General features: G+C 38.6%; 1 protein-coding gene and 1 long non-coding RNA gene across 2 annotated transcripts; one reads left to right on the top strand and one right to left on the bottom strand.

Moving 5' to 3' along the window:
- Window positions 1–9,880: 9,880 nt before the first annotated feature.
- LOC149078110 (pleckstrin homology domain-containing family M member 2-like) lies at window positions 9,881–35,477 on the top strand. Its single transcript, XM_089241702.1, has 16 exons — window positions 9,881–10,151; window positions 12,613–12,719; window positions 14,594–14,828; window positions 17,023–17,085; window positions 21,039–21,137; window positions 21,369–22,477; window positions 22,608–22,677; window positions 24,401–24,556; window positions 24,764–24,852; window positions 25,594–25,726; window positions 26,913–27,094; window positions 28,653–28,715; window positions 28,899–29,064; window positions 30,049–30,219; window positions 30,743–30,862; window positions 35,203–35,477. Exons 1-16 carry the CDS (start codon window positions 10,053–10,055, stop codon window positions 35,332–35,334), a joined length of 2,994 nt encoding a protein of 997 aa, XP_089097828.1. The 5' UTR covers window positions 9,881–10,052; the 3' UTR covers window positions 35,335–35,477.
- On the bottom strand, window positions 28,919–44,702 carry LOC149078109 (uncharacterized). The gene is made up of 4 exons (XR_016193903.1): window positions 44,637–44,702; window positions 43,004–43,145; window positions 30,020–30,282; window positions 28,919–29,052 (listed from the first exon to the last, which is right to left on the bottom strand). It is a non-coding gene; the product is annotated as an uncharacterized LOC149078109 (long non-coding RNA).
- Between the last annotated feature and the right edge of the window lie 17,824 nt (window positions 44,703–62,526).

Genomic DNA, 62,526 nt, shown 5'->3' with positions numbered 1-62,526 from the left:
AGGTGGTTTGATGGGCTGCAGAGAGCTGAGAAGAAAAATTAAGATGTGAAGAAATAAAGCTTTTATATTAATGACTATACACTTACAGAATCAAACAAAACCACCCACAAAACCCAGGGCATGTCCGTCTTAGGGCATGGACCCACCCGAGCTTCCCCGCCTACATTTTGCAGCAGCTTCCCTAGGATGTGGTTTTTCACAGGGCCCCCGGCTACATTTTTCACAGACTCCTCCTCTATATTAAATTTATAGTGTGAAAACAAAAAATGATGAAAACCATATCAGGCCCCAGGCTTAAGCTTTGTCAGTCCCACTCTTGTGAGGGGTCATGCCCGGGGGTCTCCTGTTCATAAGTGATGATCACCTTATGATATATATTTAGTATTACTATTGATTTTGAAAATAAGTAGGAAATATGTAGGCTGTTTATTTCCGGCTAAGTATGGGACTACCATAGCATCACTTTGCCTATGGCGCCCATGATGTTGGGACTGCCCTGAATAGAACTCGGATTATCAGGGAGCTCAATAAATTCTAGGCTAGTGGTCTGGAGATCAATCTTATTTGGAAAATTTTCATTCAGTATGAATTCACTGAAAAAATCAATTCAATACGTATAAAGAACCTTGCTTCTAGATGAGGGTCGAAGACACTGGACAGGACAGGGGAGCCACGAGAAAAAAAATTTGCTTCAAAGGGGGCCACGGGCAAAAAAACGTTAAGAAAAACGTCAGTGAAAACAAACACAATCCCCGTTATTTTCTTATGGCATCCACAGGAATTCAAAACAATAAATGAAAGAAATAATTTCAGCATCGATGAGATAATTCTAGAATCAATGAAAGAAAATATTCTAGAATTAATGTAAGAGATAATTTCAGCATTGATAAAAGCTGTAATAAAATTAATGAAAGGTAATTCCAGAATAAAAGAAAGAGATAACTCCAAAATTAATGAAAGAGACAATTCAAGAATTAATGAGATATAACTTCAGAATCAATGAAAGAAATAATTCCACCATTAATGAAAGAAATAATTTCAGCATTAATGAAAGAAACAAATCCAGAATTGATGAAAGCAATCATTCCAGAAGTAATGAAAGAAATAATTTATAAAGGAAATAATTCCAGAATTAATGAAAGAAATAATTAATAAAGGAAATAATTCCAGAATTAATGAAAGAAATAATTCCAGAATTAATGAAAGAAATAATTAATAAAGGAAATAGTTCCAGAATATTAATGAAAGAAATTATTAATATACGAAATAATTCCAGAATTAATGAAAGAAATAATTAATAAAGGAAATAATTCCAGAATATTAATGAAAGAAATAATTAATAAAGGAAATAATTCCAGTATAAAGGAAATAAATAATTTAATCTTTTTTCACCTTTATATATATAGATGAGTTCTCTCTCTCTCTCTCTACCCTTTTTTTTAATCTTTATATTTAGTGACCGAACTGAATATTTCTATGGGCAAATTGTCAGGCGGGAACTTTGTTTTCGCCGAGTCACGCTTCACATTTGATGTCGCTGCAGTCGCAAACTCCCTCCAGTAATATAAGATCGATGCAAGCCTCCGAATCTCTGTCGTCTGCTTCTCTCCAGGTTACTTGTTTTGGACGTTTCCTTGTGTTCTGAAAAAATAACTGAACTGGCAGTTCAAACTTCCAGTTGTGTTTGTGAGCTGAGCTTGTAGGGAATCGAACAAACCGTCTGTCGTCTGCTCATTAAGAGGTTCTTCGTTTTGGACGTCTCCTTATGCTCAAATAAAATAACCGAACTTTCAGTTTGAATTTCCAGTTCAGCTTTGTCTATAAGGAACTGAGCGGAATGAAGAATATAGTTTTTTTTTAATTTATACTTCATCATCACCACATGAGTCACTTTTAAATTTGACATTAGATGGCAGCACATTACTATAAAGTGGAGTAGAAAAATCCCTTTTTACGATCTTAGGGGCCGTTCAAGTATTACGTCATCATCGATTATGGGGGGAGGAGGTTTCCGATTTGCTGACTTTTTATGACAGGGGGGAGGGGGGTTTGGATAATGCTTACGTCATCAACCACCCTTTATGAAAATATGAGTATATATACAGTGGCGGATTACCGCACAGGCGCATGAGGCGCGCACCTGGGGCCTCGGCAGAGCGGGGGGCCTCCAAATAGTTGTGTGCTTCATCCTACATATGAATTTACATGCGCATCAACAAATCTCTTGAATAGACATCTTTGTGTCATACCGAAAAGTGTTTATTGTTAATGTAATTGTAATGAAAAAAATTTTCATGCCGATCCTCAAGATTTCCTTTAGGATTTAGATTGCAGAATTTCCAAAAATAACGGTAAGCAAAACTAAAAATATATAAACTATCTGATAAATTTTATTTGAGCATTTCAATTCAACTACAGTAGTCTGTCGAGAATTCGGTCGTGCTCTAATCCAGCACGTCCAGTAGTCCAGGATATTTAGGTGGTGTGGTGTCACTTTTCTCCTGATGCCCTAACCCCTTAACACGTTCTAATATTTCTTAATTGCTGATCAAGTCCTGACTACGTCTTTGCACGAAATTTCATATATTATTTCAATGGGTTTCTTCAAAGTTAATCCAGCAATTTCGGTCAAATCTGGCACACCGTGGTCTAATACGTACCGGATTAGCGAGAGTCTACTGCAGGGGTCTTCAACTTTTGAGGCATAGCAGGCCATATTGAAACATTTTATAAAGTACGCGGGCCACAATTTTATACTGTGGCATTTTTCGTTAATAAACGAAACGGGGGGGGGGGGCATAATATAGAAGATTTTTATTCACTCTGAATACAAATAATACAAAGGCAAAGGCCACAACAGGCAGAGTGCCCAACGAGGTGGCTGAAAGAGAAAATAATAATAATTAATATAATAATAGCAAAAATAAAATAGAATAAACAAATAAAAAATAATAATTTCTAAAAAAAATTTTTTAAATAATTTCTTTCATTGACAATAATTTTAATTCATTCTGAAATAATTTCTTTCATTAAAAATATAATTCTTATATTTACTCTGATATAATTTCTTCCCTCTATTCCCTCTATTGAAGAAATGTTTTTCTATTAAATATTATCAGTATCTTTATATCAAATCAAATATATTATATTTGAGATATTATCAAATCTTTATTAATCAGTAATATTAAATTACTAAAACTATGACGGATCTCCATTTTTGCCGTGTGGCTGAAGACACCAGGACGGACATCTTAGATTACTAAAAATATGATGCAGAATTTTACTGTGATTTTTTTTTTTAATGGGAGTGTGATTATTTTTCACCTAGTACCAGAGAATATCATTATATTTCCTTATCCTATTTTTTTGTTTATGGTTTTGGTGATGCAAAAATTAAAAATAAGTTATGATTTTCATAATATTGTTCATTTTAGTGAACCATCTCGTTCTTATTAGGGCCAAAAGGGTGCAGTGGTGGATAAACGCAAATTTGTGGGTGGGGGCGTTGGTTGTGACCATGTGTTCAATTTTTCAGGACGGTTCTGATTTTTTTTGGAAAAAATTCTGAATTTTCCCCCTTTTTTAAGCAAATTTATTTTCTTGGTTTGTTATTCAGTCAAAAACGTAGAATTTTTTTTTTTTTCCATTTAATTTTTCTGCTCTCTCGGGGAGGGGGGGGGGGTGACAGCCCCTACCTTTAATCCGCCCTGATAGGGGGGGGCCTCCAGATCAGGTTGCGCCTGGGGCCTCCCAAAATCATGATCCGCCACTGTATATATATATTATATATAAAAGAAACTAGGATGAAGCCTTTAAGCCCCCACAGAGGCCGCGCAGCGTGTGCAGCCACATGGGGAAAGGGTGCCAAATCCGAGTTGGAAGGTGAAAAAAAAAATTGTTGAGCTGTGTAACGTCATCGGGGGCACCAAAAATAGATCCCGAACGGGCCGAGATTCCTTTCTCTTTTCTGTCCCTACTCATTTGTATTTGATGTCCACCTTAAGACCATCGTAGACCCAGGGCCACAACTACGGGGCTCTTTCTCGTTAGCCCCGCACAACTAGAGGTTTGGTCAGCTGTGTCAAGCAAGCATTTTGCACCCTCTTGTAATGTTGAAGCAGAGTTGGAAACAATTCAGAAAAGAAACCATAATCGGTGTTCTTAACTAGGGACGGTTCTTTGGCCGTGCGACCTGCGCGGCTGTATGGGGCACAGCCAGGTGTGGATCCAGGTCGGTATGTCGGGAGAAGCGAATTTTGTAAGTTCGTTGGATCGTCCCGTATTTTACGGGACAGGAAAATTTTCCAACATTATTCGTTCGCCCACACCCCTGGATCCGTTCCTGAGCAAAGGCCGATATCTTCACCTGGTGCGAATGGAGCAGAGGTGAATATCTTCAGCTGCTACGAATGGAGCAGAGGTGAATATCTTCATCTGCGAATGGAGTAGAGGCAGACATCTTAAACTGCGAAATGAGGGGAGGCATAAATATTCAGCTCCGAATTAAGTGGAGGCATAAATATTCAGCTCCGAATTGAGTGGAGGCAGAAATATTCAGCTTCGAATGAAGCGGAGGTACAGGCATCTTCAGCTGCGAATAAAGCTGAGGCAGAGATCTTCAGCTGCGAATGGAGTGAAGGCAGGTGGATCCAGGACGATGTGTCGGAGAAGCGACTTCCTGTGTAGGTGCATTGGATCATCCGTATTTCCCACGGGACAGACAAATTTCTCCCATATTATTCGGCTCTTGGGAGGGGCGATCGCTCCCCGTCTGGATCTGCACTTGGGCACTGCGCTCTATGAGGAGTGCGAAATTCGAGTTGAAAAAGTGAGAAGCTTTGTCGACAAAAAAAAAAAAAATGTTTGCAGGGGACACCAAAAAAAGGTTCCGCACAAGTACAGATATCTTCTCGAGTCACCCCGTTTTTAACGCATATTGGTGCATCAGGCCCTCTCCACCCTCCAGAAGCAGGGCCACTGTCTCAGATTTTTTACCTACAGCATGGCCCCTAGGCTGGGATCTCTGGTACGCCTCCAGGTCAAACTTTTCATGCCCCCCTATCTGTAATAAGTTTATAATGTGGAAAAATACACAAAAAAATATTATTATCGTCCCGTGTCTGGTCCCCTCTAGTTGCGGGCGTCGGATCAGAGGGGTGGGCACCAAAATGCGTCCTTACCTCGGCTGACTAAGCGTCTAGTTGCAGTCCTGACTACTCTTGTGGGAAGTGCCGCAACTAGTGGGGGTAGACAAGCGGGTCCAGTGCCCCTGGCACCGGACCAGAGAGTGCACCAAACATTACAAAGGGCGCCAAAATGTGATCTTCCTCGGCTGACCAAGCATCGACCCTGTTGCGACCCTACTAGTGTGAAGGAGCCTATGGGGGTCCACCCCGGGACGTAGCGTGCCTTCTCGGGTCCCGGGGCAGACTTTCTTGGGGCCTCCTTGAAAAGATTTGGCTGACCAAATATCGACCCTACTTGTGGGAAGGAGCCTGTGGGGGTCCACCCAGGGACGCAGCATGTCTTCTCTGGGCCCCAAGCAGACTTTCTTGGAGTGTCTTGAAAATATTTATTATCATGCAAAATAAGTGTATTTTTTTTTTGTAGCCCCCCCCCCCTCCATTTGCTCGAGGCAGGACTTTAGTTGCCCCAGCCCTGTGTTCACCTGGGGAGGCTCAGAATAGTAGGCTTTTGTGAACTTTTTTTCGGAGCATTTTTCATACAAATTATTAACGAAGGGAGGGGGTGGGGGCTTAGATATATCACTTTGTTCGGGTTCCAGGGCCAAGTGATTTTTTTGAGGCCCTACCAGGCAAATTTACATGTATGCTCCTCGAAAATTTCAACTATATCTCATTTTTGTAAGGCTCCACGGGAGACAAGTTGGGAAAGAATAGCATAAATGAGGGAAAGAGGTTTGTCCCTCAGTTTGCATGCTCTTTCCCAACTTTTTTCGCAGATTTTTGTATTTGCAACAATTTTCTAATTGGGTTTTATTGGCCCCAGCCTTTTTACGGGTCAGGGTCCACCCAGGAAGCTCAGAATAATAGGATTTGGTGAACTTTTTTTCGGAGCATTTTTCATACAAATTATTAGGTGAGCATTTCCAGCCAGAAAGGAGGGAGCTCAGATATATCACTTTGTTCGGGTACCAGGGCCGTCTTAAGAGCGCCATGGGCCCCCAAGAAAAGTGATTTTTCTGAGGCCCTACCAGGCAAATTTACATGTATGCTCCTTGAAAATTTCAATTATATCTCATTTTTTGTGAGGTCCCCTTTTCTCTTGAGGCCCCACGGGCCGTGGTGGGTCCATGCGTTAAGATGGCACTGCTGACAGGGCTCCAGCTCTGGGATCCGGGACAAAAATCATAATTTTTTTCACGCAATAAATGCATTACAGAAGGGCCCACGAAAAGTCTGGCTTGGAGCTCACTAAAGGTCTCAGCCTAGGGGCCCTGCTACAGGACGTGGGGGAGGGGGATGTGGAATTCACAAAAATAAAGAAAAACATTCTGAAACACGTTAGAACTACATTTGAAAATGTAGATTAATTTAAAATTACTACAACATATTCCACTTAACACGGTCCCATTTAAAGTACTTAGTACGACTTATTTTCGTGATCTCCTAACTTTTACTAACACTTATTGAAATTTCCGTTAAAACGTTTTCCCACCAACAACGTTTTTCATGAGTTTTTGGAAAACGCTATAAATGGGATTCACTGTATATGAACTATTCAATGTTATTGCTTGTGAGTTTCTCGCCACAAACCAAATCCAAGATTGTAATCTCAATATTTGAATATTCAAATTCGAAATTCAAAAAGACGCTCTGGAATAGGTTGCGTCGAATATTAACAACACTAGCTGCAATCAGCCTAAACTTCGGATATAATTTATTTAACAGTAGGCAATGAACTACCGGGGCTGTAAGCAACGTAACCTACATCCTAAATGTTCGGAAATTTGTGCTCTTAAATGTTTTTATGCATGAACTCTCTATTCATGAACGGGGCGGTTCTGGACGTTTTTCAAGTGTAAGCGAATGACGTTTTGGTGATAAAAAAATCACCCCTTTCATTTGGTGCCTTTTGCAGCCTCGTAGTTCGCAGGATTCAAGATCCGGCTTCTGTTCATGAAACAAAATATCTCTAATGTTGGTACTGTTCTAGGTAAATAATTAGATTGAGGGGAAAAAATCAGAGAGAAGCGTCTTACTTTTTTTTCGGAAGCTCAGTAGTAAAAATTGTCAAAATTTAGAATTTACACATTGTATATCCGTCTTCCGGAATATATGAGAGAATGATTCAGATGGTAACGTTTACGACTGAAAAATTCTCAACCCTCCTTAGGGAAACATGATAGTTCAGAAGTTTCCAGGAAGGCATGCAATTAACACTCCAGAGGACAGTCGAAGTTGCCTCGCTCCGAGGCAGTCATCATCTGTAGATATCCATGGTACAGTCTACTATGGAACATGAATAGTGGAAGCATCGCCGAATGAAACTACAAACATTCACCTTGTGCGCACTATTGGTACCTCCAGACCAGATGGTAACTTTAACGAGAGGGGAGGTTTTCAAGGGAGGAAAATTGCTAGATATCTTTTCTAGTTTCCATTTTCGTTTGATGCTCTAAGCATGTTTTTTAGTTAATATAGCCCTGTTATTCTTTAACGGCAGAAAGAAAGGCCAGACTTTATTGTGTGTGATAAAGAATGCGACCACCTGCATAACATACACTTTTCCCTTTCAGAAATAAGCTACTGCCATACCTAATAACGCTAAAAATAATATTGTTGGGGCTTTAAACTGAAAACCTCCTTTCACAATCAATAATAGTTTGATGGGAAAAAAATTAAATTTAATCAAAAATTTCCAAAGCATCTGCCGAGAAAGGAAAAGGTTTCATTTGAAAAAATTGCGGCCCTGTGCGGCCGCACTTTTCGCACCTCTCCCCCTAAGTCCGGTCCTGTTCGGAGACAAGTTTGGAAAGCATAAATGAGGGAAAGAGGCTTGTCCCTTAGTTTACATGTTCTTTCCCAACTTTTTTCGCAGATTTTTTGTATTTGCAACAACTTTCTAATTGGGTTTTTTAGGACAGGTTGTCCATGTAAAATCAATTTTATTGTAACACACTGTATTTTCATTCTTAAAACTGAAACAGAGTAGTTTCGGGACACATTTTTAGCATTTTTCGAATTGGAACCATACCTCTACGACAAATAGATGAGCTGAAGGGCGAATTAACATAGCTAGATAGCGTAATTTACAATTACCCTATATGGTGTATCCATGGTCTATCTACAAAATGAAAAAAAAAAAGTTCGAAAACGTGCATTTTGGCAATTCAAAACAGGGTAAAATTGACATGCATGTCTCTCATCTTGCATAATTTTTAAAATTAATCTTCTAACAAATTTTCATAAGAATTTTTAATCAAGAAAAGTATAGAGATCAAGCTGAATATTATATTTGGGGATGGAAAAACCAATAAACTTTAACATTGTAATTTCAAAGCTAGAATCAAAACACTGAAAGGAAAATTTAAGATGTGTTGAGTTAAGAAGAAAATAATGTGGAAAAAACCCTTTTTGATTGAGGGTCCATTTCCTCGATCAAAGTATGCAAAAATATATGATGGCTCATCTCTACTAAGTATAGACACAAATGTGGTAAGTAACATTCGTTTTAAAGATGTTATCAAAGACTTTGAGCTGGAGAAAGCTTTTGGATAAATAAAGTGAGTGCTCTTGGAAGTCTGGGGAGCAAGGTCATTATTGCTGGGGGGGGGGGACACGATGATGATGATGATGTCAGCTCATATATACATTACATCAGTCGATTCCACCTGTGACGCTGGGGGGCAATGTCCCCACGCCCCCCCCCCCCTCCCGTATCTCCGCCCATGAGTGGCTAATTGTGTAAGATTGTAGGATTGCCCTGTATTTTACGGGACAGGCCAAGTTTTACCATATTATCCGGATTTTGGGAAGGGTGATTACTCCCCACCCTATTTCTGGATCCACTGCTGGTCTGAGATTAGTTACTTCTGAAATACAAATTCTTCTAAGCTTATATGGCTTAGAGGGTGTGTCGCAATGAATTTCTTGAAGATAAATTTTGAGTTCCTAGCCTTCAAATAGCATTGAAATTAACAGAAAATTATTATAATAACATATAAAGGCATTTTTCTCTTCCGATATTTTAAGTTTTTTAAATATTTTTTTGCATCAAAAGATAATTTTTGATCTCCTGGGGGGGGGGGGGGGAAAGAGCTGTTCCCACTGACGTCTCCGATCCCACTATACATTGGGGGGGGGGGGGTCAACAATTACTAAAAATTCAATTGACTAAAATCCGCTTCAGTCTGGCACCTAGATTTATTTGCGATTTGTCCATCCCTGACTCACAACGATTGGCAACTTTATTTACTATACAACATTTTTGGCAATAAATCGGCATCTTGCTATATTGTACCATATTTAAGATCTCAATCCCCTGTATTTTTTCTTAGAAATATGGTCAACATAATAATACATGAACTTCAGCTTTGGTTTTAGCAAATATTTGATAATGTTTTGAAACAGAAATCTTCATAATTTGAAGTTTATTATTTCAGACGTAGTTTTTTTTGAGAAATCCAAAAAAAATTTTTATAACTTTAAAAAATAAATTTTGGGAAATTTCCCTTTTTTTGTCGTCTGGTTTTTATGAATCATTTTCATGTACTACTTTCTGATTGCGGTTGTCAACAAACCAATTAAAATACACGTTATATATATACAACAGAAAAAAGATTCTTATAATAGCGTTTTATTGCTCGAGCACGGCCGCACACTTACGTGATCAAGACATCAAGTAGGAACTTCTAAATAAGGAAAATGGCAACAGTCGTTGTTTGTTGATGTTTTTGTGGATGTAACATCATTTTTGGTTTCGATCGCTCTTTGTGATGTTGGGGGCGAGCGAACGCGCATCAATTAAATAATAATGTCAATGATGTTTCCAAGATGTAAATTGCTGATTGCGTTGATGAATTAACGACGATGACCAACATCCCAGTGACGAAGGCTGTTCCAATCGTTGAAAGCGATGATGAGGTCAAAGACAAGCTGCTGTTCGCGGTACAGATTGCTGTTAAACAGGTGAAGGCATGACACCAATGAGGACAGCATCAACATTTTCTCGTATTTATATTATAAAAGTCACTGAGTTGTTATGTTGGAATTTCTTCCTTGATTCAGGGGGGGGGGGCATCCACACACAGACACAGGGTGATGTGTCAGGAGGGGCGACTCTTTGCGTAGGTTCATTGAATCATCCCTTGTTTTACGGGAGAGAGAAATTTTTCAGTACTGTTCGGCTCTAGGGAGGGGCGATCGCGCTACCTGGATCTACACCTGACCAAAAGCAGGCATCTTAAGCTGTGAATGGAGCGGGGCAGGCAACTCCCGCTGCCAATAAAGCTGAGACACCAGTCCAGGGTTTAAGCTACGGTTGCATTTTTTGCAAAATGCGAAAGAAAATCGTAGAAAGCGAAAAAAGTAGTAGCAACTTTCTCAAAAATGAGTACAGGAGGTATGCAACGAGTAGACATCCAACCATCAATCATTACATTAGGGGTCATTCAAGTATTACGTCAGCATCGGGGGGGGGGGTTCGGATTTGCTGACTTTTGATGACAAGACAGGGGGGGATTTGATGGTTGCTTACGTCATCACCCACCCTTTTTGAAGATATGAAATATTCTAAGCTGCTGACTAAATTTTACTGACAAGGAGTGGAGGGGAACAGTGTTTTGCTGACAAGGGGGAGGGGTCAAAAATGGCTAAAAATCTGCTGACATAATACTTGAATGGCCACTTAGCATTGTAGTATTTTGCTAAAGCTTTCCCCCCATTTTCATTTTTTTGCGAAAGGAATTTTTTTATCCAGCTTATACCCTGCACCAGTTACCCTCCTCTGGATCCACTCCTAAGCAAAAGTAGATATCTTCAGCTGTGAATGAATTTAGACAGACATCTAAACATCTTCAGCTGCCAATGGAGTGAAAGCAGGCATCTTCAGCTGTGAATGATGCCCTGAGGCATCTCCTGCTGCGGAAGTAGCTGAAGCAAGTGCAAATGCAGTGCGATGTGTCTACAGAGGCAATATATTGTGTAGGTCCATTGGAACGTTGCATATTTTATAGGAGACAAATTTTCCTAAATTATTAGACTCTTAGGAGGGGTGATGACCCCCATTGCCCCCTCTGGATCTGTGCATGCACCCACACATTCTGGAACAGTGGTCCCCTGAGCCTGGGCTTGAACCGTGCACCTTGTATTGATTTTCTTGGAAATTTATAGTTTTAAACTAATACCGTAAAATAGATTTCTGGGTGCCTTCAGATTGTAATGCACTGTCAGATGTTAGCCCCCCCCCCCCTTGTACACAAGTAAAGATAGACTTGTGGAGAGCTACCTTAGCAGGGTGACAAGTACAAAGGGGTGGCAGATTTGAAAATGAGTGTTCAAGAAAATTAGTAAAATGGAAGAAGTGCTGCAAAATTTGTATGGCCCATCATAAATTTCTGCCTGCCTGTGCCACTAAGTGAGGGTCAAATGAGTTTGCTAGCATGTGAGTGAACAAAAGAGGGAGCTAAGAAGAGTGACCCAGAGACAGCACAGGAGTGATGAAAAGAGTGTGTAAGCACGTGTGTGACCAAAACAGCGACTTAGACACACAGATGTATTTACAGGAGTGGTGGGGGGGGGAATTTTTTCTGGGGTTTTCAAACTTTGAGGCGCGAATGTGAGCCAGTTCCCCCATTTTGAAAAAGTTTCTCCATAGGTAGCAGGCAGACCTTAAGCACAAGAAACTTACACAACATGAGCATTAGGCATTCATCATTTGAGACAGATGGCAGCACTAGTAGAATACAAAACTCATAATCTGACAACATAAATGCATTAAAGCCGCAAATGCACGCACAACATGCTATCTAGCATGTATTTATTTGTTAGAAATTCCCCAGGGGAATGTTTACGAGGTGCAGGTAGTAGTAATAGTTGCTTGTTAGAGTGCAATAATCTTTAGTTTGATTGGTTCTTTCAATCATGGTTGATATTTAGAGATGACTACTACTATTACTACTTTACTACACACCAACTCTGGTTATATCACCTTACAGTGTTTCACTACTGATCGAGTTGGGTCAGAAATCTTTTCCTCTAAAAATGTTATACTTCTGTCCTTGTGTCTGGGACAGAGGGGACTTCTGACTAGAGTATGTCAAGGTACTGTCTATAGGTAGCTGCCTCAGGTTTTGTTGGGAAAGAACTTAACATATCTATGTCTTACCCCAGGATGGACAGCAGCCTTCGTGGTAGTAGACGAGCAACTTACCTCTGCTCTACTCTCGCTCCAAACGTTTCCACTCTATCGAGGTGACTGGATTTAAAGCTTAAGTTCCAGTCCAATTAACTCGTACACAGAATTTTTGAATTGGTGCATTGTTCTTACGAAGACCAAGTTATTGTTTATTGTGCTATATTTTTATTAATTAATTGCTCTTCGGGTTGTGTCTTATTATTCACATTAAAATTCCATATATTCCATACATAGATCCAGTGCTGTACCAGCGTGAATGACCAGTCACTTGCTCCATTGACATTTGATGCGAGGGAAGTTCATCAGTTGTGCGAGAGTTTGGACAAGACTTTTTTCCATGGGTAAGTTAACTACATCCTTTTTGAATGAATTCTTGATTTTTTTTTTTTTTTCGTATAAGTGCTCTAGAACAGTAGATTTACAACCTAGGCTGACATAGACTCCCCCTCCCCCTTGTGGTCCAGGAATATTGTAAGAAAGACACGTGAGAAAATCAGATGAAAGAGAGTCACGAAAGTGGTGAAGGGACCACGGAGAGCTTTGAAGAAATAAAGCTACCATATATCTTAGAAAAAAAATTGACTACTTCCAGAATCTAGCAGAGCTGTCCATGGAACCCCACCATCTTAACCTATTTGCCCATGTGAGCATATATGATGAGATCTGGTCTATAATTTTCTAGTGTAAGTATGAAAAGATGTAAGCTATTACTTCTCTAGTCACGTATGAGGATCCTAGAACTCTCAGAACATAGTTTTGCCTTGAAACCCATGATGTTGAATATTGAAATGACCATGCATTAAACCCTCCCCCCCCCCCATCATGCATACACTCCAGCCCAGGGTGGTGGTCCCAGCAGGGTGATTTGTGAGAGAAGTGATATATTGCTTAGGTTTGTTGTACGAATCATCCTATAATATTTACACACACAGATCTATTCCCCCCCCCCTCCACATAATTAGGCTGTTTGGAGAGATGATCACTCCTTTCCCTACACTTATGGATCCATCCCTGGGCCAGGGTTTCAGAGATAGATATTATTTATATATAGGCCTATATACAGGGTGATTATAAAAAAACTATCCCGACATATGGGCCCCTAACTATCATACCATTCACAGAAACTGAATGAAATTTTGGCATAAGGTATTTTGATGTATGCGCTCAAGAATGATATGGAAACCAACAGTGTCACTCTAACAGTTACGGTTACAGTGAGAAAATTTCGAAAATATCAAATGGCAACACCAAGTTTTTTGTATTGGAATGTGATCTCCATTGTGAAAAACCCTAAATAGCGTTTGAACGGCAACTGTAGCATGAAAATCACTGGGCTGAAAGTGAGGACAATCAATAAGGACAGAGGAGCAGCATAAAATAAAGCATTTTATTGTGTTTCACAAATTTTCCACATGACCTTGTGGAGGACTAATCAGGCCTTGTGGGATCTCAGCCGAAGAAACGGTGTGACGAATGAAACGAACATTAATGCTCTGGTGCACGGCAAAGTCCTTTTTACTTTTTCCTTGCCTAGCTCCGGGGATTTTCGTGCTACAGGTGCCATTCCAATGCTATTTAGTGTTTTTCAGTATGGAGATCGCATTCCAATACAAAAAACTTGGTGTTGCCATTTGATATTTTCGAAATTTTCTCACTGTAACAGTAACTATTAGAGTGACACTGTTGTTTTCCATATCATTCTTGAGCGCATACCTCAAAATACCTTATGCCAAAATTTCATTTAGTTTCTGTGAATGGTATGATAGTTAGGGGCCCATATGTCGGGATAGTTTTTTTATAATCACCCCGTATATATATATATATGTATATTCATTATGAACTTAGTTTTGACTAAAATTCCATGATTAAAACGGGTATTTGCTCCTGACGGGGAGCTGGAAACAAAATATGGTCAAAAGGGTACAGGGCTGAATAAACAGGCTGGAAGAGCTTGAGAACCACTCCTCTAAAAATTCTGTAGAAACAGAGACCCCTTGATCTAAAAAAATGTGCAGGAAAAAAAGAGGGCCCCATGCAGATGTTGGACATCGTAGATCTTTGAAACCCCCCCCCCCCCCATATATTTCCATCTATTTTCACGTAATTGTATTTCAAAATGAGTATTTTTATGCAATTGTTTTTGTTGCTGTTTTTTTTTTGTTTTTTTTTTCATTATATAAACTTCCTTGATAGAGAGAAAAAAAAATTGTTACAGGTTGAAGCAATGTCAAAAAGGGTACTGGCCTTTCGTGAGATATTTTACGCACAAGAACACACTTCAGTACCTCGAAAGTCTCAAGCATGCACGCACAGATACTCAGTTTGGAAGAGCGTGGCTGTGTCTAGCTCTAAATGAAAACATGTTGGAGAGCTATCTTCGCTCTTTTCAGAGTAATCCGGCCGTCTTCAGGAAGCATTATGCTTCAGTTGCTATGTTACGAGATACTCAGGTAAAAACCCATACTATGTTTTCCTGTGTCCTATGTTTGTGAATTCCATTGCTGTAAAACGGGTTTCTCTCACCCTTTCTGAATGCACAGACTGATGAAATGTCTGAAGTAATTCTACAGATCATTAACTTACAGCGTATGGGTCTAATGTTTTACTTGAGCCTATGTGATTAGATTCAAATGAAAGATTACTATTAAAGGCAACAGCAATGAGCAGGTACAAGTTACCATGAGAAACATAAATATTTAGTTTCATGCATAGACAAGTTACATGCGGCATCCATCATATACCATGACGCACAATAACAAGAAGAAAATGTTGGAACCTCTGACAATCTATTGCCGGATTACAATCCTCGGCTAGGTGAAAATGCTATAATGCAAAGCGCGATATCGCAGGGCATTCTTTATGATCAGTCAATAAAATTGATTAATTATTTGTGGCATACCATTAAATAATTTGCATTTGATTGGAATTGAATTTTTGTCTGCCTTTGACACAAAATGTTGAGAAATGCTGCTCTAAAATATTTCAAAATACCATATCAGCTATGTTACAGTCAAATCCCATTTTAACAAATATCATTACAGCGAAAAAATCTTGTTTTAATAAACACTTTTCTAATCCCCCAGATAAGTTTACATAGGAACAATACAATAAGATGGAATTCCATTATAACAAAATTTCTTTATTACGAAGCAATTTCTCCGGTCTCTTGAGGCGCGTATACACTAGCACGCAGATTGTGCAATGCAAGCATTTGCAATGAATTCAGTGGGTACGATTTCCGAAACGAATCATCATCATCAACGATGGCTCCATCCGAGAGCTGTTTCAACGCCATCTGTAGGTTTTGAGCGGCAGTAACAACTATTGAGGAACATGATATGATAAACGAATTTAAATGGTTGTTAATGACAAATTTAAATGACTCAAAAATGACGAATTTAAATTATTATGACTATTAAATTAAATGACTTTCGCGAAATAAGATGAGGGAAAAAAATGAAGGCTCTAGATAGGCTCAGAAGCACGTACAAACACGCAAACCGATAATGACGGCGTCCAAACTAGAAGGAAGAATTCCTTTGTGTTCGTCAAAAAAACCGACTCCTATTGAATCGGTTCAAACAGATCAAGAATGATTCGTTAATCATTCGCAACACTACAAATTACTGAACAACCGATTGCGGACGCTTGCATTGCACGATCCGCGTGCTAGTGTATACGCACCTTTGGAGTTTGTTATAACAGGATTCGACTGTGCATGCCTTATCTGTTAAAATAGTTTCTTACTATCTATTGTTTGAAAAGTTATGTCTCCTTGCTTTTATTATCTTCATTTACATGGATAGGAGAATTTTAAAATTCTACAGTAATTTTCTCATCACCAAGGAAAATGAATGACAGTTAACAGAGAATTCTAGATAAACAAGGGTCAGATACTCAAGGTACTATAGTTCTCCCTCCTCCAACCACGAGTTGCATCAGAAAATTCTGTTATTTTCTAGAACGACAAGCCAATCATGAAGTTCCAGTTGCTGATGAGCTATTGTCGATGCACAATGGTTTTACTTAAAAGAGTTGAATAAACTTGTCTGACATGACATAGTCAAGTCTCATCTCATAGATGAAAGACTATAGGCCTACTGTATATCTGAATTTCTTCTTGGATTGCCAAATTTTTTTCCCAGACCACTGATTGGTGACCATTGTATCAACAGACAGTGTTCTCACCAAATGAATAGCGTAACCTACAAATATAATTCATTCTTTGTCTTGAAAAACAATTATGGTTATTCAAGGGGAAGCACAAGATTATTTCATAACACAAGAAAAATACGGTAAGAATATACATGTGTGGGAGAAAAAATGTATTTTTGAAAACGTCATCTTTGTCTGTTGCTATGTAAAGTCACAATAATCCCTTTTTTGGCAGATTAATGTAATGTATATACGTAGCTATGTGTTGTTAGATCTGAAGGTTCATTGTCGCTGATGAAATATTCTTGGCAGAAACTATCTCCATTGTAGGAGGCAGTAGCAGGCACACATCAATATCCTTGCCTCTGATAGATGCTAGTGATAAAATTTAGCATTGCTTCATGACACACACTTTGAACGCTTGCAAAGTTTTATGTTTATGTTAAAGAAATGATTGGACCCCCCTTTTTTTTTCTTTATGACTTATAGAGAGCAGAACTGCTTCTGATGCTAATGGCTGGCCTTGAAAATGTTCCTATCAACTTAGACATTGTAAGAACATAATTAATTTATTTTAATTTTTTTTATGTTTATTCTGAAAATTTCTATAGTTATTTTATTAAATTGACTTTGTTCCTCCAAATGACTTTGTGCACAAAAAATAATTCATCTTCTATTATATAATGTTGGCAGTTTTTTTTTTTTTTTTGAGGAACTAGTTCTAAATGTGCTTCTCAGAAAGTGATGGCAAATGTTTAAATTAAAATTTTAGTGAATAAATATGGTAGTCTATGTATTTTAATATCTTGTCCATTCTGCTTATTAATGCCAAACACTAAACACTGAAAACATTATTTACTTTTCCTGTAATTATACTCTATGTCGTGTATTTAACACCTGTAACTTATATCTGATCACAAGTATTCAGATATTTCAATCTCACCACTCAAATCAATCTCCCTTACACTGGAAATAAATAAAAAGTGGGCCCCACTTTTCACTACTATCATAACGCCACTCGTTCTCTCAGGAATACCCATGAATTTTTGGAATGATTGTATTGTAATAGTGTGTCATTCATGCAAAAAAAAGCATCTCTCTGATCTCAGAAGTAACCAACAAAACAAGGCAAATAAATGGAAAATCCATGAAATTATCCTAACATGTTTTGACACACAATGGGTGTTTTCAGAGGATGACTATAATCACTATCAATGCTGACCAGTGATGCCTCATGGGTTGATTACCAAATCTTAACTCCTTGTTGCTCTGGGAAAAAAAATATGTCTAAAGTCAAACATAATTTTCAGAATCCTTACTACTAATCCATACTAGTTCTCTGGTGCAAATTTTGGCAGTTTTGACCTGTGCTGTAACTGACGTCCTAGTTCATTCCAAAGGTGCTTGATAGGATTTAGGCTAGAGCTCTGAATAGGCTAGTTTGATTTCCTGAACACCTATTTCAAGAAACCAGCTGCACATGGCACTAGTAGTATGGGCTGGTGCTTCATACATGACTGATATGGAAGTTCTGCAAGCTGATGTTTCTTTTACGAAGTATAGCTACCATGGCACAGTTTGAGTACCCTTGCCTTAGACAATTTTTTTGTGATAATTAGCGATATCCCATATTTTTATAAAGTAAATATTGTCCGTGTAAGCTTTTTTTGTGTGTATTGATATTTTTTTACTGGAACACCTGTTGTAGGCCAGATGGAACTTCTTGGTGGGCTACGTTTTGCAGATGGGCACCTCTTGTTTAGAAAAACACTGACTTTTTTTTAATTAATAAGAACAAATCTCATACTAATGTGAGGAATTCTCTTTCTAATATGTATCTATCCATTCTAACTTGTATCCAGCCCATGGGTCCCCCACCCCCCCGAAACAAAATTTGACACTATCTCCATAATAATCTATATAAATATTAGGTTATTAGGTTTGAGTGCTTCCCCCTCACAATAAGTCTGAAGCCTCCCAATATTTCCAACAACTTTAGATCTATACTCTGTTCGCTCTAACTTGGGTCCTGATGTAAATAAACCGCTGTACCAATTTTTGATATCACTCCGCATCCTTCATCTCTATTGGTTGTAATTTTACCCGCCCCTTCATTACGTGTTCCGAACACGTGCGGTTTTTCCTTAAATTCGTTATGAAGAAATTTTTTTTTCACTGTTCTCCAAATTTTGTTAAAATAAAAACTGTTGATAACACTAATTAAAATAGAAAGAGGTATATATCTCCCAAAAAAAAATTTCGATAAAAGTATTCTGTCGTTATCATGGCATACTCCTCAAGAGTTGGGATGACAGGGCTCCTGCCTGGACATTGCCTGAGACAATTCTTGTCTTTTTTTTATTTTTTTACGCTAAAAGTTTACTATATAGAAGGGCTGTTGAAAGGTTGGCCTGAGGGCCTGCCAAGGATCACAGCCTGGGGGGGGGGGGGGAAGGGTCTTGCGGCAGGATGTGGGGCCATGGTCGTTACAAAAGTTTGTGCGAGTTGTTTATATTTTTACGGCAGATAGTGAGGAAAAAAAAATTCTCATTTTTTTCTTATTACTTTTTTTTCTTCAGAATTTTACAATTTTATTTCTGAGCTAATTTACGTGGTATGATTTTCCTGGGCCGGATATGCTACCAATTGTAACATGAAACAAATTATGAACAACTTACCATTGTGTTGCCACTTTTTATTTTTCTTGCGGATCTGTATAATTAAATATTTCATAATAATCCACGGGTTGTAGAAGTTCCAATTTGATGAGAGAGTCATCCACATTATTTCATTTCTTTACTTCAACCTGTTGTTGATATCCTGTTTTTTGTCAAGACAATTTCGGTTTTTTATCTGTGCATAGGTTGCGAACCATGACCCCAACATCCAGCAGCAGGAGCCCCTGGACTGGGATCTTTAATGGGCCCCCAGGCCAGGCTTTCTCACCGGATCTATAGTGTCTGTCATAATGAGGCTAACTGAATCAAAAATTAGCATTACTCTTTCGAACCAGAGTTTCAAAACGTTACCTTCACGTCTACGTGATAATCCTCAGACTTCTTCGGCTCGCCGCATTCAACGAAACCAATATTACTTCCTCCCAACAAGCTGCTCAAGCAGAAGTGAGAATTATTTTGAAATGCGTGTATTCACCACAAACGATAAGTGAAACCCCCCCCCCCTCCATTCAGTGTACGTAAGCGTGTGGGTGAGAAAAAAAATCTTGTTGACAGAAACTTTGTTTATAGGAGTCCATAGCAGCTGCAAAGAAATGCATTTTCAAATGGCTCTGCCAAACAAGGTAGACACACATATTTCATTTATGTCATCAAACGATAAAGAAGAAAACTCTTTTTCTCGCAAGACTTCTTGAAGAAGCGTATACAAGTGTATATCAAATCTGTTTGCGAATAGGAATAATAATAATAAAATGAAATTTCCTTTTAAAAAGGGGACGGTAATGTTTGAGTGAGAAAGGTGTATCCTGTCAACACCCACCCTGAAGGCATAGCAGCCAAAACGCTGTTAAAAAAAATAAAAATTATGAGGTATTTTATGGTATGAGGGGCAAACGACAAAGGACTATATTTTTGGCGGCGTTTCACAGTAAGAAAAGGTGAAATGTTCTTCAACCAATCATTTTGGGCATCACACGTGCTTTTATTTACATCAGGACCCAAGTTAGAACGAACAGAGTATATGTGTGTATCAGTATATTTGCCTATGTTAATAAAGTTTGTCCTGGATGCATTTGTCCAATTCCTCAATTTTTTTCAACCACCTATCATGAATTATAACTTGCTCAAAAAAAAAAAAAAAAAAATTGGAGGGGAACACTGTTTTTTCTTCAAAGTCCAGCCACATCAGAGGGCTTATAACAGCCCCATCATTTGGGGGGGGGGGGGTCAAGGGGACCCCCAGATTTTTAGTGTATTTTCATCTGACCTTTGAAAATACACTAAAAATGGCATACATTGTATATGCATACATTGAGTACATGTTCTTCTTTCCCCCCTGGAAAAAAGTTGAAATGACGGCCCTGGTTTATAACAAAAATGTTTAATATACTTATAATTAAAAACAGTGCAATATTGTACTAACATAACTGAAGATAATGACATTTATACTGATATTTTGTGTATTATAATGTAATTGTCTGGTGGTGTGTTGTATGACTCCTTATTCAAAGAATGAACATGAAGGTTAACAACTATTCATTAAATGATTAACAATTAAATATTCAATGATTAAACATTGGTATTAGGGTCTATAAATAAAATACATAAAATCTTAATTATTGAGATCGGCACCATCAGCATGACCGGCATCTGTGTAGTGGCTAAACAAAGAGCAAGGTAGAAAGCAGCGGTGCTTCCAGGTGGATTCCAGTTTATATGCAGGTAGACTGCAGTGCCACAGATGCATGTCACAGCACGGTGATTTGCATATGCCACAATTGCAGTTTACCTTTTTTCTACGTTACTATAATATTTTTTCTTGTTTAGGAAAATATTCAGTGGGGCAGCGGGCTTTCATTTTTCAAGGCATCTTCTTCGTGTTTGTTGAGTAGGACGCCGAGCAGGTGCAGCAGTGATTTTTCTCAGGTATAATATAAATGCATTCAAATGAGAAATACGCATGCCAAAATATATGGCAGATGTTCAAAATTGAATGTTCTTTCAGTATTATAGCTTTGCATAAAAATTATAATTCAAGTGTGGAACCTAAAACTTTAGATAACTTAATCAAAATATTTATGCACTCCTATACATGCATAATCAAAGCATAGAAAAATGTATTGCAATAAAATTTATTTTTTAACCATTTCTTTTCAGTACGAGTATTCTCAGCCTGTGGCAGGTAACTGCGGTAATGATGATACTGATTCAGGTGTAATTGAACTGGACTGTGCAAATGATGCAGCAATTGTTGAAGACAATCGTCATATGTCTAGCCTGAATGATGATTGTGCAAATGACAGTCTGGTGCTATGCAACCTCTCTGATCAGGAAATTGAACGAATCACCAAGTATTTGAATATGGCATTAGAATCTGAAGGAGCTTCTGGCACCGATCTCGAAGTGATTCGAACCAAAGTTGTCCGCAGATTGAAAAAGTCACCTAGTCATCGAAAAAATGATAGAAGTAATGATCAGTGTGAAGCTATGGAAATGATGCAGACAGGAGTCTGTAAGGTCGAGCCACACAACACTACAGCACAACAAAGTCTCAAAGAGAATCGACTGAGCAAAATGACAACAGACTCTGGTCTGTCTATCGAAGATAGATCCAATGAGTCCTCTGATAATGATCTATTAGACTCTGGTAATCAGAATATGAACCAAACTGTGACTTTTGATGTAGTCAGCTTCCAACCACAGTTTGATGTAACTTTTTCAACAGAGTCTTGTAGTACTCCCTTGACTAAATTCAGTTGTCAAAACTCTGAGGATATGCCATCACCCATTGAACTAGTAGGCGAAAGAGGCACCCCTGAGGGGCAAGAAGAGCCAACATGTAGTAATATTGACCGGAAACCTCTATGTCCTGGCAAGGATGGCCTTGATGATGGCAATAATGAAACACAGGAAGAAGAAGAAGAGGAAGAAGAAGAAGAGGAAGAAGAAGAAGAGGAGGAAGAAGAAGAGGAAGAAGAAGAAGAAGAAGAGGCAGAAATTTCTATCTACGACCTGCCAAGAGCTGGTTGTAAGCAGGAAGAAAACAGTGAAGTAAGTGATGTGACTGATAATGAAAATGAAAGCATCAGTCCCGATGAAGATGATGTTACAAGAACTGGTGATGATGCAGAAAAAGTAGATGGCGATGATGATGATGCAAGTGCAGAAGAACTAATGCAGTCCAAGCCAAAAGAGGAAGACCCAGTTGCTCTTGAAATCGCCATGCTAATAAGCAAGTTGGGACAAATCAAAGCACATGATATAAAGTGAGTACATTTATTGGTAATTTGCACTTCATAAAGTAATTGCATTGATTCTCCAAGTAAGCCATGTTGATAGTTTACAAGGAAAATTTTACAAACTTTTTAAGATTGTTCACAATTTATGTTTTTACAGAGTTGACGATCCTACCTTGCTATATTTATTGGTTGAAGTGTTTGAAGAAGACAAAGAAAAATTTTACAAGGTAATCAAAATTAGTTCTATATGGATTAAAATTTGCTTTCTACAGATCAGGGTCACCTTAACAGAATCGCGATCTTTCCTGGTAGAGCAATGTAGTTGCAACCGCTAAAAATTTAACAAAATTGATGTTGATTGCCATTTAAGATCATCAGAGACCCTTCCTGAAGCACAGGTCTATGGGCAAAACCTGAATGTACCTATGTGTTAGGACGGCCTGCCATGGACATTATGAATTAATCTACTACACGATACATGGACTGCTAAGCAGTTTCTGTCAAACTCGAACATTGCTTATTATGCTAGAAGGTTAAACATGAGTTAATACATGCTAATACAGTCAACACTAGATTTTACAAACTTCTAATTTATGAAATGCATGTTTTACAAACTAATTTTCTGGTCCCAAGCAATAAACAATTAATTCCTCTAAATGTTCCCATTTATGAATTTACAATTTTACAAACTGGTTTTTCACAGTTCGTACAGGTTTGTAAAAAGGACCATTGACTTTATCTCTGTTTCTCTTCTTTAAATAATCAAAAAATATATTTTTTTGCTTGTTTTTGAGCTACCAGGGCCGAAAACCCAGGCATTGGTATTGACGTCTAACATTTTCTTTGTTTAGTTCTAAATTACAGGCTAAGAGCAGCAGCACAAAATGTTTGAAATTTATATCAGCGTATCTGCCAACATGAAAGAGGGTCACTAAGCCCTGAAAAAGTCCAAAGAAGCATTATTTTGGACATTTTTCTTTGGGTAAAGATTATTTTGGCATGTAGATTTTTTTGCAATTTGTCCTGCCCTGAAATTAATTAGTGGCAATATAGTCCAGAAAGCCTCTTAACATTGCACATGTGCAGAAAAGAAGTAGGCAGTATTGGATTAAGCTACTAGTTTTCAAACATTTGCCACCCCCCCCCCCCAACACCCGGCTCCCTCACAATAGTCAACGTTTATACACTACAGTTTAACAAAGAACCAATTCAAACCAGAGAACAGGCACACATCAGTATCCTCGGCTTGCCACTACGCCCCTGCAAAAAAGTTGGTGATTGGCAATGCCCCACACTTTGAGGACAACTGGGTTTAGCTAATATTTACGTGTTATGAATGCAGTTGTGTGTCCATCATTGATGTGTAAAATGCTATCTTGACCGCTCTAAAGTGTATTAGCAGAAGTTAAATAATAACGTAGATAAAATCAACGTGACTTGTTGCAAAAATGTCTGGGAATGTTATCATGATAGAAGGAAGGGATGTGTTACCACATTCGATGGTTGGACTATATGTCAGTACATTTTATGTGGCTCTGATTAAAACTGTGGATTCACCTGAAATTGGGTGCATTACTGCTGAGATCAACTGAAACCACCTAGCTAATGGCATCCAATATCATTTACACATTTAAGAAAAAGTTACAGGACAATACTGGTGACAGGGCTGTCACCAGTAGGGGAAGCCGGGGGTGAATCTGGTGTCCTGGGCAGTGGACCAGGAAAAAGGACGCAGAGTTTATTCTTATTTTATTCAAGATAATAGAGAGGCAAAATAGATGGACTGGGTGACAGAGCAAATTTTAATTTCAGCCCTTTCTGGTGATAACATTAAAAGGTTGTATGTGTTCTCTCAAGTGCATAAAATGACTATATTTTGACAAAAATGACCAGTGACTTAGTGTTGTATTGTGAATTTAATCTGTATTTTTCATCAATTTCCTTTCATAGATTTTCCCTGGATATCTAGACTTCCCAAAAGGAAAGGATCAGATGGCGCTATTAGTTCTTACTGATAGGTCTTTGTACACATTGAAAGCTGGAAATAATGATCAGAAATTCATTTTGTGTGATTCCTTCTTTTATAAAAATTTCGACTTTATCATGGTTAGTTGCATTGCATTATACTAGCATATAAATATTACTGTTAAATTTTTGTGTGGAAAGATTCTGCTGTGATAGTTGTAAATTTTTTTTTATGGTCAATGGAATCAATCAAACTCTATGGGGTTTTTATAGTCATGGATGTAAAGGGCTTGCTGTAGTTGATTCTTCTTTCACCTATGTATGATCTAAAATGAATGTGTCTTTCAGGTCAGCCTGAATTCTCAGGGCTTTACTATTGTGTCGAAAAGTAGAAAGCAGGTTCTTTCTTTCTTCACTGCAGATGAAAGTCTAACAGGGTATGTTTTCAGATCATCAGACGATATGGATAAATATATAGGTTGACTTTTTTAAATAGTTGCAACAATTTTGTAGTAATACGTGAAACAGAGCCAGGCCATGTCGTTCACACCACAGGTAAGTTAAATGCCTACCCTCCCTCAGAGCAAAAGAACACATGTCCTTTCCCCCACCATGCATGTGTAAAGTATTAACAGGAACAAAGCAGTTGTGGAAGAGCCGGTCGAAATACTGTAGCAATGTTTATGAAGCAAGAGTAGAGGAGCTAGTTAAAAATAGATTGTGCTAGAGGTTGCAATGCATGACAGTGTCAGAAAAAACTACAGTTACACATTGCAATCTCCTGTTGTGTATTGTGACCTCTAGCACAATCAGTTTTTAATTATCTCCTCTGCTCTTGTTTGAAAACACTACGACAGTATTCTGACCAGCTGATCCACAACTGCTCTGTTCTTGTCATCACTGTGCACATGCATGGAGGGGGCAGGGCAAATTCTTTTGCTCTGAGGGATGGTAGAAATTTAACTTGTGGTATAAACAACATGGCCTGGCTTCATTTCATGGTGTCGCTACAGCACTGCTGTTGCCACTATTAAAAAATTTTCTTTTCTTTCAAACTTGTTCTCAGGGGCACAAATAATATCATTAGTGATACTATATTAGCAATTATAGCATTATTAGAGCAATAAATATCTTCGATTATTTATCACAGAGTTAGAATGTTTTTAATTTCTTTGCAGGAGTATCTTGTCAAATTTGGAAATGGCATTTCGTCGCTTCATGCCTAAGCAATCCATCCCGTTTGTAGTGACTGATGCTACATGCCAGCTGCTTAAGCTGAGAAATTTTCTGTCTCTGGAGCTGAAACGTTCGGTAATGATTAATATTGTTGATAAATTAATAACAAAAGAGCATGTGAAAAAAATATGGTTATTTAAGTTTATCCATCAAGGAAACAGTTATTTTCCGGATATTATGCTGAGGTGAGCTCGGAAAGAAAAGTCATCACGTCCCCGCCGGGACTCGAACCCAGGCCCTCTTGCATACCGGGCAAGCATGCTACCATCTACACCACTGGAGACACATGAATCTGCCTTCCTAATTTCACGCACTGTGTCGTGAGGCGCTGAAGTAGAGGCATTAGTAGCCTCTCTTAACTTCAGGAAATGGCCCCCGGGTGGGATGGTTTAGAGAGTTATAGATAGCTTTTCTCTCAGCCAGAGATATCAGAGGGCCTGGGTTCGAGTCCCAGAGGAGACGTGATGACTTTTCTTTCCGAGCTCACCTCAGCATAATATCTGGAAAATAACTGTTTCCTTGATATCTCTGGCTGAGAAAAAAGCCACCTATATCTCTTTATCCATCAAGTTAGTGATTCCTAAAGTGTTCCCCTTCCCAATTGCATGTGTTCATGAATGGCCCTCTGTTTCATAATTGTGATCCTGAGTTTAGTCACCAAGTTATCCACTCTGCATTAAAACACTTTGAAACCCTAGCAGGGGCTCATTGATGGTGGGGAAAACCATTTTACTATTCAATGTGCCTTCAAAGTGATGTTTGATCATTAAAAAAAGCATTGAGGATGGGTACCTTCTATATTTATAATACTGATGTCACAAATTTACATTAATGACAGATGATGAGTTGGCTTGGATCTATCCAATAACTATGCATCATTATAATATGCAAGTTACGCATTCCGTCTTAACTTGCAGCTGTATTGATGACACCGTCCACTGGAAAGCTAAAAACATATTGGAGTAGTTTCCAATTTTATAATAAAACAGTTCTACCAACTAAATAGTGAAAAATAATTTTATTTCATTCATTATTGATTACAAAAAGTAAAATACATTTATTAACAAAAACGTTGGGATGTCCTTGGGGGGGGGGGGGGGTTGTGGCAATAAAATTTTGTCAAATGAGGGGTCATGCTTCAAAAAATTTGGGAACTGCTGCATTAAGTTATTCTAAGATGTGCCATTAAGACATTTTTGTTCATCTCATTTGTCCAACATCATTCATGATTTAACTATTTAATTATGTGTTTTTCTTCTAGAAGAGGGACATAACTGTTCACCATTTTGCCTTGGCTCGATGGGAGGATTACATCGGGGCAGACTCCCCAGTCACTACACCAGCTGGTCCAAAACGAGAGGGATACCTCATGTATAGACATTTTATTTCTAATCGCCATGAAAAACATTTGATGCAATGGACACCAGGATACTTTATTTTAAAGTGAGATTTTTTGATTTATGTAATTTAAAGCCCTTGACTAATATATTTACCAGTTTTCATTGTATTTAAATATCTCAGACTTATCTGAAAATATATTTAATTTACTTATTACTACGAACGAAATTGCAATAAAATCCAAAAATCATACGAAGTAAACAAATATAAATTTATCATGTGAGGTTCAACAGACAACACTAATATGCAAAGCCTACTATAGACTAGTCCTCTTCTAGGAAGCTTTTATGTACCTACTACTTATATTGGGAGAAGTGCCTGGTTTATAGGGTTGAAACATTCAAAATTTTTGCTTGTGTTGAGAGACATTGCTCATTCAATGATCCAAAATTTGTTAGAAGGTTTTTGCACATTTTGTGAAACACTCGTAAACTGAGTTACTCATAATTCAAAGTTTTACTGTATGGTAGGGCTGGACAAATCACAAAAAAAATTTAGGTGCCAGAATAGTATTTTAGGCACCAAAAGAAATTTTACCCGAAGGGAAAGGTCCAAAATAATTCTTCTTTTGACTTTTTCAGGGCATAGCATAGTGACCCTCTCATGCTGGCAGATGTACTGCTATAAATTGCAAAAATTTTGCGCAGCTCTCAGCCTGCAATTTACTAAAACTACATAAAGAAAATTATAGGTGTTGATACAAATTTTTAGTCACCATGGCAACCTGTCACCTGGGATTTGTTCATCCCTGCTGTATGAGGAGAGAATTTTTTTTTTTCCAGTCTAAAGATGTAATGAGTGAACACAAAATATAGGAAATATAAACACTACACAGCACTTAATTTCAGATGCATAGAAATGACATCTATGAGCTAGAATTTGAAATGCAAGTATAGCAAGGCTTTGACAAATCCCAGGTCTCCATGGCTCGTAGCATGAACCCCAACCCACATGGGTAAAGGGCTTACATCCCGGAAGGGACAGAGCCTGTGTCCAGTGTGGTCTGATCTCTCCATAGTGACTGTGAAAAGTTGGCATTGGCTCCTGAAATATTCCATGTGAGATGACTAAAGTAGAGTCTCAGGACAATGAAGAATTTGAAATTCTGTAAGTTTTTCATGCTTTTACTAACATGGGGAAAAAGTCAGCAAGACACAGAAAAGTCTAAAATAAATAATTTTGGCTATTTTTCCTCAGGGAAAAATGTGTTCTTGGTTCCTGGCTGGCACCTAATTATTATTATTTTTGATTTGTCAAGCCCTGAAGGACGGATATAGAGCAGTGTTTCTCAACAACCAGGCCCTGACATCATTCACACCAGGCTGTGAGTCAATAAGCAATGTTCAGTCAATAAGCTGTTTCATTTTCCGTTGGTTGTATGTTTGACTGAACCTCCAATTGGGCTGCGGGCTCGCAAAGGTTGAGAACCGCTGATATAGTTGATATGGCTGCAGCATTGTAAGCTGTGATTTAATTTATGCACCAAAAAATATTGTGTGACCCTAGCTCATAAAATGAGGGCAGATGGGTGGATGGTGTAACATGGATTAAATCTTTGCACTATTTTTAACTCATGTTTATGAATTTCGATTTATTTTTTCAGTGGTGGTATATTGTACTGCATGGAAGAAAATGATAAAATAGAGCCATTATTTTTTGTGCACATGTAAGTACAGAATTATTTTCTCATTTGTATTCAGTTAACTTTGAACTTGCACAAATGTTTTATAGGTACACAATTTGAATACAATAATTACACCTCTCAGAGAGATGAAATAGTGAATTATCTGTCATAGTACAGATTTCCATTTTACAATGATATGCAGTAATGTTTTTGCTGCTGTTTCAGTGCTACAGGCTGCAAAGGCTGCCGCAGAGTAGATATACCAAAGAGGCCTTATGTGTTTGAAGTGATCCTTTCTAGCTGTGATGTCCTGCAACTTGCGGCTCCTGATGACTATGAAGCATCATTGTGGCAAGAAGCCCTCCTCCACTCTGTAGGACTAGGTGGTCGTGTGAGTAAGATAGAAAAGAAAAATTTCATTAATGCATAATATTTAACATTTGCTTGAATTATGTAGAAAATTTATTTTTGAAATTTAAGTTCTAAAATAGCTATATCCACTTCTTTACAATCAACACTTTGTTAGGAAGCGAAATCTTTAAATAATAGAAAAAGCATGTTTTGGATCATATCTTATAATGTACAATATTAGCAATGTTATCTCACTGCTTGTCTGAAACCTACCACCAGGAGCAGAGCACAATTTTTTGCAACTAACCTTGTTCTTACTGTTTTATTTTCATCTCAGATTAAACATTGTGTGTGATTCTATTTCTGAAATTAAAGTAGACTCTCGATAACTCGGCCGCGTGTTAATCTGGCCCATCCAGTAATTCAGCATTTTTAGGCAGGGTTTTCTTCAAGCATAGAAGAGTAAAACATGTCACTGTATGTCTGTGCACAGAAGTTTATATTATTAAAATGGGCTTTTTCAATAGACTTTCAGTAATCCAGCACATCCAGGTCTGATGTGTGCCAGATTAGCGAGAGTACTGTAGTTGAACTGTACATGAACCAAAATATATTCCAACTGTTATTGCAATGATATAGCTGACAAACATCCATGCTTTATCAAATAATGTGTTGTATACACGTATTTATGGCTTTATCTAGATATAATAGGCACTGGAAAAGTATACTACACAATACAAACATTTGACCATGGTTCATGAATGGTCAAACATGATGAATGGTTTTCATTGATTTTTAATAACTGTTGAATTGAGATTTTTTCATTGAGTGAGACATTATAATCTCTCTCAATTTGTTCCATGTGGTGGTATTCAGGGTTTCTAAAGAATTTTGAAAATGACAAACTCCATGCCAAATTATAGAATTATCCTTGCACTTTTTAAAAACATGAATGAGAGTTGTAAACATTACATAATTTTAAAAATACTTCTCACTTAATTTGTTTTTTCCCCTTCCACTACAGCTGGTAGATTCAGATGACATTGGGCCAGCTCCGTGTTGTATGGTGGTCACAGATGACCATGTGATCGCAGTTAAGGAAGTGCCTGGCAGTGTTAAAACATTAGGTTCAGCGGATATCATTGATCTGGTCGCTATACACAGAGACCCTTCATTGCTGAATTGCATCTTGATGGTGAGCTTCCATTTCCATCTTTTGATTTTTCCAGAATTCCAAAAATAAGTAGTTCAAAAATTTCTGAAATTATTAAGGCATGAAAATGGATCTTTGAAATTCTACAGTATTTTGACATTCACTGAAAATCGTTATTATTTACTCAACCTATCAATTTATTTCTGAATCTTTTCCTTGATTATTAAGAATTTTGCAAAATAGACACTTGAACTGGTTCAATTACCAGTGTTTCAATTGTTATAAAGTCCCAATCGTACCTAATCTTAACGGATCTTATGCAATGAGTTATCAGGGTTTCAATGAAGAAAATTTGTTTTTTTAGTTTGAATTACAACCATCATATATCCCAATAATTTTTTTTTCACATTTTACTTAGTGATGCATATGCAAGTAGACTCAAGTATGAAATTTGAATGTCTATGTTATAATATAGTTATGTGGTGTAGTATATGTTTTTTGATATTCAGAAGTTGTTTGTATTTTTCCTGATAACTAATGTGTTTGAAAATGGTGTTTTAATCAGGAGTTTGGAATAGCAGATGCATCGAAAAGCTGTGGTGACTGGGTAATTGCATTTGAAACAGATGAAGAATGTGAAAAATTTGTAGATATTATCAGATGGAGGGTCACATGTTTACTGAGGGTAAGTTTTGTTTTCTAAATCATGTGCATGATCCAGTGAAGTATTATAGAAACAGAGATAAAATGTTACTCTGTGTTATGCAAGGTACAGATTATACTGGATATGATGCAGAGATTAATTCTTTTTTTGATGGAAACACAGAATGTAATACAACAGTGGTTCGATTCACCATAGAGGCATGCAGAATTTTCCATCCAAAAATTCATTTTTGCCTTGCATCAAGTTACCTATTATACAGTAAAATAGCTTTTTTTGGTTATTCTTAAGCAATTATAACATCAGTAGGAAAGCAGTTCAGGAGTTGACCAGACTGAACATTAAAATAACAATAATAAAAACACTTGTAAATTGTATGCACAGTGGATGGAACTTTTACAACTTGAGCTTTCATTTCAACATCTCAAAGTAATTTTGATTGTCTATGTAATAAAAAAGTGGAAATCATATGTAATGATGCTACCCTGTATAACAATAATAGCTCTTGATCTACACTGAAGAGCCAAAAAAAACTGGTGCACCTGCCTAATATCATGTAGGGCCCCCGCGAGCCCGCAGAAGTGCCTCAACACGACGTGGCATGGACTCGACTAATGTCTGAAGTAGTGCTGGAGATAATTGACACCATGAATCCTGCAGGGCTGTTCCATAAATCCGTAGGAGTAAGAGGGCGGGGTGGAGATCTCTTCTGAACAGCACGTTGCAAAGCATCCCAGATATGTTCAATAATGCTCATGTCTGGGGATTTAGGTGGCCAGCAGAAGTGTCTAAAGTCAGAAGAGTGTTCCTGGAGCCACTTTGTAGCAATTCTGGACGTGTGGGGTGTCGCATTGTCCTGCTGAAATTGTCCAAGTCCGTCGGAATGCACAATGGACATGAATGGGTGCAGGTGATCAGACAGGATGCTTACGTACCTGTCAGAGTCGTATCTAGACGTATCAGGGGTCCCATATCATGCCAACTGCACACGCCCCATACCATCACAGAGCCTCCACCAGCTTGAACAGTCCCTGTTGACATGTAGGGTCCATGGATTCATGAGGTTGTCTCCATACCCGTACACGTCCATCAGCTCGAAGCAATTGGAACTGAGACTCGTCAGACCAGGCAACGTGTTTCCTGTACTCAACAGTCCAATGTCGGTGTTGCCGGGCCCAGGCGAGGCGTAAAGCTTTGTGTCGTGCAGTCATCAAGGGTACACGAGTGGGCCTTCGGCTCCGAAAGCCCATATCGAGGATGTTTCGTTGAATGGTTCGCACGCTGATACTTGTCGATGGCCCAGCATTGAAATCTACAGCAATTTGCGGAAGGGTTGCACGTCTGTCATGTTTAATGATTCTTGTTGGTCCCGTTCTTGCATGATCTTTTTCCGGCCGCAGTGATGTTGTAGATTTAATTTTTTACCGGATTCTTGATATTCACGGTACACTCGTGAAATGGTCGTACGTGAAAATCCAAATTTCATTGCTACCTCGGAGATGCTATGTCCCATCTATCATGTGCAGACTACAACACCACGGTCAAACTCACTTAAATCTCGATAACCTGCCATTGTAGCAGCAGTAACCGATCTAACAAATATGCCAGACACTTGTTGTGTTATATAGGCGTTGCCGACCGCAGCCCCATACTCTGATTGGTTCCATATCTCTTTATTTGCATACGCATGGCTGTACCAGTTTTTTTGGCTCTTCAGTTTACTTTCCATAGTGTTAATATATATTTTACCTATAATGAGATAACTCCTATATAAAGATACACTTTTCCACTCCCTTCAGTATTATTATCATATAGGCAATTTATTGTTTGTAGACCAAAGTTCTAAAACTTTGATATTTCAAAACTCTGGAAAATTTTAAAACGTAATTAAATTTTTCAAAATAATTTCATTAGTGTTTCATCTTTGGCTTAAATACTACAGCAAGCCATGTGCATTCCTACTTCTCAGATTTCAGAGTTTAAGCTTGTTTTTATTTTTTGCATTGAATTTATACCTGCCAAATAAACTAAAAGTTGCAACCAAACTGATGCTTGCTTTCTTCTGCAACCAAAACAGAAAAAGAAAAAAAACGAAATCACCCCACCATTTCATTTGCAACAACAGAATGTGTGAATGCCAAAACTGCCAGCAGACATATTCTGTTGCTGAGATCTCGTCCAACCCAGCAAGCCAAAAAAATACAAAATACAAACATATATACTGTGTATACAAACATACAAAAGTATAACTATATTTTTTCCTGCAAATTGGTTACTGTAGTGATTAATATATTTTTACTGTGACAACAGATCAGATGGGGTTAGAGAATGTTCCAAAGTTTCGTTAGAAGAATGAATGTGCTATTTTATTACAAGTACTTAGAGCTGTGGTGCGCAAACTTTTGACGCATAATACCCTCCTTTAACCAAATGTTTTGGCAACCCCTACATAGGCTGACCATATGTCCTGGAAAACCAGAAAATCCCAAATTTTTGCTAGTAAACATGTTTTCCCGAAAATCCTTTTCAGAATACTTGCTTTGTTTTTAATTAGACTATATTGACCTCCAAAGATATTCAATTTTTTTTTTTGATATATAAATATTTACTTTGTTTTTTTTTATGTACTTATGCAAGTGACCGATCCCTTATGTGACTTGTCCCTTATGCAAGATGAAAGTATAGTCAGGTGTATCCTCTTTAATTTTTATATACTGGGTGATTAAGAAAGAATCATCTGATTTCAAAATGATTCTACGCTTGAAATCGACCATTAAAAAAAATTGTTCATAAAATGTAGACACATTTTCCCCCCATATATTCACATATCATTCTATTCTGCATTGTTAATTTTTAAGAAATATACAATTTTGAAATCTGGTTATTCTCTCCAATGCACCATGTAAAAGTACTAACTTGATATCGTCCGCCGCATGCCAAAAGCACGAATGTACAAACGTTCTTTTTTTACAGCTGTTTGGATGCCTTGTTTTGCTATCTAAGTTGCCTTAAACGCGAATGTAACACACGTGTTTCACACACACACAATACACACAGTAATACCCTTATTGAAACATGTTACAAAACATTTTAGGAAAATAACTTCCATAGAGTAACTAGTCAAATGTCATTTTTCACGTTCCTTTTTTCTGCAAGAACATTGCACATTCATGATTCTGTCATAACAGAGCTGATATATTGATTATTGTACAAGTAGAATTTGATACATGGTAATTAGGTCAGCTGAATAAAGGCATTGACATACTTTTAAATGAAAATGAATTTATTTGGAAATTTTTATTTTGGAAAATCTCTCGCGACCCCCCCCCAGTGGGATCGTGACCCACGGTTTGCTCACCACTGATTCAGATGGTCACATGTCATCTTTCATGCATCATATACATAAATACATAGGAATTCTCTCGTATAATGTTACAAAATGTTCACTGGAGCGAGTTGTCTCGCTTAACACATTGTAGGTGAACAAATGAGACTGGTTGGTGTTGTTAATTTCTGGACTGGAAACCAGCAACTGTTGATTGGGTTGAGGTCACTTTGCTGTGGTGGATCAGATGAAAATATAAATATTGTGTGTGGGGGGATATATGCAATTAAAAATCACCCATGCCACTCACTTAGCACCTTCATTTGGTGAGCATTATACAAAATATGAGTAAGCACATGTGTTGTGTACATGAAATGCATGGAGAATTGAAAGAGAAAGAAAGGAAAATGCATACACAAATATGCATGTATATACAGAAGATCTCTCTCACACAACACTTCAAAAAAAAAGTAAAAAACATTAAAAGAAACATTGTAAGTGGGAAAATGTTTTAAAGGGGATATCTCGATGAGTATCAGTAAAAGTTGGGACTATGAAAGTAAGTTTTACTAATTGAAAAACTATTCTAAAAGAGCAAACATTTTAAGCGGATCAACCGTACATACATATGCATCTACTTTTGCAACAGCCCAATATTACAGGTATTTATTTTTCATCGACAACTAAAATAACAGCAAATCACCTCAATGATGATAGAGTGGAGTTGCAGGCCACCAGAAATGAAATAATGAGGATAAAAATCATCTGCCGAGTAAGAAAAGGAAAAAAGTTTGTGCCATGACAAAACATATATATATCCCATTAGATTTCAACCAAGAGGGGCATTGAGACAAAAAGTTGATTTTAATTTTTTTTTTTTTTTTCCTTTCGTAAAGGTTTCTAATGTCTGTTATAACACATGTTAATTTTTTTCTTTTTGGCTGATTTAATTGTTTATTCAGTTATTAATGTTATTCATTTGTGCTTGTGTGCTGTAACATTATTATTAATATACCATTTACTTTTTTTTCTATCACAGGTTGATCTGCAGGTGAACCCAATGAAAAACTTGTCATTACTGAAGAAGTTGCATTTAGTTTCAGATGACATTCACAAGGCAAAAGCTAAATTAAGAGAACTCTGCTATGAAGAAACCCAAAGTTTAGTCTGAACCTGTGTCCACTACCCTCCCCTCCATCTTAAAAAAAAACCAATATTCTAGTTCTGAAGTAATATATATACATGCATATATAGATGTATGAAACTGATCAACATTAAATGAGAAAAAACAAAAACAGGATCATATTATCACTTGAAACCCTGGTTCTAATATTTTATATTTGATTTTTCCCACTCCTTCAGTGAAATTATGCTGTGCTTCCATATTGTGATTCCAGGTATTTTTTTGCTTAAAAAAATTCAAGTATTATTCACAACCATACTCATGTATCATTGGATAACATGCTTTGTGCCTCAACTGACGCAGCTCTGTGGTGTGCAGCTGCGTTATATTTACATGTATATGGCTGTATATAATTGTACTACACCAAAGTTCCTTCTGTTTTTGTATTTGATAGGTTTAATTGTGAAAGTTTAATTACGTTGTGAAATTGAAATAAGTGAATTGCTGAGTGAAATTTGATGGTTATATGCAGTCATGTGCTACGTTACCCTGTAGTCTAAGGGCATTATAAAATATTTGTGACAGTCATTAACAGTACAGGGTGTTCAAAAGTTGAGGACATCATTTTTATGACGCGTAAAAAAGTATTTATCTCTAAAATCTGCATATGCATGTAGCTATTATTCATATATGTATGAAAATAACTACAGTAGAGTCCCAATAACTCATGGTGACTTGGACAGAGATCTCTTCAAATAACTGACACTTCAGTTATTTGAATACTCAAATTCATGTGTACACTGTCTTTTGATTTTAAAATTTTGATTTTTATTCAAAAATTGTAGACATTAATACATGTGTTGAGAAAGATGCCCTCTCCACTTGTTAATACAATATGTACCGAAAACTGGCTGTTTGTGTGAAGGTGCTGATTTTGGAAAGACGCTCCTAGGAAGAAATATTCTGTTTCTATAGTGTAGTGATAGCACACTCATCCTCAATGCGAGAGGGCATGGGGTCAAGTCCCTGTAGAAGCAAAGGTGAATTTTTCCTGGCAGTATCAATATTTTAACATAAACAGCCAGTTTTCAGTATATCTTGTGGACTTTGTTTTGATATAAAAGTCAGCAGCTAAATCAAAGCAAAGCAGGCTTAGTATGAAAACTTTAAGGTTTCTTCACATCAATGAGGTATCACTGGATCTATTTGTAGACACCATCAAATGTTTCAATCATGCAGTTTTTGATGTATAAGCGTTAAAAGTAAGATCCGATTTCTTCACCTCTGGAACTTTTCATTTGTATACATACATAAGATTTGTGTTCAAATAGTGGCTGAGTAAGAAGCAGATATTTATACTGCTACATTCAAAAAGTTCCGAAACTTATTTTATTACAGAAGAATGAATACAGATAGAACCTGTTTCTTTTGTGTTTCCTTCAAAGAAATTACCCTGCGCACTTATGCATTTTCTCCATTGTTTACACATAGATGTAAATGCGGATTGCAAGCCTGCTTTTGTTACTTCCTGCAGTGCCTTCATCCCTGCTCACTGCACTTCTTCAGTACCCGAGAATTGTTGCCTTTGAAGCAAATTCTTTATCCAAGGAAGAGAAGGAAAAAGTCATGGGGGTGAGATCAAGGGAATAAGCGGATTGTAGTAGTGTCAGAATGTTATGTTTTAACAGGTAATCTGACACCAAGAGCCATCTGTGAGTGTTTAAACATCTCCACGATTTGGTAAGATGCAAGCGACCAGATCTTGGCAGGCCAAGTCATAGGTTCTCCGCATAGGCGGAGATAGATTTGGAAGTCTGGGGGGCATCATGATGTCAATTCATATACAGTCGAATACCGTTATAGCAAAAATCTTGTTTTAACTCTTTAACGCCCAGATAGAAAACCTGGGAGGGTCATGAAAATACCAAGTTTTTTGTGTTCGAAGTGGACTCGTCCAAATTTCGGCCACTTTCCCTCTCCCCACCCTTTCTCCATGCCACCCTTTGCATTGACATTAACCCTTTGATTTCAATGGATTTTCGGGAGATAATTTGTCTATACTGAAAACACCCCTTTCCTCACAGTATTATCTCTTTGTAAACTGCATTGAGTACCCTTAGTCCATTCTCAAGGAACATTCTAGTACATCAGCTTTTAAAATCCCATTGATAGGGCGTTGCAGTTGTCTTTTCCGTTCCCGCCTCTGACAAGTGCTTTCATCTTCTTCCCCGTTGGTGACAAAAGCCCACCAAAACATACCCATACCCCCTAGTTGGGCCGACTTGAGGCGGTTATGGGCATTAACCTACTCGGCCGACTTCGGGCGATCTGGGCATTATAGAGTTAATGAACACTTTTCTAATCCCCCAAATAAGTTTGCGTAGTAACAATGTAGGTAACCTGGAATTCCTTTATAACAAAATTTTGTTTTAACGAAGTGATTCCTCCGGTCTCTTGGCGTTCGTTATAACGGGATTCGACTGTATATACACACATATATATTAGATTAGTCGATTCCACCTTTGATATGCTGGGGGGGGGGGCACACCCACTTACCATATATCTGCCCAGGGTTCTCCAATTATGATAAAGGACTGGCTCAGGGGTTTCTCCTGGTGTCAGATTATCTGTTGAAACATCACATTCTAAAAATATCAAAATATCACATCCATATTAATTTATAGGGTCTGGCAGATTTTTTTTTTTCAAACACCTAAACTTTTATTTCAAGAAAAATATTTAAACGAAAGATAAAACCCATTTTCTTTTCACAATGTTTCTGCCAGTAACGCATAGAAAAGACTGTTGCAACTAGTCTAGATGAGTTTGAAATGTGCCCTGTAGCAGCAAGCACACTCAAAGTACATTTTAGTAGCCATTGTATATCTAATTATAACCTCATATTTTAATGGTTTTATCAGTCACGTTTGGGTGTTGAGAGAAATACTTGTCTCACACGTTAAAAAAATAACACTTGTTTCTAAGGCACAGTTTGACAGATATCTATTGTTTGTTAAAGCTTTTTTCTTTGAAATATATTTTATGATTTTCACGGAATATTCATGCATTTTTGTACTGATTGAAACCCCCAGTTTCACATATTTAATACTCATATATTTGGACATTGATTTTTTTTTTTCATGTTACGCTGTTCATGTTTCACAATTATTTATTAGTCGTAATCAGTTTAGCTGTGGGTTTGGTTGGTTTCTGTGTGTCGTTTGTAAGAATGCTTTATCTAATTGATTTTGTGGTTGTTTTGGTTTTTTTATACACTATTTAATGTTTATAAGAGATGTATGAATATTTGTTTGCTGATTTTCTAGCATTTGTGATTGTGAGTTGTTTGATAGTTGATTGCTCAGTTTAATTCGCATAGATTAGTCAAATTCGTTGCGATAATGTGATTTTCCATATTGTATGTAAATCGGGATTTCTATAATCAAAAATAGTTTATTTTTCAAATTGTATCCCTGATTTACTTTTGCACAATGAGATCTGGTCGATGTTACAAGGTAATTAATTTTTTATTAGTCTCACGACTTATATTAAAATTGTTTCATGTTAACGCTACAGAAATATGAATATCCACAGAAACTCTGGCACAATATAATAAAGTTTAAGGTCTCTATCGTATAGTCAGTTCGAAGTCCATCTGCCATAGCGTTTCATGTGGAAAAAAAAAGAGCTTCTCGATCATTTCCCTGCATGAAGTTGAGATTGTGTGAAATATGTCCCAGCCAGAGTTTGGTTTGAAAACAGACTCAAATCATTTCACATTCAAATTCATTTGGCCAATCCTGTAGCTTTATTTAGTTTCCCTGTGATATTTTCTAGATATTTGTTTGAATGATATTTTTCTCGCTGACGCTTCCAAAGTGCTTTGTATGAATGTTTTCTAATAACTGCTATATGTGTGTTGGATTCAATAACGTCTGGATTCGTATCTAAAATGACTTCCAATTCAGCTTTAATTTTTTTTTTTTTTTTTTTTGTCGATTTCTTTGTGAAAATTTATTATCTCCTCCACCCCCTTCCTCTAAAGAGCAACTATTTGTTTCATAAAAATTGTTTTGTAAAATTTTATTGTTTCATGAAGGGGCTTTGCGAGGAAAATGTGCGCTTGAAATCAAAATAAAAGTATATATATATTATAGAATATACATAGCTGTATGTTATGTAATATTTGCCAATGTGTAAATACACGGAGAGAGTAATTTACCTCCTCGCTGGCTTGATAGCGGAATACATGCATATATGTGAGCGTCAAATATTTTATGTGTCACTTTGAATGCTGAAGATGTATCAATGTGATAAAATAAAATGTACGTTTTGTTCTATAATTTTCTTTGTAGTGTGGTGCTTGGTGTTATATATACTTTACATAATGCAGTGAAAATCCTATACATTGATTTGCCATTTTATTATGACCACCTGAAAGTTTTAAGCAAATAAGTTATGGTGTCAGAAATGTTCTGTAATTTCAGGCATGTAAACTTAATAATTGAACTTGTACCTTCCGGTGCAGATTCTGTCATGAATGTTTTTAGACCTTCAAAAATTAAACATGAAAAAAATTGTTTCATTGTTGTATTGTATAGTGAAATTCTTGTATGCATATTCATGAAAATCGTGTGTATAATCAAGATATAAATTTTTCTTATAAAAATCCCAATTTTTCATCGCAAGTTCTTTGTTTATAACATGCAGAGTTTACAATCAATTTTTGTGAAACTTACAGAAAATTTGACACCATCAATGAAATGCATTATAAACAAATTTAAAATGTAAAAATTCAGTATTCGATGAGATATAAGCGTTTTTTAGTTACGCATGTGTGAGAAATATTGATTTCATTTTTTCATAATGTGATTGCCGGGTTTTTAGTGCAACTTATAAAAATAGTTTAATGTCGTAAAAAATGGGCAAACATTTTCCACAAACTGGTATTTCGATTACTTTGTCATTTGATTATTTTGAAAATAAACTCTAACCCCCCCCCCCTCCCTCAGTATTGTGCAAATTACATGTGTCTGATGCTATGTGAGAATTGTTTGGGCATAACATGCATGTATGATGTCAAAATGAACTGAAGCAGATAATCAAATGGCAGAAAGTAACCATAGTAAAGTAGTCTGTGATATGCCTTATCATCCAGCATTATCATGAATTATCAATCTTTTTGTAGAGGTGCATGCGTTAGCTTGGTCTTCAACTATAAAGTGAAGATCGTCACGATTCTTGTTATAGACCCTCCACACCTAACCTTCCCGCTGGTCGGATGTTGCTAGCACGTTTTGTATAACTACAACCTAAAATGTTTTTCACTTGTTAATTGTCATTTAATAAATAGCTGAGTTCGAGCCTTGATTTTTATCTCCTGAATTTCCTCAAGTACGTAAAACAACCTTATGAGAATATGGAGTCTTGCCGGAGTGGGAGTTTGCAGTATTCCACCCGCTCCCCCGCTCTTTGTTACTCAGCTACCTTCAGCAAACACCAACTCTGGCCATATCTCTATATTTCAATTTGCTGCCACTAATGAAATGAAGGCGCTGTCTATCAGTGGTCGCCTCAAGTTTGTTTGGGAAAATATCCTATCTATATCTTCCCTTGGGTTCAAACCCAGGACCGTGACAGCCACCTTCAAGGTGGTAGACGAACATCTTACCACCACGCCACTCGGGCAATTGTTGCTCCCTTTTATAGGGAGGGGAATAGAACTCTGGTCTCCCGCATGACAGGCGGGGATATATACTTACAAATTATACTACCGTATTCTGTATCACCAATATTTTTATGAACTTTCACGACATTCTACTGGAATTTTTATAACTTGCTCTATTCATCTGGTAACCAAATTAAGAAAAAATGAAATTGATATTTCCTGTGCATGCGTAAGTAAAAGTCACTTGCTTAAAATGCTGATATCTCATTAAATACTGAATTGTTATTTTAAATTTCTTCATATTATGCCTTATGTTTAGTGTCAAATTTTCTGTAATTGGATGAAAACTCCACATGTTATAAACAAGAAACGTGCGATGAAAATTGCAATTTTTATAAGCAACGTTTATATCTTTGTGAATATGCATGATATTTTCATGAAAAAGCATACAAATGTTGAAAACAGTAAAATATTCGGTAAATATTACTAACCATTTGCAACTTTTTACGATATAGGATTGATAATCCTATATCCTTTTTTTCTTTTCAAAAGTTTTTGTTGGTCCCCTAAAAACATTTGTGATTGAATCTGCACTGGACAGTGAGAGTTCAAGTATTATGTTTACATGCCCAAAGTTACAGAATACTGTGTGATGCCATAGCTCATTTCCTTAAAACTGTCAGGCGGTGATAATAAAGTGGCCACTCTATGTATAATGATACCCTCTAACAGTGTTTCCAAACATTTTGAAGTTTGCAGTACCCTCGGGAATAACATTAAAAAGTTGGGGCACCCTTCCTTTGAATACAGAACAGTTTACTACAACAAAAATCACTGAGTAACAATGCATCATTAAAGTTTCGTTTGAATGGCCATTAATATGAAACTTGTTACTGATGCTTAGAGCACAAATACGTGAAATCAGGTCTTACAGTTGGCAACGAAACACGTAAATTGTCCTCGAGATCTTGCAGTCTATTTCTCTGACGCACAGAATTTCGCTTTCTGTGCTGAACGACTAAATGGCATGCTACCTTATGCAATATAGGGAATTTTTAGAGGGGGGGCGGGCAACAGACAGGCCCGTCATTTAGGAGGGGGAGCATTGCCACCCCTGCCATTTGAAAATACATTAAAAATGGTATATATATATATACACAAATACATATACATACATTGAGTACATGTGCTTTGCTTCCTTCCCCTGGAAAAAGTTGAAATGACAGCCCTGGCACCAGAGCAGTGAAGGACCAAAAAATTTATCTTTGTAAGCATAGGAGTGAATGATCAAAAGATTGACCAGAAAAATGTGAAAGCGAGTGAGTAGGCCACCAGAAGCCCGTAGTATAGTCCTCAAATTATCATAGACATAAATTATACGTATAAACGATATTTAATGCAAGGAAGAAGGGGAAGGAGTCCCAAAAAATTTTTACTCGTTCCCAAACTAAATGACTCTGAACAGGGACGTTTGCTGGTAATTAATTAAAATATATATATATATATATGAGAACAGTACTTTTTTGCAAACACTAAGGGTAAACCGGAGCAGGTGCCCCAAAAATTTCCTGAGGACCCCCACTAAAATAAGTTGAAAAAAAATCTATTAATTCAATAATTTTGGTGGCATTAATTTGGTTCGGGCCCCATTATAGGAGACTTTCCATGATGTTACTGACTTTTTTTTTTGTTTCGATAATGTTTAATTGATCATTTTTGTCGCACCATGGTCATTTTCTGCACACAAGGGCTAATTAGACCAGGACCGACAATTTATTGCCGATTCCGAATGGCAGGCTTGTTTTTATACTCATCAAGAGGTTGGTGTGCTAACGCTCCCTGCGGTAGCAATTTTTCACTGCGGTCAAGTCACCGTTTTTGTTGTACCCGTGTCAGGAAAGTTTTCTGACAAGGATGAACCGGGTAGCGAACTTGCGACACCTCTAAACATCCTTTGGTACTTGAGGCGAGTATCTTATCGACCTGGGCTACCGCACCCAATGTTTAATTGTATCACATGAAATCAAATAGTGGAAATTCTCATTTCACCTGTGCTCTGCTTCATTTCTAGGTTTTTTGTTTTTGACAGCTCCTTATACTTCGAAGACAGAACTGAGCTTGCCATTCAGTTCAGTTTGTTTCTTTTCTCATATGGAGCTGTTGTGAACGAAAACTTCCAAACAAACACAAGCTGTGTGAGATTATAAAGGAAAATGGCATAAGACTTAGGTGAGTCTGTTTAAATTATTTTTCTAAAAAATATATGATCAAATGACTTGTGAGCTCTTGAAATGGAAACTTTGAACTCTTACGAACATGCAATGTTAAAATATATTAATTATTTTCCTCTGATTAGCTATGAAAGCTTTTTATTTCTTGCATGTTATCTGTTTACTCGTATTTATCCCAGTAGCCATGCTTTTGATTCATGCATTAAATCCATGAATCACTAGAATCCACCACGGTGATGTGTTTGTGCCTGATTGTAAACGCTTTCACTATGCCCGAAATACTTTCATTATCTCTATCACAGTGAATGGGATCTGACGTGATCGGATTCTACTGCATTTTCTCCTCTTTCTATCAGTTAAGGTTCTTTGATGGAATCAAGTAAATTATGAAACTTTGTCACATTTTTTCGAGTCATATTTGTGAAGAAAACACCTGAAAACAAAAAATATAATATATACTAAAGTGAAAACTAATCGCAACTTTGCTTAGGCACTAGGCTGGGATCTTTTGTGGGCCATCGGTCACACTTTTCACTTTTCACAGCCCCTTCTATGGTTGATTCTATGGAAAAAAAAAAACAAAAAATGATGAGAAATATCCCGGCCCTGTCAGCCCCACCGCCAGGGCATCTTCTACCCATGGCTCGTGGGCTAAATGTGGCCCTCTGAGCTTTTCGCAGAGGCCCGCCAACCATTTCTACAAATTAGCTACTTTATATAGAAAAAAGATTAAATTTAAAAGAAAAATCATTAGAAAAAAGCTCTGACCGCTGAAATCTGTACTGTTGTATTTAGAACTACAAGATGCTTTCCAGGATCAACAGTAATGCTGTGCATTTGAAACATTAAAGGGGTGGTCGGGGGAACCTTATTTTATATAGGCTACATATTTTGAGAGGCCAAACTCGACATATAAAAAAGTATACAAAATTACAGAATTTATGAAAAACGTCTTAATAAAAGAAATCCAATTATTATTGAAATAATAATTTTAGAATTATAAATGAAAAAAATAATCATAGAATTACTGAAATCAATAATTGCAAAAAAACTACTGGCAGAAATCAGAATTATTGGGAATAACTTTGGAATTGTCAAGAGTAATTTCAGAATTGTTAAAAGTAATAATTTATGAAAAATTTAATAATTTCAGAATTATCGAAACAAATTTGGTTTAATAAAAGAAATAATTATTAAAAAGAGTTAATTAGTGAAAGGAAGTTATTCGAAAATTAATAAAAATTCAAATTTAATGAAATATATTTAGAGCAATTAGGCGAAACGCACGTGAACGGATAGCATGAGAAATAAAAAGCTTTCATAGCTAATTAGAGGAAAATTATTAATATATTTTTAACATTGCATGTTCATAAGAGTTTGAAGTTCCCATTTCAAGAGCTCACAAGTCTTATTTGATCATATTTTTTTAGCAAAATAATTTAAACACTTACCTACGTCCTATGGCGTTTCCTTTATAATCTCACGCAGCTCGTGCCTCGATGAGCTCGTGTTTGTTTGGAATCAGCGCTGCCGGTCGTGACGTCACCACTAATGCGCCCTTTTCTAGGTACTTTGTTTTTGATGGCTTCTTATGCTCTTAAGAAATAACTGAACTTGCCATCCAGTTCAGTTTGTGCGCGATCGTAAGCCGGGTTTTCCTAGGAGCAGGTTTCCTGTGCCGCACGCAACGTGATTCGCCCAGCGCGACACGCCGTCCACTCACCAGTAAGAAAAGCAGCATGACTGTTTTCCTACAGAGGCGCAATACGCCTCACGACAGAGCTTTACGTCGAGCGTGATTGGCCGACTGCTTCTGGAGGAGTCAAATGCGTCGTGTGCCGCGGTTTTGCTGATATTCTCTTCACTCTTGTGTGTTTTCTTTTCCTTCCCTTCAAACCGGAGCATGCAGACAGAGTAGCTGATGCCAAAGCCATATACTTTATATAGCCACCCTGATCTGACGCGCCTCGCTAGGAAAACGCAAACGCGTAGCGTGATTATGTAACTCGTTTCTGTCGGCGCGAAATGATCTAATTCAGGTCACGCTGGGCAACAAACCTATTCCTAGGAAAACCCGGCTGTAGGGAACTGTTGTGAACGGAAACTTCTGCTGTCGTCTGCTTCATTCCAGGTACTTTGTTTTTGGTGGCTCCTTATGGTCTTAAAAAAGAACTGAACTTGCTACACAGTTCAATTTATGGGCTTAGATTGTAGGGAACGGAAACTTCTACTGTCGTCTGCTTCATTCCAGGTACTTTGTTTTTGATAGCTCCTCATGCTCCTAAGAAAGAACTGAGCTTGCCTTTCAGTTCAGTTTGCGGGCTTTTCTCGTAGGGAACTACAATCAATAGAAATTTCTGCTTCTTGATCCGAAATTCATTACCACGATTTGGGTGATCTTCCTTTTTGACAGTAGATGGCAGCAAAAGCAGTGCATTAGAACAGTGGAAATTCACACTTTATTTCTAGTCTACTTCTTCCCTGGTTCTGATAGTCATCTCTAGAGCCCGAAAATTCAGGCAAAATGACCCCTAAATGCCTTGTTTTCTCTATTTTCAAACTATTTTGGTAAAAATTATTTTTTTGAAATTTTCGTGCCAGAAATGCTTATTTTCGTTTATTAGTAAATTTCAGAGGCCATAACCTGTAAAACTTGGATATTTTGGGCAATGAGAACTCCAAAAGAATTTTTTTTTTAAATTTTCCAACACTCAGTATTAATTATCAATCAACCCCCCCCCCCTTTCCAGCCCCATTTAGACGCAACCAAGTGATCTGAACGATTGGTGTTGGCATGAATTAACGTTGCTTTGACCGGATAGTGTTGGACGAGAGTGATTTTGTTTCAGGTGAACGCAGCTTGTAATAGAAAAGCAGAGGAAAATTAGAAAGTTGTTTCCGCACAGGCTGCACATAATATGCCTCGCTCAGGCACTGGACTGCGTTGTATGTGTATAGCGGACCGATGATTCTCCCAAGAGATCTTGAATTGATGTCATAACTCAGACAAAGGCAGGGTAGGAGCAAACAGGTTCTGAGGCCCATGTTGTTTTGATTCTACTTTTTGCAACGTAAATTCTCTGAAAACAATCGTGGCTATTTATTAAACATGCATATTTAGTATTCGATCAAACTGCCAAGAGTCGCCCTTAGGGGTGTGTGACAGATGCGACCACACCAGGCCCCGCGCTCGAAGGAATCCCGCACACGTGGTAATGTGAAAAATATTTTTTTTATTTTTACTAAAAGAGAACAACATAGCCATGTTTCAACTATAGAAATGATAATGATTATTCCAAATAATACAACAAATAAACGAGAATTATTCGCAAATCGAGAAGAGGCCCCACAGATTATTTTCTCTACCGACTCCGCGTCTGATAATGGCGGCCCTAGAATTGGCCTATTCTTGAGAGCCTAGTAAAATTTTATTTTGGACTTGAAATCAATTTAATTTGGATTATATAATGCAGTTATTATTAACTATAATTAAAACAATAGACGTATTAAGTGCAACCGATTTTTCAGCTAGTTTTTGGACCCTTAATACCTTTGTGTTTAGTTATTTTTTCTTCCTTCCAAAAATTATGCCTTTTTTTAGTGCCTAAACTTCCGGGCTCCAGCCATCTCCAATTTTGAAACTAGATGGCAGCACCAACAATTTAAATTAATCAGTGGAAATACATATTTTACGAGTTCAAGCTAGGGTCAGTGCCGTCTTAACGCATGGCCCTCCCGGGGGGCCTCAAGAGAAGAGGGACCTCAGAAAAATGAGAAGTAGTTGAATTTTTCAATAATTTAACAGGTAGGGCCTCAGTGAAATCACTTGGCCTAGACCCCGTGATGCTCTTAAGACGGCCCAAGCGCGTACGTAGGAGGAGGAAGGTGCATTGCATTCTTTTTTCAGAAATTATTTGGGGGCTCAGCCACTTTACAAAATTTATTGAGCGGGTGTGGTCGAATGGTCTCAGCCCCTAGGTTCCGGCACCTCTATATATATATATATATATATATATATATATATATATGCGCACCAGTACGGGTATTGCATGTGCAATTTTACTTAACCGTGCATGCATCTCGTACACAATCCTCTACGGAATTTCTAATGAACTCGTATATGCTAGAATCTGCGTTGCGTGTACATGTTGTGAACCTAACGTGAAGATTGTTTCTGTATATATATATTGTATTGATAAAAACAAGCAATTAATAAAAATAGGCCCTATGCAATATGAACCTACTTCTCAAACGAGTCTCGTACTAACTAACTAACCGTGTGATGGCTCGGTTCATATACTACGGGACTTCTAAACGAAAAGCCATCACCGAGAAAAACGAGTCTCGTACTGCTTTCTATAGGTTCTTATCTCTGATGCCTGAATACTCCAACCAGAGAGCTCATAACGCTGTTAAGATTAAATTAATCTTATACGAGCATTTCACACATGTGCGATTATAAGCAACTGCTTATTTTCTGAATATTCTTGTTTAAATCACAAGTGTTTCTGTGCGATGCACAGCTTTTTGATACACAATTTTATGATTTTAATAGGGGTCATTAAAGTATTACGTAAGCATCGATGGGGGGGGGAGAGTTTCCGACTTATGATGATAAGGGTGGGGGGGGGGGTTTGGATGATGCTTACGTCATCAACCACCCTTTATAAAAATATGAAATATTCTTAATGGCATCCTGAACTGACAATCTCCCTATTGATAAGTCTCCTATAGAGCCGCTTTTGTGATCTCTAAATGTTTCGTAGATCCTTCAAGTGATCTAGAAATATGTTTGGACAGCTTAAGTACTCTCGAACTGTGCCACGCACCATTCAAGCGATCCGTAATTATACCGCGGATCACTTAAGTAATCTGGGAATGTGCCGGGGGGGGGAGTAACGTGAGTGATGTAGAGCGGCACTGGGTGTCGCTTAAGGGCTCTAAAACTGTGCCAACTGTCACTAAAGGGATTTCTAAATGGGCCGCGGATCGCTTAAGTGTGCTAGAACTGTGTCTCGAGTAACTTAAGTGATCTGTGAATGTGTCACAGGCCTACTTGAGTGATCTGAAAATGTGCCACGGGTCGCCTAAATGCTCTGGAATTGTGTCATGGGTCACCTAAGCTATCTGTAAATGCGCCGCTTTTAGTTTATTTTTACAAAATTAGGTTTGAGGGGGTTAGGTTGAAAATTGCTGACGTAATACTTGAACGTTGCCCTATCGCTGGTTTCTTCCCCCAGTATTCGTATATTCTGAGGCATGATTCGATGTCTACTTAGTCTGGCACCTACCGTTCGACCTGTATTCGGCCATTTAGTACATGACCGGAACACAGGTCGAACGGCCACTGGTGCACGCAAGCCTCCCCGCCACGGCAAGGCGAGACATCAAGAGGAGGAAAAATGTTTTTTTTTTTAAATAGAAAATGGGGCCTCAGCTAATTCCGACCACCATTTTGTGGGCCTAAACAGACCAAAAAAATAGAAAATAAATAAAAATGTAAAATCACGGAGTTACACGGCTTTTCTGTTGGGAAGTGATCGCACAAGTAAATTGCAAATGATAGGGTTTCAGCGTTTGAATCAGCTCTTATTGCCACACACAAATTTCCTCCTGCTTTTTATTTAGACTTACTTACTCCTTCAAAGGAAAGGCTCAAACCACGGACGATCCTGCGTACGCCTTTGCCCTTGACCAGGCGGACTCTAACAACATACCGGACTAGAACTCGCAGGCTACTATACTGGAGACACAGGATCTATCGCCGTGGGACTTATAGTCGAATTAGAGCGCAATCTGCTGTACCCAGAAACTGGCTACAAATAGCTATTCCACAGGTATATGACTTTGAAATCTATACGGTCATATATACTATGACTTCGGAATGGCTGATTCTCAAAGCGAATCTCCTTGCAAACTACTTACAGGATATGAAAAAGTATCACGATATTTCTACAGACAGACAAGGGACTTCTTCAATCTATGGCCAACACCTGGGACCAGTCCTGATCCAAAAGACTCGTGGTCAGCATTACTTCAAAAACTGCGACTATACTATACTCTTCACTCGTAGTTAGAAAAGCTGATGGCAGATGACAGCACTGTAAATAACAAGCCTAACACAGAAACAAACTTCAATTCAGGTTCACTACACGCACACGTACGTTCCGACACGTAACAATTCGTTAGAAGTTCCGTAGAGGAATATGAACGAGGTGCATGTATGGTTTAGTAGTTGCAGGAGATTATACAGGGCAATATACGCGTAAGAGTCTCAAAACGACGCAAAGAAAAGTGAGTAACGGGTTTCAGTTAAGAATATGAAAACATCGAAAATATTCTGATGGAGACCAACACAATACATCTTTGATATCTAGTCTGTGCAATATCGAACAGCCAGGGCCGCAACTAGATACTTTGGCAGCCGGGGCAAGAACGCATTTTTGCGTCCCATCTAATGTAGAAGAAGCAGTTAAAGGGTGCATTCGGCGCACCCTTCCGTCAGCGCCGGGGCACAAGACCCGCCGGCTCCCCCCCCCCCTCCTAGTTGCGGCCCTGCGAACAGCCATTGTTGTTGATTTCGGCTCTTACTGCGAGTTATTTGGCGGGGAGTAATCTATGTCTATTATCCCAAGAAAGATCTCTCTTCTCTCACAAGAACGTATTTTTCCGATGTTAAATTCAATTTAAATGTCAGCGACCTCTGGTTGCAGGCGGTTGATGAACTTTCCATCGAACCGTAACCGTAAATGGGAGGCGTAAATTACATATGATACATGCTTCATATGATCTCTACAGTTCGAATCGACACGTTTTTCTTCATGTTTATTGTTTTGACTGAAGGCATCGGGAATAAAACGGCCCATACGTATGCAGTTGGAACCGAAAACATTCTCGGTTTTTTTCCTCGAATGTGGTTTTATTTGATAGATTGAATTAATATCGTAATCGTTGTAGCGGAAAAATGTGTTAATCCCGATTATCTCGAGCATACGCTCACACAACGTGCCCATAAAACCGAGTTTATAGGTAGGAAAATGCACGAAATCGTGACCTATTTCAATGGCACTTTTCTTTGTTAGTGTTTTTCCCAGGTGTACGTTACAGCACATAATCGGGAAAGTTTCTATCATGGAAGCTATAGCCGCGTAAACCACAACCCGTGACGTAACGTTTTGTGGATTTTTCATTGGATATTACGGAATAATTTTTTTATTACGATTTCTTCACTCGTTTACCCGCCTCGACCCCCCAAATTTTCTCTGTAGACCAGGGATCTTCGACACATTGCCCGCGGGACACTAGTAAGTGGCTCTCGAAGCTTTTTGACGTGGCCCGCCGACGAAAAATTTTGCATTGCCACGGAATTTGTGGAAATGCCGAAGGAAAAAGGCTAATGTGATAAAATGTACTACAGAATCGGTGAAAGAATTGATTTCAAATTTACTTTCTGGCAACATTTCGGAAGTGTGAGAAATAATTTCACAGAATCACAGTGGAACGTTCCTTAACGGACACCTCCCGTTAACGGATACTTTTCTGATCCCCGGTCCCGTGGAATAGGGCTTTAATATATTTCACTCCCCGTTAGCGGACACTCCCGATACCGGGCAGTAAAATGTAAAATCAGGCAAACACAATTTTTTCTTCCAAACTCTAATTCGTGAATTTTTGTTCATAAATCGAGAATTTATCATATTCAACGGTGATTATATGCATAATCCCAAGCTCGTATTGGTAAATATGATAATCCGTCAATTAATTACTTGATTAACTGAACATAACTATCGTCCAGGTAGCTTATTCCCAATGGTCATGTTGGCTGTGTTTGTTGATACATGTGATGAAAGCCAATATTACAAGACTGATGATGTTGTTACGAATGTTTTTATCTTCTTCAAACTTATTTTAAGTTAATTTAATTTTTATTGCAAAATGTGTAGTGCGGGTAAGAATAGTTAATTGGTTTAATGAAGAGAAGAAAGGTTACAAATATTTTTCTATATCTTTATCAGAGACTTTCCAACTTTCTTTGTTTTTAATTATGCATAATCACAGGCAAAAGTGGTGAATGTATTGAAATTTACTCAAACTTTCTTTATATCCAAACGATATCACTTTCACGCACAGGCACCAATTGCGACCGAAGCCATAAACGAGGTTCTACTTTATATTCTGCCTCCACAATAGCAGACACTCGCCTTTAGCGGACAAACGTTTTGGTACCGTGAGTGTCCGTTATCGAGAGGTCCTACTGTAATATGAAAAAAATTCAGAATTAATGAGAAATATAGTAATTTCAGAATTATTGAATAGAGAGATAATTTTAGAATTGTTAAAAAGAATTTTAAAATTTTTTGTAAAGAATAATTTTAGAATTAGGGAAAAGAACAACTTTGGAATTAATGAGGGGAAATGATTTCATTACCATTGAAAGAAATATTTCCAGAATTAATGTAAATTCAGATTCAATCGAAAAATAATCTCAGGGTAGAAGTAAAATTCTAAAATAATGTACCTCCACCCCCCCCCCCCCGTTTGACTCGGATCCCTAGGTCCACCACGACCACCTGTGTTTCTTAACCTTTTTCAGCTCATGGCCCCTATGGATCACATTTTTTTCTCGTGCCACCCCCCCCCCTGTCCTATCCAGGGTCCCCTCTACCCTCATCCAAGAGTGAGATACTTTCTATTTTTTTTTAATTACGAATTTAATTTTAATAAATCAGATCAATCTCTGGAATCCTGGGTAGGCACGGATTCAAATGGTTGATTATCATCTCAGTAAAAAACGGTCTATGTAAAATACGGGGCGATCCAGCGAACCTACACGATAAATCGACTCTCCTAACACAACCGTTGCTCTGGCGGCCCTCCATACATAGCTGGAAGTAACAGCTTACGTATGAAAATAATAGTACCAGATCCCATATAGTGCAGTCCCCCTCCCTCCATTATAGACATGAAGACCCCGGTCATGCCCACATAGACCCAAGGGTTAGGATGTTCCTGGTTCTATGGACGGATCTGATGGATTCTGAAAGTAGTAATATTTTTCAACCATGTTTCACTTTTGAAGCTGTGAGCTCTCTCCATGACTCCCTTCAGCCCCTCGTCATGGATCACCTTTCTTCTGATTTTCTCCCGTGGCTCCCCTAGAATATCCCAAGACCGCAAGGGGGCCCATATGGCCCCAGGTTGAGAACCACTGACCTAGATAACCGATTATAGGTTATATAGGAGGTCGTGGGTCCACCCGTTTATTAAGACGCTATTGTGTGAATCCAGATACCGCAGTGTGTGACATGTTCGGGCTTCGTGGAATTTCTTTTTGGCCCGCAATGTCTGAAAGGCTGAAGACCCCAGTTTTAGAGCTACCAGAGGCTAAAAGTATAAAAGTAACTGCAAGATTCATCGAAAGACTGGTTATTTGTGGAGATGCAGATTCTTCCTTGTAATCTTCATCTCCACAAATAACCAGTCTTTCGATGAATCTTGCATTGACAAGTGGAGAGGACGTTTCTTTATGTAAAAGTAACTGGTCATACAAAATTTCGCCTATGCGATACATCAGTGTTTCTTAAGCCTCTGATTGTTTTGGTACCATTGCACCCTAGCGATCGTATGAGTTACTTTCCCCCGGCCTGGCGAATCCCTGGTGAATATGATTTGCCATACGAGGGTTCCTCGGAGTCCGATTGGTCTTATCGCCCCCCCCCCCAGACCGGAGAGGAGAGAGCATTTGGGCGGCCGAGACCATAGGAGGTTACAGGGGGCGGATATGAGACCAGATACATCCCGCCTTACATCTTTTGCAGATTTGAAGGAGTTCCCAAGAGATGGATGCATCTGGCGTTCATTTATAAATCAAACTTGTGTACAACGACGACCATAATCACATCGAAATTGAAAATTTAAAAATTGAAAGTAATTGGTAATCTCTCGTTAATAATTTCCGTAAGTACACATTTGATGATATAATCTTGAATCCGCCCCCTCCCAGTGACGATCCCCGCATCCGGGGCGCCGGGAACTAATCTGAACGCCGATCCGATCGGAGATTGGATGTTGTAATGACACTTGTTGAGCTGTCCCGGATCTCTCGCCGGTAAGTAGTCCGGGTCTTGTAACGTGGATCGCGGTAAGCTTGACTGAACTGTCTCCTCTTATTGTGAAGACAATGGAAGTTTCTTTCCAGGTGAAGGGGGGGGGCACCTTTTTCTCTCCCGTTCCCCCCAAAAATTGTATCATTAGCATAGGAGGGAGGATGAAGTTCGAAAAAATCCGCCTTTTTCGTTTACTATACAACTGCCTCCCTCGGTCGAAGAGCCTATATCCACTTATGCCCAGCGCACTTAGCTTATGCCCTTCCGTTTATGCTCAACGTTTGAGAGTGCGGGGCCCATTTCATTGGTTTGAAAACGTGTCGCGTGTCACTGAGCGATCCGCAAGCCGGTCGCAAATACCTTGGGCGATCTACAACCATGTCGTGGGTAACTTAAGTGATCTGGGAATGTGCCGCGAACCACATAAGTGATGAAAAACTGCACCGTTGGTAATGTGAAACTGCACCCCCCCCCGTTTATTTAAGTAATCGAATGCTCTGTAATTATGCCGCCGGTCACTCAAGTGGTCTGGGAATGTTTCACGAACTACTCAAGTGATGTGAAACAGCACCGCTGGTCACTTAAGTGATGTGAAACTGCAGATCGGACGGAGGTCACCGCAAATGTTCCGGGGCCACTCAAGTGCTCTGAAATTATGCCGCGGGGTCACTCAAGTGATCTGTAAATATGCCGCGGGTCACTTAATGGGTCTGTAAATCTATTCTATAATATAAAATCACAAACAAACTCGAAAAGGGCCTGTTGCTAAGCAACCGAGTGACGGAAGTCTGTTACGGAAGTGGGTTCGATTCATATATCGATATTCACATTCATATATCGATATGATATCATATATCGATATTGGGTCGATATTCACATATCGGGACCCATTTGACCCATCGGGACCATGTTATGTGCATGTACCAAGAGGCTCCTACATCCTACAGCAGAGCCCTTAGGCTGGAATTTAGATTTCGAGCCCCCAAACCAGCTTTTCAGGGGCCCCTCTGTGATTAATTTATAGTGTGAAAAATCAAAAAGTGATAAGAATCGTTGTGGCCCCTGTCAGCCCTTCCTTTGTGGAGGGGGGGGGGAGGTCCATGCCGAGAGGTATATATATGTATAATATACACACACAACAGCAGTGCTCCCAACACAGGGTCGGGGTACCCGGGGAAGATTTCACGTATAAGTAAAAAGTTTTCATTTCCAGGGGCCCTTGATGGATCTCATTGTTTTCTTGCCGCTTTAACGTTGAAAAATTTCGATAGCGGAAGCAAAAGATATATCCAGTCTGGGGCCCCACCAAAAGTAAGCGAATTGGTGTCCCGGGTAATTGGTTGGGGGGTCCTGGATTTTATTCGTTGGTAAAACGAATACAAATGAAAATTTTTCATAGCACTCGCACCGGGGGATGACCGACAAGCTTCCAAGTCGGGGGCCCCATGTTTACAGGTTTCATTTTGGGGGCCCTGGATGAATCTCATTCTTTTCTGTTGTAGAATTTGCAACAGCGGAAGCCCGAGATAAAGCCAGTCTGGGGCCCCACCAAAAGTATGCGAATTGGTGTCCCGGGTAATTTTTTGGGGGCCCTGGATTTTATTCGTTCGTAAAACGAATACAAATGAAAATTTTTCATGGCACTCGCACCGGGGGATGACCGACAAGCTTCCAAGTCGGGGGCCCCATGTTTACAGGTTTCATTTTGGGGCCCTGGATTTTATTCGTTGGTAAAACGAATACAAATGAAAATTTTTCATGGCACTCGCACCGGGGGATGACCGACAAGCTTCCAAGTCGGGGGGCCCCATGTTTACAGGTTTGATTTTGGGGGCCCTGGATGAATCTCATTCTTTTCTGTTGTAGAATTTGCAACAGCCGAAGCCCGAGATAAAGCCAGTCTGGGGCCCCACCAAAAGTATGCGAATTGGTCTCCCGGGTAATTGGTTGGGGGCCCTGGATTTTATTCGTTGGTAAAACGAATACAAATGAAAATTTTTCATGGCACTCGCTCCGGGGGATGACCGACAAGCTTCCAAGTCGGGGCCCATGTTTACAGGTTTCATTTTGGGGGCCCTGGATGAATCTCATTCTTTTCTGTTGTAGAATTTGCAACAGCGGAAGCCCGAGATAAAGCCAGTCTGGGGCCCCACCAAAAGTATGCGAATTGGTGTCCCGGGTAATTTTTTGGGGGCCCTGGATTTTATTCGTTCGTAAAACGAATACAAATGAAAATTTTTCATGGCACTCGCACCGGGGGATGACCGACAAGCTTCCAAGTCGGGGGCCCCATGTTTACAGGTTTCATTTTGGGGCCCTGGATTTTATTCGTTGGTAAAACGAATACAAATGAAAATTTTTCATGGCACTCGCACCGGGGGATGACCGACAAGCTTCCAAGTCGGGGGGCCCCATGTTTACAGGTTTGATTTTGGGGGCCCTGGATGAATCTCATTCTTTTCTGTTGTAGAATTTGCAACAGCCGAAGCCCGAGATAAAGCCAGTCTGGGGCCCCACCAAAAGTATGCGAATTGGTCTCCCGGGTAATTGGTTGGGGGCCCTGGATTTTATTCGTTGGTAAAACGAATACAAATGAAAATTTTTCATGGCACTCGCTCCGGGGGATGACCGACAAGCTTCCAAGTCGGGGCCCATGTTTACAGGTTTCATTTTGGGGGCCCTGGATGAATCTCATTCTTTTCTGTTGTAGAATTTGCAACAGCGGAAGCCCGAGATAAAGCCAGTCTGGGGCCCCACCAAAAGTATGCGAATTGGTGTCCCGGGTAATTTTTTGGGGGCCCTGGATTTTATTCGTTCGTAAAACGAATACAAATGAAAATTTTTCATGGCACTCGCACCGGGGGATGACCGACAAGCTTCCAAGTCGGGGGCCCCATGTTTACAGGTTTCATTTTGGGGCCCTGGATTTTATTCGTTGGTAAAACGAATACAAATGAAAATTTTTCATGGCACTCGCACCGGGGGATGACCGACAAGCTTCCAAGTCGGGGGGCCCTGGATGAATCTCATTCTTTTCTGTTGTAGAATTTGCCACAGCCGAAACCCGAGATATAGCCAGTCTGGGGCCCCACTAAAAATCTGCGTATTGTGTCCCCGCTACTGGATGTGGGGCCCTGGATTTTATTCGTTGTAAAATTGATAAAAATGAAAAATTCTCACTGGGGGGGTGTCCGACAAGCTTGCAGGTCAGGGCTTCATGGAAATGTTGGCAGGTTGTAATTCGGTGCCCCTGAATGTATCTCATTGATTTTTGTGGTTTAACATTGTAAAATTTGCAACACATCGGTAGCCCAAGATATATCCAGTGTGGGGCCCCACTGAAATTCAGCGAATTGAATCTGGGGACCCCCATGGGGAAGTTTTCTGGGGATACTTGAAGAATCTCATTTGTTTTTTGTTGCTTTATTATTATTTTCATTAAAATTCGCTTCTTCAGTAGGCTGGTGCTTTCACACGTCCCTTTCCCCTTTTCCATAGCACGCTGATGAAGTGGGACGAAATAAACAAGATATGTCCGGGAGAGAAGTGGGGGGGGGGTTGGCCGCCAAAGGCGGCAGGGGGGCAGAGCCCCCCTAGTATATATATATATACACACACACTATATATATATAGTCCAAAATGAAGTGTTGAATTGCAAACAACACAAGACACATTAAACGACGACAATTTGGGACACGTGACTCTTTTTGATGCACTTTTTTTGGCCATCTTCAGTCAGTTATTTGACATAAAACAGTTACATGTAATAAGTTCATAATAATAGTAGGAGAAGTTACAAAACAGAGAAAGAAAGACATTAAAGAAAGTGATTTGTAGCATTTGAAGCATCAATGAGGAGAAAAGGTCTTCCTTTGAAATGTCTGCTAATATTATATCATTATGAGTGACGGTCATTATTTCACCTTGGCCATTGTTCTCGTCTACTTGTCAAAATGTCTACATACTCTCTTTCCCAGTGATTACGTAATTGCAATGATGTGATGTGTGGCGTCCTTGTGAGAGATGCGTAATGTTCTTTTTGTGCGTGCTGAAAACAACATAAAGAGAAACATGCGCTCCCAAATCTTCACTCTCAGCACTTGGCGTTGATGTTGTAGATGCGTCTTCTAGAATTTTCTCATAAAGACGCAGCACGCGTGTGTCGTTCCGAAAAAGCATCCGCGGTGACCTTCCTCATCGTTATTAGCATTCGTGAAACACATTTGCCGGTTTTTTCTCTTCTGGTCATGGTCATCACATCGTTGATATATTTTTTCGAATGAATATGGCTTATCTTTCCTCTTTAATACTGGCATGCCTGCCCTGGTTAATGGAAACTTCGTCCCTGACACAAGACAGTCTTAAGAGCATCATGGGCCGCCGGGCAAAGTGGGTTTTTCTGAGGCTCTCCAGCCTGCCTAAAATGACTGCCTACCAATAACCATGCTTACTCTCCAAAATTTGAACCGGATCTCATTTTTATGAGGCCCCCTCTGCACTTGAGGCCTCCCGGGCCGTGCTCGGCTGAGCTCATGTGTTAAGATGGCACTGCCCTGACATCTCGCTCCTAACATGTTTCGTCATCATCATACATTGATATATACATTTCGTTCCCGTACGTTTTGCTCTTGACATTTCACCCCGTTCGGGGCTAAGCGATCGTATGAGAGATCAAGTGAGTTGATGAGCAACCAGGTGAGTGGGTGAGTAACTAATCGAGTGGCTGATTGACCACCCCTGACTTTTCACCTTGAACTCACTCACTTGGTCACTTATATGATCACCCCCAACCACTTACTCCGCCCTGTCCGGGGACAAAATTTCAGGGGCGAAACGTCGAGGGCGAAATGTCGGAGTTGAAACGTTGCACACTGGTGCGTTTTGTGCAAAACGTGGTCTCAAAAATCTTTACTCGCCTTGACATACGTCGCATATTCTTAAAAACTGTTTTGAACAAGAAACATCCTGCTTTTTAACGGCAGGGTGCAGGTTATATGATTGAAGGGATTTCAAGGAAGGGAAATGGATAAAAAAATTACATGTTTGTGTTATGGATATGGACAGAATCGCGAAAAAGACTTAGCATGGATTTTCACGTGATATCCCATCATCATATATATACAGGGTGCCCTGTGAGTGCTAATGCGGCCTTTATCTCACCAACCGTCCGTCGTAGAGATATGGTTTCAATTTAGAAAATGGTCAAAATGTGTTCAAAAATTACCTTGTACCAGTTTTAGGAGTGGAAATACAGTGTGTGACGGAATAAAATAAGTCAAAGTTTTTAAATGGTTTCCCCCTTGTCCTCCTCTAACTTCCGATTAGAAATAGTTGTCCTGCCTCTCCTGAGATCAACGAAAAAAATAATCCAAGTTTCTAAGAGCAATATTCAGAGAGAGAGAGAGATATTTGAATTCAAAAATCGGAGAAAAGTTGAGAAAGGAGAGCGTAAATGAGGGAAAGAAGCGTTGTCGATTAGTTTTTGCTGTTCTTCCCCAACTTTCCTTCGAATTTTGAATCGAAGTATCTCAGTGAACATTTCACTTAGAAACAGATTTTTTTTTTTCTGTTGGCATCAGTAGATACAAAGCAACAACTTTCTAATTAGAAGTTAGAGGACAAGGGGACCGTATAAAAATTTTAGGTTTTTTTTTATTATTTAGCCACACACTGTGATTTTCACTCTCAAAACTGGTGCAGGGTAATTTTTGAACGCATTTTGAGCATTTTTTTTTTTAAACTGGAATCATACCTCAATACGACGGACGGTTGATGAGATAAAGGCCGCATTAGCACTTACAGGACACCCTGTATAATATTTGAATTGAAGTAACATGTTAGAATACTGCTGACGTGGCGTTAGAGAAACCTATAATAACAAAAAATTGCCGCATAGAGAAAAAAATCAGAATTCATTCCAGTATTGGAGAAATTCTTAATTCCGGAATTGGAGAAATTTCATAATAAGAAGTTCGTAATGGATGAAAAAATGTTTCTGTTCGAGGTGTAAATATCGAATAGTCACAACTATTAATGATAATTTTTGTCTCACCACGGTCATTTTCTGCACACGAGGGCCTAGTTAGACCTGGATCTACAATTTATTGCCGATTCCGAACGGCTGGCTTGTCTTTTTATACTCATCGAGAGGTTGGTGCGCTAGCCCCTCGATGGGGGACTCCCTACGTTAACACTTTTTTTTTCATCGGTCACGTTGCCGTTTCCGTTGTACCCCTGTGTCAGGAAAGTTCTCTGAGAAGGACGAACCGGGTATTGAACTCGCGACACCTCTAAACATCCTTTGATACTTTAGGCGAGTGTCTTATCGACCTGGGTTACCACCGCGACCCAACTATTAATGGATGACATAATACTATTATGATGATCATAATTATAATTTATTGTTCCGTTATTAACGACGTTTTGCGGTGATGTTGAATTTTTCTTCGCTGTTTTCCCAAGCTAGATATGAATGGATTTTAATAGTTGATGCAGCACGTCTTGAGAATTTTTGCGAGAAACTTTTTCGAATTTATCAAAGTTTTTGAGGTATCCTTTACCTATTTTCGAGGAGCGCCATCTATAGACAGAGTTTGAACTAATGTTTTTCTATTAAAAAAAATATATATATCTCCACATTCTTTTTCCACAAATTGCATTCAAATCAATTACTTCAATTTTTATGAATTTTTAATGTGTTCAGAGGCGCCAACGTGATTAAAACATTGGGAGGGGGGAGGGGGGGTGCTGCTGAAAATGACCTGTTGTCCTCGAACGCATACTCTAGATCAGGGGTGGGCAATAGCTGGCCCGCGTGAAGTGATTTGTGCTGCCCGCAGCAAGATAAAAATACCATTAAAAAATTATATTTGTGATCATTATTTGAACTATCGGTTCCAACAGCAGATTTCTTGATTAACAAACTGCTTACAAACACTTCTTAATACACCGACGTTGCACCACTGATACGGCCCGCGACGCTATAGCTGACCATTATGTTGGCCCGCGAACAGAAAGAAGTTGGCCACCACTGCTCTAGATTGACGACCGCTCACGCTCAGAGCTGTTGTGCAAGACCATTTCCTCTCTTCACCTCCTGGGAGGCTGGGTCGTGTCAGAGAGCCATCTTCTATTTATTCAACAAACGAAGCAATTATATACACTCTATGGAAACAACCCATCAGAAAACATTGAGCGCGATACAACCAGGATTCCGAATGGAAGGTTCCGCTTACCTATGAAAGTACCTACGAATTTATGAGACACTAAATCCACATTTTTAAGATTGACTGAGGATATGCTACATGTGACAGCGGCATCTTTTGTGTATAAATAGTAGCCATCAAATTTTGTATTAATTGACGCTAAAATATATGAAATATATATGGTCAAAGAATTTTTTTACGTTCAATTCATTACAAATATGTTAAAATAATTAACAATATTAATATTATGGCTCATATAGTTTAATAATTAGTATATTGTGAAAAAAGAAATGTTCATATTTTATCGTAACATTAAATTTTTAAATCCCGCCATTAAACTCACGCTATTGCGTAAATGCAGTTGTTCCTGACTGCATCGTCGCTTGAAAATATGATGCAGAAAATGCTTGAAAAGACACATGTGCAGGAGCGAGCCACGGCCGACTAGACATTCATAATTTTTTAGTGGGCTATGAGCGAGCTCTAAGTACAGGGTGATTATAAAAAAACTATCCCGACATATGGGCCCCTAACTATCATACCATTCACAGAAACTGAATGAAATTTTGGCATAAGGTATTTTGATGTATGCGCTCAAGAATGATATGGAAAACAACAGTGTCACTCTAACAGTTACGGTTACAGTGAGAAAATTTCGAAAATATCAAATGGCAACACCAAGTTTTTTGTATTGGAATGTGATCTCCATTGTGAAAAACCCTAAATAGCGTTCGAACGGCAACTGTAGCATGAAAATCACCGGCGGTAGATAGGCTAAAAGTGAGGACAACCAATAAGGACAGAGAAGCAGCATAAAATAAAGCATTTTATTGTGTTTCTCCACATGACCTTGTGGAGGACTAATCAGGCTGGGATCTCAGCCGAAGAAACGAAGGTGTGACGAATGAAACGAACATTAATGCTCTGGTGCACGGCAAAGTCCTTTTTCCTTGCCTAGCTCCGGGGATTTTCGTGCTACAGGTGCCATTTCAACACTATTTAGTGTTTTTCAGTATGGAGATCGCATTCCAATACAAAAAACTTGGTGTTGCCATTTGATATTTTCGAAATTTTCTCACTGTAACCGTAACTGTTAGAGTGACACTGTTGTTTTCCATATCATTCTTGAGCGCATACCTCAAAATACCTTATGCCAAAATTTCATTCAGTTTCTGTGAATGGTATGATAGTTAGGGGCCCATATGTCGGGATAGTTTTTTTATAATCACCCCGTATTTTGTGACCCTCTAAAAACTTTTTTTTTTCGATTCCTCAGTGCCCATGGTCACTCGTCAGGTTCACATTGGCCTACGATAATGACTTTGAAATCGGTCTTTCATAGTAATATAAAGAAAAAAAGTTATTCGGCAATAAATTAGGACAATAGTGCCCCGATCTCCAGCGAAAAAAATTACAAATGCGCCCCCCACCTTCAGGTATTTGAAGATCGAGGTCCACTGAAATATCTGCATGCAGGGAACTACACTAGAGGGGCTGTCAGGGCTAGATAACCGATTACACGGGTCTACACAAAAGCAGTTTTTGAAAGCTTTTTTCACTTTTGATAACTGATTTTCATGTTGTTATCACAGTGCTGATTGCAAAACTGCAATCCATTTTTTTCCTATCACGTAAGCAGGGCCGTCTTAAGAGCACCTTGGATTATATAATATATGTTTAGTTCTGTATGAATTGTGAAGGAAGTGTTGCCTCATTATCTTCTATAACATGCATTACCATTGAAATTCACTTTTTCTTAAAAAGTAGAACCACTATGACGGAGATCCGGAACAGTCCCCTAAAATCACTGAATTATCTTTGGCAATGATTTACTGTAGTTGCTTATAGCGCACAGTTTCAATGTGGCTTTTATACTGCCTACGCATACTATGCTGCCTATTAAAATTTAATTTTCATTCTATTTCAAAAACTAGACGTGATGGAATTTCTTAATTATTTTCCCAGTAATTAGCATCCAAAAAGATATGAAAGCACTAATTATTTTTTAAGAAAGGTTTCTCATCGCAGAC

Source organism: Pholcus phalangioides, unplaced genomic scaffold (genome assembly GCF_987345545.1).
Source record: "Pholcus phalangioides strain wild (caught in Gottingen) unplaced genomic scaffold, Ppha-v1.0 ptg000014l_1, whole genome shotgun sequence".
NCBI lineage: Eukaryota > Metazoa > Arthropoda > Arachnida > Araneae > Pholcidae > Pholcus > Pholcus phalangioides.
Note: the sequence above shows the minus strand (reverse complement) of the source record. Positions and strands in the feature narration are given on the sequence as shown.

What these genes read in the sequence shown, in the direction of transcription:
- LOC149078110 (XM_089241702.1), top strand. Translation starts at nt 10,053, where the DNA reads ATGACCAACATCCCAGTGACGAAGGCTGTTCCAATCGTTGAAAGCGAT. An exon ending in AAAATTTCGACTTTATCATG is followed by an intron (nt 24,557 to 24,763) that starts GTTAGTTGCATT and finishes TGTGTCTTTCAG; the next exon opens with GTCAGCCTGAATTCTCAGGG. An exon ending in TGCTGAATTGCATCTTGATG is followed by an intron (nt 30,220 to 30,742) that starts GTGAGCTTCCAT and finishes TGTTTTAATCAG; the next exon opens with GAGTTTGGAATAGCAGATGC.